This window comes from Leuresthes tenuis, unplaced genomic scaffold (genome assembly GCF_036924035.1).
Source record: "Leuresthes tenuis unplaced genomic scaffold, fLeuTen1.0.hap1 SCAF_130, whole genome shotgun sequence".
NCBI lineage: Eukaryota > Metazoa > Chordata > Actinopteri > Atheriniformes > Atherinopsidae > Leuresthes > Leuresthes tenuis.
The window spans coordinates 1-72,089 of record NW_027325484.1 but is presented as its reverse complement, the minus strand read 5'-3'; the positions used below and the strand labels follow the sequence as shown (position 1 = coordinate 72,089).

At 42.5% G+C, this 72,089-nt stretch overlaps 5 non-coding genes and 1 pseudogene across 5 annotated transcripts; 4 read left to right on the top strand and 2 right to left on the bottom strand.

The window, feature by feature from the left end:
* Positions 1 to 39,552: 39,552 nt before the first annotated feature.
* Positions 39,553 to 39,742, top strand: LOC140287395 (U2 spliceosomal RNA). Its single transcript, XR_011911575.1, has one exon. It is a non-coding gene; the product is annotated as a U2 spliceosomal RNA (small nuclear RNA).
* Positions 39,743 to 40,153: 411 nt separating this feature from the next.
* Positions 40,154 to 40,267, top strand: LOC140287404 (U5 spliceosomal RNA). The gene has a single exon (XR_011911579.1). It is a non-coding gene; the product is annotated as a U5 spliceosomal RNA (small nuclear RNA).
* A 275-nt stretch (positions 40,268 to 40,542) lies between these two features.
* Positions 40,543 to 40,730, top strand: LOC140287397 (U2 spliceosomal RNA). Its single transcript, XR_011911577.1, has one exon. It is a non-coding gene; the product is annotated as a U2 spliceosomal RNA (small nuclear RNA).
* Positions 40,731 to 45,383: 4,653 nt separating this feature from the next.
* LOC140287402 (U2 spliceosomal RNA) lies at positions 45,384 to 45,533 on the bottom strand (annotated as a pseudogene).
* Positions 45,534 to 56,692: 11,159 nt separating this feature from the next.
* On the top strand, positions 56,693 to 56,883 carry LOC140287396 (U2 spliceosomal RNA). The gene has a single exon (XR_011911576.1). It is a non-coding gene; the product is annotated as a U2 spliceosomal RNA (small nuclear RNA).
* A 12,897-nt stretch (positions 56,884 to 69,780) lies between these two features.
* On the bottom strand, positions 69,781 to 69,968 carry LOC140287398 (U2 spliceosomal RNA). The gene has a single exon (XR_011911578.1). It is a non-coding gene; the product is annotated as a U2 spliceosomal RNA (small nuclear RNA).
* Positions 69,969 to 72,089: the final 2,121 nt, after the last annotated feature.

Sequence of the window (72,089 nt, the reverse complement as noted above, 5' to 3'; positions counted from 1 at the left end):
GCTTATTCTCGGATTCCTAAAGGTTTAGTGTTGTTCTTTGGTATACTGCAAAGTAATACTTTCTATTTTGTTGAAACCCATTCAGACATGGATAAATATGAAGGACAAAGCAGTTTTAACTTGGTTTGAGTGAAGGAATTCATTTTATATCAAAATCCAAAATTGTGTAGAACTCGTGAAAAGAAGCTTATTCTCGGATTCCTGAAAAGGTTTAGAGTTGTTCTTTCCTATCCCGCAAAGTACAACGTTCTTTTTTGTTTAAAGCTATTTAGACATGAATAAATATGAAGGACAAAGCAGTTTTAACTTGGTTTGAGTGAAGGAATTCATTTTATATCAAAATCCGAAATTGTGTAGAACTCGTGAAAAGAAGATTATTCTCGGATTCCTAAAGGTTTAGTGTTGTTCTTTCCTATCCTGCAAAGTACAACGTTCTTTTTTGTTTAAAGCTATTATGACATGGATAAATATGAAGGACAAAGCAGTTTTAACTTAATCGGTTTCAACAAAATAGAAAGTATTACTTTGCAGTATACCAAAGAACAACACTAAACCTTTAGGAAATCCTTCACTCAAACCAAGTGAAAACTGCTTTGTCATATTTTTCAGCAAGTATGGTCGGACATTCACACCTACTCACAGCCGAACACCTCCGCTCCCGCATTTGATGGTGTATAGTCGGACATTCTCACCATTTCTCATCAGGTTTTTGCAAATTATGATCTGACATTCACACCTGCTTTTGATGATGTATGGTTGGGCATTCGCACCTTTTTTTACCCATTTTTCAGGAATTATGGGTGGACATTCACACCTTCTTGCAGCTGAACACCTCCTCTCCCGCATATGATCATGTGCGGTTTGATATTCGAAAATTTTCTTTCATGTTTTTTAGCAATTATTGATGGACATTGAGACCTTCTTGCAGCTGAACACCTCTGCTCCCGCTTTTGATGGTGTATAGTCGGGCTTCCGAGCCTTTTCTTCCCCGGTTTTTACAAATTATGGTTGGACATTCAGACCTTCTTGCAGCCGAAAACCTCCGCTCCCTCTTTTGATCATACATTGTCGGGCATTCACACCTTTTCTTAACCGCTTTTTACAAAACATGGTCGGACTTTCACACCTTCTTGTAGCCGAACACATCCCTTCCCGCTATTGATTGTGTACAGACGGCCATTTTAACCTTTTCTTACCCGCTTTTTACCAACTACGGTCGGACATTCACACCTTCTTATGGCGGAACACCTCCGCTCCCTCTTTTGATGGTGTATGTTCGGGCATTCGCACCTTTTCTTACCCGCTTTTAACAAACTATGCTCGGACATTCAAACCTTGTAGCCGAACACATCCAGTCCTGCTTTTGATGATGTTTGGTTGGCCATTCGAACCTTTTCTTACCCGCTTTTTACCAACTACGGTCGGACATTCACACCTTCTTATGGCGGAACACCTCCGCTCCCTCTTTTGATGGTGTATGTTTGGGCATTCGAACCTTTTCTTACCCGCTTTTTACAAACTATGGTCGGACATTCAAACCTTCTTGTAGCCGAACACATCCAGTTCTGCTTTTGAGGATGTATGGTCGGACTTTCACACCTTTTAGTAGCCAAACAACTCCGCTCCCGCTATTGATTGTGTACAGTCGGGTATTTTAACCTTTTCTTACCCGCTTTTTACCAATTATGGTCGGACATTCACACCTTCTTACAGCGGAACACCTCCGCTCCCTGTTTTGATCATTTATGGTCTGGCAATACTACCTTTTCTTACCCGTTTTTGAGTAATTATGGCTGGACATTCACAGCTTCTTGCATCCGAACACCTCTTCTCTGCTTTTGATGATGAATAGTCCGGCATTCTTACCTTTTCTAACACATTTTTCAGTAATTATTGTCGGTCATTCACACCTTTCTCATCAGCTTTTTGCAAATTGTGATCTGACATTCACACCTACTTGCAGCCGAACACCTCGGCTTCCGTTTTTGATGGTGTATATTTTGGCATTCGAACCTTTTCTTACCCACTTTTTACAAACTATGCTCGGACATTCACACCTTCTTGCAGCCGAACACATCCACTTCTGCTTTTTATGATGTATAGTTGGGCATTCACACCTTTTCTTACCCATTTTTCAGTAATTATTGGTTGGAAATTCAGACCTTGCAGCCGAACACCTCCGCTCCCTCTTTTGATCATACATTGTCGGGCATTCGCACCTTGTCTTACCCGCGTTTTACAAACCATGGTCGGACTTTCACACCTTCTTGTAGCCGAACAACTCCGCTCCCGCTATTGATTGTGTAGAGTCGGGTATTCTAACCTTTTCTTACCCGCTTTTTACCAATTATGGTCGGACTTTCACACCGTCTTACAGCGGAACACCTCCGCTCCCTCTTTTGATGGTGTATGTTCGGGCATTCGAACTTTTTCTTACCCACTTTTTACAAACTATGGTCGGACATTCAAACCTTCTTGTAGCAGAACACATCCACTTCTTCTTTTGATGATGTATGGTTGGGCATTCGCACCTTTTCTTACCCATTTTTCAGGAATTATGGGTGGACATTCACACCTACTTGCAGTCGAACAGCTCTGCTCCCACTTTTGATTATGTTTGGTTGGATATTCGAACCTTTTCTTAACTGCTTTTTACAAACTTTGGTCGGACGTTCACACCTTCTTGCAGCCGAACACCTCCGTTTCCGCTTTTGATGGTATATATTCGGGCATTCGAACCTTTTCTTACCCGCTTTTTACCAACTATGGTCGGACATTCGCACCATCTTACAGCGGAACACCTCCGCTCCCTCTTTTGATGGTGTATTTTCGGGCATTCGCACCTTTTCTTACCCGCTTTTTACAAACTATGGTTGGACATTCAAACCTTCTTGTAGCTGAAAACCTCCGCTCCCTCTTTTGATCATACATTGTCGGGCATTCGCACCTTTTCTTACCCGCTTTTTACAAACTATGCTCGGACATTCAAACCTTCTTGTAGCCAAACACATCCACTCCTGCTTTTGTTGATGTATGGTTGGGCATTCGAACCTACTTGTTGCCCGCTTTTCAATAATTATGGGTGGACATTCACACCTACTTGCAGCCGAACACCTCGGCTTCCGCTTTTGATGGTGTGTATTTTTGCATTCGAACCTTTTCTTACCCGCTTTTTACAAACCATGGTCGGACTTTCACACCTTCTTTTAGCCGAACAACTCCGCTCCCGCTATTGATTGTGTAGAGTCGGGTATTTTAACCTTTTCTTACCCGCTTTTTACCAACTATGGTCGGACATTCACACCTTCTTATAGCGGAAAACCTCCGCTCCCTCTTTTGATGGTGTATGTTCTGGCATTCGAACCTTTTATTACCCACTTTTTACAAACTATGCTCGGACATTCACACCTTCTTGCAGCGAAACACCTCCGCTCCCTCTTTTGATTGTGTATGTTCGGGCATTCAAACCTTTTCTTACCCGCCTTTTACAAACTATGGTCGGACATTCAAACCTTCTTGTGGCCAAACACATCCACTTCTGCTTGTGATGATGTATAGTTGGGCATTCACACCTTTTCTTATCCATTTCTCAGTAATTATTGGTGGACATTCAGACCTTCTTGCAGCTGAACACCTCTGCTCCCGCTTTTGATGGTGTATAGTCGGGCTTTCGAGGCTTTTCTTCAACGGTGTTTACAAATTATGGTTGGAAATTCAGACCTTGCAGCCGAACACCTCCGCTCCCTCTTTTGATCATACATTGTCGGGCATTCGCACCTTGTCTTACCCGCGTTTTACAAACCATGGTCGGACTTTCACACCTTCTTGTAGCCAAACAACTCCGCTCCCGCTATTGATTGTGTACAGTCGGGTATTTTAACCTTTTCTTACCCGCTTTTTACCAATTATGGTCGGACATTCACACCGTCTTACAGCGGAACACCTCCGCTTCCAATTTTGATGGTGTATGTTCGAGCATTCGAACTTTTTCTTACCAACTTTTTACAAGCTATGGTCGGACATTCAAACCTTCTTGTAGCAGAACACATCCACTTCTTCTTTTGATGATGTATGGTTGGGCATTCGCACCTTTTCTTACCCATTTTTCAGGAATTATGGGTGGAAATTCACACCTACTTGCAGTCGAACAGCTCTGCTCCCACTTTTGATTATGTTTGGTTGGATATTCGAACCTTTTCTTAACTGCTTTTTAAAAAACTTTGGTCGGACGTTCACACCTTCTTGCAGCCGAACACCTCCGCTTCCGCTTATGATGGTATATATTCGGGCATTCGAACCTTTTCTTACTCGCTTTTTACCAACTATGGTCGGACATTCGCACCATCTTACAGCGGAACACCTCCGCTCCCTCTTTTGATGGTGTATTTTCGGGCATTCGCACCTTTTCTTACCCGCTTTTTACAAACTATGGTTGGACATTCAAACCTTCTTGTAGCCGAACACATCCAGTTCTGCTTTTGAGGATGTATGGTCGGACTTTCACACCTTTTAGTAGCCAAACAACTCCGCTCCCGCTATTGATTGTGTACAGTCGGGTATTTTAACCTTTTCTTACCCGCTTTTTACCAATTATGGTCGGACATTCACACCTTTTTACAGCAGAACACCTCCGCTCCCTGTTTTGATCATTTATGGTCTGGCAATACTACCTTTTCTTACCCGTTTTTGAGTAATTATGGCTGGACATTCACAGCTTCTTGCATCCGAACACCTCTTCTCTGCTTTTGATGATGAATAGTCCGGCATTCTTACCTTTTCTAACACATTTTTCAGTAATTATTGTCGGTCATTCACACCTTTCTCATCAGCTTTTTGCAAATTATGATCTGACATTCACACCTACTTGCAGCCGAACACCTCGGCTTCCGTTTTTGATGGTGTATATTTTGGCATTCGAACCTTTTCTTACCCACTTTTTACAAACTATGCTCGGACATTCACACCTTCTTGCAGCCGAACACATCCACTTCTGCTTTTTATGATGTATAGTTGGGCATTCACACCTTTTCTTACCCATTTTTCAGTAATTATTGGTTGGAAATTCAGACCTTGCAGCCGAACACCTCCGCTCCCTCTTTTGATCATACATTGTTGGGCATTCGCACCTTGTCTTACCCGCGTTTTACAAACCATGGTCGGACTTTCACACCTTCTTGTAGCCGAACAACTCCGCTCCCGCTATTGATTGTGTAGAGTCGGGTATTCTAACCTTTTCTTACCCGCTTTTTACCAATTATGGTCGGACTTTCACACCGTCTTACAGCGGAACACCTCCGCTCCCTCTTTTGATGGTGTATGTTCGGGCATTCGAACTTTTTCTTACCCACTTTTTACAAACTATGGTCGGACATTCAAACCTTCTTGTAGCAGAACACATCCACTTCTTCTTTTGATGATGTATGGTTGGGCATTCGCACCTTTTCTTACCCATTTTTCAGGAATTATGGGTGGACATTCACACCTACTTGCAGTCGAACAGCTCTGCTCCCACTTTTGATTATGTTTGGTTGGATATTCGAACCTTTTCTTAACTGCTTTTTACAAACTTTGGTCGGACGTTCACACCTTCTTGCAGCCGAACACCTCCGTTTCCGCTTTTGATGGTATATATTCGGGCATTCGAACCTTTTCTTACCCGCTTTTTACCAACTATGGTCGGACATTCGCACCATCTTACAGCGGAACACCTCCGCTCCCTCTTTTGATGGTGTATTTTCGGGCATTCGCACCTTTTCTTACCCGCTTTTTACAAACTATGGTTGGACATTCAAACCTTCTTGTAGCCGAAAACCTCCACTCCCTCTTTTGATCATACATTGTCGGGCATTCGCACCTTTTCTTACCCGCTTTTTGCAAACTATGCTCGGACATTCAAACCTTCTTGTAGCCAAACACATCCACTCCTGCTTTTGTTGATGTATGGTTGGGCATTCGAACCTACTTGTTGCCCGCTTTTCATTAATTATGGGTGGACATTCAGACCTACTTGCAGCCGAACACCTCGGCTTCCGCTTTTGATGGTGTATATTTTTGCATTCGAACCTTTTCTTACCCGCTTTTTACAAACCATGGTCGGACTTTCACACCTTCTTTTAGCCGAACAACTCCGCTCCCGCTATTGATTGTGTAGAGTCGGGTATTTTAACCTTTTCTTACCCGCTTTTTACCAACTATGGTTGGACATTCACACCTTCTTACAGCGGAACACCTCCGCTCCCTCTTTTGATGGTGTATGTTCGGGCATTCGAACCTTTTCTTACCCGCTTTTTACAAACTATGCTCGGACATTCACACCTTCTTGCAGCGAAACACCTCCGCTCCCTCTTTTGATTGTGTATGTTCGGGCATTCAAACCTTTTCTTACCCGCCTTTTACAAACTATGGTCGGACATTCAAACCTTCTTGTGGCCGAACACATCCACTTCTGCTTTTGATGATGTATAGTTGGGCATTCACACCTCTTCTTACCCATTTTTCAGTAATTATTGGTGGACATTCAGACCTTCTTGCAGCTGAACACCTCTGCTCCCGCTTTTGATGGTGTATAGTCGGGCTTTCGAGGCTTTTCTTCAACGGTGTTTACAAATTATGGTTGGAAATTCAGACCTTGCAGCCGAACACCTCCGCTCCCTCTTTTGATCATACATTGTCGGACATTCGCACCTTGTCTTACCCGCGTTTTACAAACCATGGTCGGACATTCACAGCTTCCTCTCCACCATACTTGTATGGTGGGATATTCACACCCACTTGCATTCGAAGACCTCCGCCCCCACTTTTGTTGATATTTAGTCGGTCATTCACACCTTACCCGTTTTCTTGCAGCCAAACACCTCTGATCTCGCTTTTGATGATGTAAGATTGGGCATTCAGACCTTGCTTTTCCTGCTTTTCACCAACTATAGACGGACATTCACACCTTCTTGCAGCCGAACACTTCCGCTCCACCTTTTAGGTTTCTATCACACCTTTTTTTTCACCGCATTTTATAGATTATGGTTGGAAATTCTCAACCACTCATCCGAAGACCTCTCCTCCCGCTTTTGTTAATATATTTGAACTTTAGTCAGACATTCACACCTACTTGCAGCCGAACACCACCTCTCTAGCTTTTGATGATGTATGGTCCGGCATTCTTACCGTTTCTAACACATTTTTCAGCAATTATGGTAGGACATTCACACCTTCTTGCAGCTGAACACCTCCTCTCCCACTTATGATCATGTGCAGATTGATTTTCGAAAATTTTCTTTCATGTTTTCTAGCAATTAATGATGGACATTTAGACCTTCTTGCAGCTGAACACCTCCGCTCCCGCTTTTGATCATACATTGTCAGGCATTCGAACCTTGTCTTACAAACTTTAGTCAAACATTCACACCTTTTTGCAGCCGAACACAGTTTTTTTCAGCCGAACTTGGGCATTCGAACCTTTTCATACCCACTTTTTACCAACTATGGTCGGACATTCAAACCTTCTTGTAGCCGAACACATCCAGTCCTGCTTTTGATGATGTATGTTCAGGCATTCGAACCTTTTCTTACCAACAAGAAGTTGAAATCCATCTACACATTGATAAATATGAAGGACAAAGCAGTTCCCACTTGCCCATAAGAAAATAAGCTTATTCTCGGATTCCTGATCCTTCAGTGTTGCTCTTTCTTCTACTGCAAAATACAATGTTGTTCTTTGTTGAAGTCGATCTAGACATTGATAAATATGAAGGAAAAAGCAGTTTTAACTTGGTTTAAGTGAATGAATTCATTTTATACATAAAATCCGAAATCGTGCAGAACTCATGAAAATAAGCTTATTCTCGGATTCCTAAAACTTTTGATTGGCTCTTTCTTTTACTGCAAAGTACAACGTTGTTTTTTTGTTTAAATCTATCGAGACATTGATAAATATGAAGGTAAAAGCCGTTTTAACATAGTTTGAGTGAAGGAATTGATTTTATAGATAAAATCCCAAATCATGCAGAACTCCTCAAAAGGGGCGTATGGCTTAATCACAAGTGTGGTTCTTTCTCATTCAGGGTAGTATGAGGAAGTTTATGCTTGAAATATATGTAGAAATGGGTACATATGAAGGACAAAGCAGTGTTAACTTAGTTTGAGTGAAGGAATTCATTTTATACATAAAATCCCAAATCATGCAGAACGTATGAAAAGAAGCTTATTCTCGGATTCCTGATCCTTCAGTTTTGCTCTTTCTTCTACTGCAAAATACAATGTTGTTCTTTGTTGAAGTCGATCTAGACATTGATAAATATGAAGGAAAAAGCAGTTTTAACTTGGTTTAAGTGAATGAATTCATTTTATACATAAAATCCGAAATCGTGCAGAACTCATGAAAATAAGCTTATTCTCGGATTCCTAAAACTTTTGATTGGCTCTTTCTTTTATTGCAAAGTACAACGTGGTTTTTTTGTTTAAATCTATCGAGACATTGATAAATATGAAGGTAAAAGCCGTTTTAACATAGTTTGAGTGAAGGAATTAATTTTATAGATAAAATCCCAAATCATGCAGAACTCCTCAAAAGGGAGGTATGGCTTAATCACAAGTGTGGCTCTTTCTCATTCAGGGTAATATGAGGAAGTTTATGCTTGAAATATATGTAGAAATGGGTACACATGAAGGACAAAGCAGTGTTAACTTAGTTTGCGTGAAGAAATTCATTTTATACATAAAATCCGAAATCGTGCAGAACTCATGAAAATAAGCTTATTCTCGGATTCCTAAAACTTTTGATTTGCACTTTCTTTTACTGCAAAGTACAACGTTGTTTTTTGTTGAAATCTATCTAGACATTGATAAATACCAGCCAAAACTCTGCTGCCACTTTTGATAATTTATGGTTGGGCATTCTTACCTTTTCTTACCCGCTTTTTACAAATTATGATCTTACATTCCCACCTACTTGCAGTCGAACACCTTCTCATCCACTTATGATCATGTGCGGTTGGGCTTTCGCACCTTTTCTTACCCATTTTTCAGTAATTATGGGTGGATATTCAGACCTTCTTGCAGCTGAAAACCTCCGCACCTCTTTTGATCATACATTGTCGGGCATTCACACCTTGTCTTACCCGCTTTTTACAAACTTTAGTCGGACATTCAAACCTTCTTGCAGCTGAACCACCTCCGCTCCCTGTTTTGATCATATATGGTCTGGCAATAGTACCTTTTCTTACCCGTTTGTGAGTAATTATGGCTGGACATTCACACCTTCTTGCAGCCGAACACAACCTCTCCCGCTTTTGATGATATATGGTCCGGCATTCTTACATTTTCTAACACATTTTTCAGTATTTGAACCTTCTCTTACCCGCTTTTTACAAACCATGGTTGGACTTTCATACCTTCTTGTAGCTGAACAACTCCACTCCTGCTTTTGATGATTTATGGTTGGACATTCGCATCTTTTCCTACCCATTTTTCAGTAATTATGGGTGGATATTCACATCTTCTTGCAGCTGAACACCTCCTCTCCCGCTAATGATCATGTAAGGTTTGATATTCGAAAATTTTCTTTCATGTTTTAAAGCAATTATTAATGGACATTCACACCTACTTGCAGCCGAACACCACCTCTCCCGCTTTTGATGATGTATGGACCGGCATTCTTACCTTTTCTAACACATTTTTCAGCAATTATGGTTGGAGAATCACACCTACTCACAGTCGAACAACTCCGCTACCGCATTTGATGGTGTATAGTCGGGATTTCTCACCCTTTCTCATCAGCTTGTTGCAAATTATTCTCTGACAGTCACACCTACTTGCAGTCGAACAGCTCTGCTCCCGCTTTTGATTATGTTTGGTTAGATATTCGAACCTTTTCTTAACTGCTTTTTTACAAACTTTGGTCGGACGTTCACACCTTCTTGCAGCCGAACACATACGCTTCCGGTTTTGATAGTGTATATTCGGGCATACGAACCTTTTCTTACCCGCTTTTTACAAACCATGGTCGGACTTTCACACCTTCTCTTAGCTGAACAACTCCGCTCCCTCTTTTGATTGTGTACAGTCGGGTATTTTAACCTTTTCTTACCCGCTTTTTACCAACTATGATCGGACATTCACACCGTCTTACAGCGGAACACCTCCGCTCCCTCTTTTGATGGTGTATGTTCGGGCATTCGAACCTTTTCTTACCCGCTTTTACAAACCAGGGTCGGACTTTCACACCTTTTAGTAGCCGAACAACTCCGCTCCCGCCATTGATTGTGTACAGTCGGGTATTTTAACCTTTTCTTACCCGCTTTTTACCAACTATGGTCAGACATTCACACCGTCTTACAGCGGAACACCTCCTCTCCCGCTTATGATCATGTACGGTTTGATATTCGAAAATTTACTTTCTTGTTTTAAAGCAATTATTGATGGACATTCAAACCTTCTTTTTGATTGTGTATAGTCGGGCTTTCGAGCCTTTTCTTCCCGGTTTTTACAAACCATGGTGTGACTTTCACACCTTCTTGTAGCCAAACAACTCCGCTCCCGCTATTGATTGTGTACAGTCGGGTATTTTAACCTTTTCTTACCCGCTTTTTACCAACTATGGTCGGACATTCACACCGTCTTACAGCGGAACACCTCTGCTCCCGCTTTTGATGGTGTATAGTCGGGCTTTCGAACCTTTTCTTACCCGCTTTTTACAAACTATGGTGGGACATTCAAACCTTCTTGTATCCGAAAACCTCCGCTCTCTCTTTTGATCATACATTGTCGGACATTCGCACCTTTTCGTACCCGCTTTTTACAAACCATGGTTGGACTTTCACACCTTTTAGTAGCCGAACAACTCCGCTCCCGCTATTGATTGTGTACAGTCGGGTATTTTAACCTTTTCTTACCCGCTTTTTACCAACTATGGTTGGACATTCACACCTTCTTACAGCAGAACACCTCCGCTCCCTGTTTTGATTATGTATGGTTTGACATTCGCACCTTCTCTCACCCGCCTTTTACTATGGTCGGCCATTCACAGCTTCCTCTCCACCATACTTGTATGGTGGGATATTCACACCCACTTGCATCCGAAGACCTCTGCCCCAAATTTTGTTGATATTTAGTCGGACATTCGCACCTTACCTGCTTTTGGCAAACTATGGCCTTCTTGCAGCCAAACACCTCTGATCTTGCTTTTGATGATGTAAGGTTGGGCATTCAGACCTTGCTTCACCTGCTTTTCACCAAATATAGTCGGACATTCACACCTTCTTGCAGCCGAACACTTCCGCTCCACCTTTTAGTGTTCTATCACACCTTTTTTTCACCGCATTTTATACATTATGGTTGGAAATTTTCAACCACTCTCATCCGAAGACCTCTCCTCCCGCTTTTGTTAATATATTTGAACTTTAGTCGGACATTCAAACCTTCTTGCAGCTGAACCACCTCCGCTCCCTGTTTTGATCATATATGGTCTGGCAATACTACCTTTTCTTACCCGTTTGTGAGTAATTATGGCTGGACATTCACACCTACTTGCAGCCGAACACAACCTCTCTCGCTTTTGATGATGTATGGACCGGCATTCCTACCTTTTCTAACACATTTTTCAGCAATTATGGTCGGAGATTCACACCTACTCACAGCCGAACAACTCCGCTCCCGCATTTGATGGTGTATAGTCGGGCATTCTCACCCTTTCTCATCAGCTTTTTGCAAATTATGATCTGACATTCACACCTACTTGCAGTCGAACAGCTCTGCTCCCGCTTTTGATTATGTATGGTTGGATATTCGAACCTTTTCTTAACTGCTTTTTACAAACTTTGGTTGCACGTTCACACCTTCTTGTAGCCGAACACATGCACTCCTGCTTTTGATGATGTATGGTTCGGCATTCGCACCTTTTTTTTACCCATTTTTCAGGTATTATGGGTGGACATTCACACCTTCTTGCAGTTGAACACCTCCTCTCCCACTTATGATCATGTGCGGTTTGATTTTCGAAAATTTTCTTTCATGTTTTCTAGCAATTATTGATGGACATTTAGACCTTCTTGCAGCTGAACACCACCTCTCCCGATTTTGATGATGTATGGACCGGCATTTTTACCTTTTCTAACACATTTTTCAGCAATTATGGTTGGAGATTCACACCTACTCACAGCCGAACAACTCCGCTACCGCATTTGATGGTGTATAGTCGGGCATTCTCACCCTTTCTCATCAGCTTTTTGCAAATTATGATCTGACATTCACACCTACTTCCAGTCGAACAGCTCTGCTCCCGCTTTTGATTATGTTTGGTTAGATATTCGAACCTTTTCTTAACTGCTTTTTACAAACTTTGGTCGGACGTTCACAATATCTTGCAGCCGAACACCTCCGCTTCCGCTTTTGATGGTGTATATTCGGGCATACGAACCTTTTCTTACCCGCTTTTTACAAACCAAGGTTGGACTTTCACACCTTCTCTTAGCTGAACAACTCCGCTCCCTCTTTTGATTGTGTACAGTCGGGTAATTTAACCTTTTCTTACCCGCTTTTTACCATCTATGATCGGACATTCACACCGTCTTACAGCGGAACACCTCCGCTCCCTCTTTTGATGATGTATGGTTAGGCATTCGCACCTTTTTTTTTACCCATTTTTGAGGAATTATGGGTGGACATTCACACCTTCTTGCAGCTGAACACCTCCTCTCCCACTTATGATCATGTGCGGTTGGATATTCGAAATTTTTTCTAGCAATTATTGATGGACATTCAGCTGAACACCTCCGCTCCCTCTTTTGATGGTGTATATTTTGGCATTCGAACCTTTTCTTACCCGCTTTTTACAAACCATGGTCGGATGTTCACACCTTTTAGTAGCCAAACAACTCCGCTCCCGCTATTGATTGTGTACAGTCGGGTATTTTAACCTTTTCTTACCCGCTTTTTACCAATTATGGTCGGACATTCACACCTTCTTTCGGCGGAACACCTCCGCTCCCTGTTTTGATAATTTATGGTCTGGCAATACTACCTTTTCTTACCCGTTTTTAGGTAATTATGGCTGGACATTCACAGCTTCTTGCAGCCGAACACCTCTTCTCCCGCTTTTGATGATGAATTGTCCGGCATTCTTACCTTTTCTAACACATTTTTCAGCAATTATTGTCGGTCATTCACACCTTTCTCATCAGCTTTTTGCAAATTATGATCTGACATTCACACCTACTTGCAGCCGAACACCTCGGCTTCCGCTTTTGATGGTGTATATTTTGGCATTCGAACCTTTTCTTACCCGCTTTTTACAAACCATGGTCGGACTTTCACACCTTCTTTTAGCCGAACAACTCCGCTCCTGCTATTGATTGTGTAGAGTCGGGTAATTTAACCTTTTCTTACCCGCTTTTTACCAACTATGGTCGGACATTCACACCTTCTTACAGCGAAACACCTCCGCTCCCTCTTTTGATTGTGTATGTTCGGGCATTCGAACCTTTTCTTACCCGCCTTTTACAAACTATGGTCGGACATTCAAACCTTCTTGTGGCCGAACACATCCACTTCTGCTTTTGATGATGTATAGTTGGGCATTCATACCTTTTCTTACCCATTTTTCAGTAATTATTGGTGGACATTCAGACCTTCTTGCAGCTGAATACCTCCGCTCCCGCTTTTGATGGTGTATAGTCGGGCTTTGGAGGCTTTTCTTCAACGGTGTTTACAAATTATGGTTGGAAATTCAGACCTTGCAGCCTAAAATCTCCGCTCCCTCTTTTGATCATACATTGTCGGGCATTCGCACCTTGTCTTACCCGCGTTTTAAAAACCATGGTCGGACTTTCACACCTTCTTGTAGCCGAACAACTCCGCTCCCGCTATTGATTGTGTACAGTCGGGTTTTTTAACCTTTTCTTACCCACTTTTTACCAACTACGGTCGGACATTCACACCTTCTTATGGCGGAACACCTCCGCTGCCTCTTTTGATGGTGTATGTTCGGGCATTTGAACCTTTTCTTACCCGCTTTTTACAAACTATGGTCGGACATTCAAACCTTCTTGCAGCTGAACACCTCCTCTCCCACTTATGATCATGTGCGGTTGGATATTCGAAATTTTTTTTTCATGTTTTCTCGCAATTATTGATGGACATTCAGACCTTCTTGCAGCTGAACACCTCCGCTCCCTATTTTGATGGTGTATATTTTGGCATTCGAACCTTTTCTTACCCGCTTTTTACAAACCATGGTCGGACTTTCACACCTTTTAGTAGCCAAACAACTCCGCTCCCGCTATTGATTGTGTACAGTCGGGTATTTTAACCTTTTCTTACCCGCTTTTTACCAATTATGGTCGGACATTCACACCTTCTTTCAGCGGAACACCTCCGCTCCCTGTTTTGATAATTTATGGTCTGGCAATACTACCTTTTCTTACCCGTTTTTAGGTAATTATGGCTGGACATTCACAGCTTCTTGCAGCCGAACACCTCTTCTCCCGCTATTGATGATGAATGGTCCGGCATTCTTACCTTTTCTAACACATTTTTCAGCAATTATTGTCGGTCATTCACACCTTTCTCATCAGCTTTTTGCAAATTATGATCTGACATTCACACCTACTTGCAGCCAAACACCTCGGCTTCCGCTTTTGATGGTGTATATTTTGGCATTCGAACCTTTTCTTACCCGCTTTTTACAAACCATGGTCGGACTTTCACACCTTCTTTTAGCCGAATAACTCCGCTCCCGCTATTGATTGTGTAGAGTCGGGTATTTTAACCTTTTCTTACCCGCTTTTTACCAACTATGGTCGGACATTCACACCTTCTTACAGCGGAACACCTCCGCTCCCTCTTTTGATGGTGTATGTTCTGGCATTCGAACCTTTTCTTACCGACTTTTTACAAACTATGCTCGGACATTCACACCTTCTTGCAGCGAAACACCTCCGCTCCCTCTTTTGATTGTGTATGTTCGGGCATTCAAACCTTTTCTTACCCGCCTTTTACAAACTATGGTCGGACATTCAAACCTTCTTGTGGCCGAATACATCCACTTCTGCTTTTTATGATGTATAGTTGGGCATTCACACCTTTTCTTACCCATTTTTCAGTAATTATTGGTGGACATTCAGACCTTCTTGCAGCTGAACACCTCTGCTCCCGCTTTTGATGGTGTATAGTCGGGCTTTCGAGGCTTTTCTTCAACGGTGTTTACAAATTATTGTTGGAAATTTAGACCTTGCAGCCGAACACCTCCGCTCCCTCTTTTGATCATACATTGTCGGGCATTCGCACCTTGTCTTACCCGCGTTTTACAAACCATGGTCGGACTTTCACACCTTCTTGTAGCCGAACAACTCCGCTCCCGCTATTGATTGTGTACAGTCGGGTATTTTAACCTTTTCTTACCCGCTTTTTACCAATTATGGTCGGACATTCACACCGTCTTACAGCGGAACACCTCCGCTCCCTCTTTTGATGGTGTATGTTCGGGCATTCGAACTTTTTCTTACCCACTTTTTACAAACTATGGTCGGACATTCAAACCTTCTTGTAGCAGAACACATCCACTTCTTCTTTTGATGATGTATGGTTGGGCATTCGCACCTTTTCTTACCCATTTTTCAGGAATTATGGGTGGACATTCACACCTACTTGCAGTCGAACAGCTCTGCTCCCACTTTTGATTGTTTGGTTGGATATTCGAACCTTTTCTTAACTGCTTTTTACAAACTTTGGTCGGACATTCACACCTTCTTGCAGCCGAACACCTCCGCTTCCGCTTTTGATGGTATATATTCGGGCATTTGAACCTTTTTTTACCCGCTTTTTACCAACTATGGTCGGACATTCGCACCATCTTACAGCGGAACACCTCTACTCCCGCTTTTGATGATGAATGGTCTGGCATTCTTACCTTTTCTAACACATTTTTCAGCAATTATTGTCGGTCATTCACACCGTCATTGGAGACGTCCTTTGAGTGAAGGAATATATTTCCCCATTCCAAGTCTGAGAATGGGAAACAGTAGTGAAAAAATATGTGCGCCTACTTTATTGGCTGTGTCGCTCACTCCAGAGCAATTCGATTTTTTTAATGTTTGTGGTGCTCGCCCTCACATTTCCTTGGCCAAACCTACACACTGGCATTGACAAGGTGTGGGAGAGTTTGTTGCTACATGTCAGAAAGAAACAGATTGGACCGTTTCACCTGCTGATCCAAATTTGATGTTTTCTGAACGATTGTCGGCATACAAAAAAACATTTTTGAGTACAATGCATTGTCAAAGAACTGTGGAATTAATTCCTACCACAGAATCACATTTTTCAGCAACTTTTGTTGGTCATTCACATCTTTCTCATCAGCTTTTTGCAAATTATGATCTGACATTCACACCTACTTGCAGCCGAACACCTCGGCTTCCGCTTTTGATGGTGTATATTTTGGCATTCGAACCTTTTCTTACCCGCTTTTTACAAACCATGGTCGGACTTTCACACCTTCTTTTAGCCGAACAACTCCGCTCCCGCTATTGATTGTGTAGAGTCGGGTATTTTAACCTTTTCTTACCCGCTTTTTACCAACTATGGTCGGACATTCACACCTTCAACATGCCCTTCAATGTCCACAATTTTGGCGTCACGAACAGGATCCCTCGACTGGTGTCTCTGGACCGGACCGCAGTGCATGGCCAGCCTGGACTGAAGTAGCTGTTCCAGCCTCATACCTCCAAGGCCTTTTCTGAGAGAGAGGACTGGCAGGTCCTTTTCCTGAATACCAGCGCTGGGATCATTTTTTAAATATGATAGTCTGAGACGATAGGACTGCTTTTTAGTTTTTATTTGAATAAAAGAGGGTTTCCCGGTTGTGTCATTAGTGAGACAGAGATTTCATGGGTAAGTGAAACTTTTGAAGCAGTCCGAAGAAGTGTGAAGTACTCCGAAGAAGTGTGAGTACAGATTAAAGGTCCTCATTGGAGACGTCCTTTGAGTGAAGGAATATATTTCCCCATTCCAAGTCTGAGAATGGGAAACAGTAGGTCTCAGACTTTTGACCCTACCGGGGGACCTAAGCATGTTGAAATGAAAAAGAAATATGGTCCAGAGGTTTTCCACCTGAAGGTTCTTTTAGTATGTTAGAAATAAGAAAATTAGAATAAAAGTTTTGCAAATATGAGAAAGAGATGAAGCAAAAAAAAGAAAATTAAGTTTAAATAAGAAGTAAGAAAGGTATAGAATGTTGGAAAAAATAAAGTGTATTAAGAGAAAGAAAGGAAAATGTGAAACAAATGCCATGACGGAATGATGATAATAATTTAGTATGTGGACGAAAACATAATTCAGCTCTGATTAAGACTGAATCTTCTTTTAAACCACCACCATATTCCACTGATAACACTTTTTCTCCTTCTGCACCTCTTTACCCCACCCTGAGCGCTCTCGCTGTGCCGGATCCAGACCTGGACTCCTGCCCTCCACGATGCCTGCAACAACAACAGCCAGCCCTGCCACAAGCCTCTGGCTCTCGGGAAGAAGGGACTTCTTCCATCCTCCCTCGGGAAGAAATTCCATCATTCTCACAACATCAGTTACATAGGTCTGATGATGAGGAAAAGGAAGACGTTTGGTTCTCCAGCGTACCTGCCCAAGAACTTTTAACGCAAGTGACAAAAATCCTTTACCCACAATCTGGACTTCAGAGATCTAAACGTGAGAAAAAACAAAACCAGATTCAAACCATGCCTATGGTTAAAGTTGCAGTTCCCACTGGACCATTACTGGTTTATCGACCCTGGACTGAGACTGACATCATGGAAGCATAACAATGCTTACCAGATCCAGAGATTTCTGGACCCCATTTTGCTGACGAGTTGCGAGATTTCTGCGCACAATTCTGCCCGACCGGGGTTGAATTGCGTCGCATATTGGCAAAAAAGTTCAAACTGACCGACCTCTGCAAAATAGAGGCCAGTATGCTACAACTGGATTTGCGACCTACCAACAGTGAACGAGGACATAATGATAACGCTCAATATGAAGCAGCCATCCAAAGACTGTGTCAAGCCATCACCACTCAATTTCCAACCAAAATCAATATGTCCCACATTTACACCTGCAAACAGAAACCCGGTGAAGGGACTGATGATTTTGTACACCGCATCCTTGAGGAAGTCAGCAAGCACAGCGGTCATCAGAGACCAAGGGATTTGGGTAATGAATCAGGACCATGGGAGAGTATTGCATGCAATGCAATAATTAAAGGCCTCATGCCAGATGTCGCCACTGAAGTAAAGAACATTTACGTGGGATGGTGTGAGGGTCCTCGTTTGGCTGACGTTCGCCGATATGCTCGCCATGCTCATAACCAAGTTGAGACGCGTAAGACAACCAAAAGGGACAAGTGTGAAAAGGAGCTGCATTTGGCAACCATGACCATGTATTACGCAGTTGGTGTAAACAGAGGACGAGGCCGAAGTTGAAGACGTGGACGTGTGGGAGAGGAGGTCGAAATGGGCCACGCCAGAGCTATGATCCGAATATTTGTTTTTACTGTGGCTGTGTCCACAGCTGAAAAGTGATGAAATTGGGCAAAAGGCTGACTGAGGGTGGGAGGCAGGTTCTGGACGTCACGCGGCAGCGGAGCCTCCACTAATGGGTGATAGCACAAACACACTCACACATTTTTCCTGCTCTGTGTAGTGAAGAAACGCTTGCCGACTGTGATTCACGTAGTAAAGTTTTGCATGCTAGTTCCGTCCTAGAGCAAAGATATTTCTCTCAGAATATAGGAACTTATGTTCATCAGTAGTGACGTCAGGGGAGGTTGATTGTCCTCCAAAGTTAAGTGGAAACCACGTTTACTCTATGTCTGCATCAGGCCAGGTTGTGAAGGAGAAAATGACATCGCCCATTGCGTGTGTCACTCCCGATGGGTTCTCCTTCAAACACTCATTTTTGTTATCAGAGTTGTGTCCCATTAACCTGATGGGCTGTGATCTCATGTGTAAATTAGGCATTATTTTAACTTCTACACCAGAGGGTGTTAACGTTATGTTACAGCCTGACAAAGTTTTTACAGCAGTGCAGTTTGATTCATCTGCACTTACATATGCTTATGAGTGGAAACTTCCCAGCTCTCCTTTTTCACAACAACTAGTGGAAGAAGCAAAAGCGTTAGTTTCACCCCTTTCTGATTTCATGCAACCTGCTGATTTGCACTGAACATCACACATTTCTTTGGGGCCTGACAATGACTATGAGAAGAAGTGAAAAAATATGTGCGCCTACTTTATTGGCTGTGTCGCTCACTCCAGAGCAATTCGATTTTTTTAATGTTTGTGGTACTCGCCCTCACATTTCCTTGGCCAAACCTACACACTGGCATTGACAAGGTGTGGGAGAGTTTGTTGCTACATGTCAGAAAGAAACGGATTGGACCGTTTCACCTGCTGATCCAAATTTGATGTTTTCTGAACGATTGTCAGCATACAAAAAAACATTTTTGAGTACAATGCATTGTCAAAGAACTGTGGAATTAATTCCTACCACAGAATCACATTTTGAAGCATGTTTTTAATCTGAAAAAGATTTGTCTTCGATACCCATGTTGGCTGAAGTGCCCAATGATCTTTGGGCGAAGAGCAAATATGATGTGGGGTTGTTTATTGTTGAAACTAGATTAGAAGTAGATAAATATGAAGGACAAAGCAGTTTGAACTTGGTTTGAGAGAAGGAATTAATTTTATTGCAAAATCCGAATTCATGCATAACTCGTCAAATAGATAGTGAAGTGTCGTTCGTGAGCGATTTGTTCGATATGAACAAATTTTTTATATGACTCGGGAGTCTCAGTGAGTGATTCGTTCATTTTCATGCAGTACCCTTCCTCACCACATGGCAGGCGGCAGCTTCATAAGCTCAGTCAGCAGGACAGGAAACAGTATTGATTCGTTCATGACTCAACTCCTCGACTGACGGGTCCTCGCACAGGAAACAGTATTGATTAGTTTACGACTCAACTCCTTGGGTCTTCGTTCATTTGTCACGTTTTAAATTCTACGTTTCATTTGACAGGCTGAAGAGCAGTAGGCACAACAGTTCGTTCACAAACCGCATCGGTAATCTCATAGACTATTCTACCATCAACAACTTGGAACCCACAATCGACTCTCTAGATGCAGAAAAAGCATTTAATGGAGGGAACTGGAAATTTTTATTCGCAGCATAAACCAAATTCGGGTTTGGGTCACACTTCATCAACTGGATAAGGATATTATATAGCTCCCCAAATGCAAGTGTCAGGACAAATGATCAAACTTCTCCAAGCTTCAGTCTGCAGAGAGGTACAAGACAGGGTTGCTCACTTTCTCCCTCACTTTTTGCTATTTTCATCAAACCTTTAGCAGCTGCTATCAGACAAGATAGAAATATTAAAGGCATCCAACCCCAAAATATTGAGCATAAAATAAGTCTTTATGCTGATGATGTATTATTTTTCCTTCAGAACTCAGAGACGTCTCTCACTCACACGATCACACTCATAAATAAATTCTCGGCACTTTCTGACTACTCTATCAAATGGTCTAAGACCACAGTTCTGCCCATTAACTGTAGGGTCCAGAATATACCTGCGATCACTTTACAGTCAGGAAATATTAGATATTTAGGCATAAACATTTCCTCCAGGCTCTCAGAGCTAACAAAGCTAAATTATGTGCAATTATTAAAGAGAGTAGAGGACGATCTCTCTCGTTGGAAGTCCTTACCTATATCACTTATGGGGAGAGTTACAACCATTAAAATGATGATACTACCAAAAGTTAACTATTTGTTCTCAATGATCCCCATAAAACCATTTGCTACTTGGTTTAAGTCACTAGATTCATGCATCTCCAAATTTCTGTGGAAAAACAAACCACCACGTATTAGTTTAAAAACCCTACAGAAGACCAAGGACAGTGGTGGATTAGATTTACCTAATTTTCAGCACTATTCCTTAGCCAATAGGTTACAATATATATCAAAATGGTTTAAACCTTGTTGTTGTCACAGTTCCCAGAGACGTTGTAATCGTTGAGGATTCTATATTCACCCCCTCATTAGAGGCACGTGTTGCAGATTGATGACACTGAATCTTCTTCTCTGTTCATTGCTGGCATCATTCCCAGCATCGTAAGTGTTCGTGGCATTGTTAGCCTCTTCTTCTGGATCTTGATATCGAGCATCCTTTTGTATTTCTGGTTTGTAAGTCCTCTCTCTTCGTTCACCGGAGTCTTCGTCTCTTTGTCCTTGAGTTTGGTGATTTTTTCTTCTTTTGATGCCTTGACACAGTGTGACAGGTGATACCACGTGGGAGATCCTTTAACTTGGACTGCTGTCCCTGTGCTGCGAAATGGCTGTGCTGCTCAAATGGTCTCTCCTTCATCATATACACAGTTATTTATACATCACCTTCCACCATGAAGCGTTGTCCCTTTTTGTTTCTCTCTTTGTTCTTAAAATGCTGTTATGCATGTCTAAACCAATCCATTAAACTAGATCATTTTGGCAGTAAAGCGATCTACAATGTGCTTGGTCGCAAAGCTGCTCATCTGTGGTAAACAGCTCTTCAGAAAGGCATTCTTCAATTGATTTCACTAATTTTATGTAATAATTTTGTGATTTCCTACAAAACTACACTTCTTCTCCCATCCGTCTGAGTATTTAATATTGTCTGGGTCCCGTTAAAACATGTATTTTTCCCATCTAATTCCTTGTTTGCTTTAAAACAAGTATTCCCCATTTTCTATCCCTTCAGTAGCCAACCAGTTTGTATGGAGTACACTGGAGCAACTTGACTGATCAGTAAAACACTGCTTTTGTTGTCACCGCAAGGCTTCCCCCGTCGGTTGTTTCACTGAGACACTACTGAGTAACTACAACTCAACACAGTTTATACACATAACATTCATATACATACTAACAAACAAACAAACAATAATTTATCGCAATTTTCTCATCTCTGTTTGAACGTACACCCAGGTAAATATTCCTGTAGTCTTCTCATACCGACTATGGACCCATTCATTGTTTAACTTCACTGTTTTGCAAATCCTAATTGAATATTACACATTGACATTGAACTTTACTGGATAAGCAGGTCTTCATTGCATTCAGCAGCCTATATGTGAGCATCTATGTGTAAGCTGTTCTTCTTTGCATTTATCAGCAGCAAGCAATTCTTCACTGCACATGCATATGTAAATAGTAAAACAATTCCAATGTGTTAGCGAAACCTTCTATATCACAGTGGTTTCTAAGATCTATTTTAAGTTCTTTGCCATCAGTGAGATGACATAGTTTACAAAGTGTGTCAAATTATCACTGAAGATCTTTTCAGGAATTTCAAATCTAGAAATGAGTTATTTTACGCGTGATTTTGCTACTGAGAGTGCATCTGCTTGTGCACATGGAAATATTTCAGACCATTTGGTAAAAACCTCTGTTGTCACTGAGCAGAATCGTTTCCCTTAACATTAATTTAGTTCAATGAAATCTACACAATAATGAAATAATGAAATACAAACAAATATGTTGAAAAAGATACACTGGCTTAGGGAATTATCTTCGTTTTGGTCTTAGATTGCCCTGTGGAATGTATTTTGCACATATTTGACCTGCTAGACAAAACTTTATTCATTTATTTATTCTAAAAAAATGTTTTTAATAATTAGTAAAACCATATGCTGTAAAAACCTTGTTCATTATTGCTTCCATCCCTCCTGTTGAGACATGACATGGTCCGTGGCTCAATACTGCAGCATATTTAAACAAATTCTTTGGCAGTATGGTTTTCCTTCCGGTCATTCATACGAGTCTATTGTAGATGGCAATTGAATAACATCTAATAATGCTAAAATATTTGTAGTTTATACATTTAGCTGTGGATGTCAACATACCTGTTTTTCCAATGCTGTGTTAACACATGTACAGTTGAGAAGGCATACTGACTGTCAGTGTAAACGTTAACAACCTTTTTGTTATTTAATTTACAAGCTTCAGTTAAAGCTACCAATTTGACTGCTTGAACAGAGTAATTTTTTGGTAGTGGTTGTTTTAAGAAAACTTCAGTTTCTGTTACTACTGCAAATCCTGTAGCATTTGTGCCATCAGGGTTTTTTGCTTGACCTGTTGAATAAATATAGTTATTTCTGCATTTTCATAACGTATATCAGTTAAGTCTGGCCTGGGTAAAACACTGATGGTTATTTCTGACATGCAATCATGAGGCTTTCCATCTGTGGGGTAGGTAGCAGTGTGGATGGATTAAGTGTAGCACATCTCTCGACAACAAGGTGTGGCTGTGAAAGAAGAACTGTTATGTAGGAGAGATGTCTGGTAAAGATATTTTGTTAAGTAACCATATCACAGCCACTGCATGAGGTACCTTAAGTGTTAATGGGTGAAATAACACCATTATTGTTGATGCCTGCACTGCCAATGGCTTCTGGCCATTGATTCAAAAGTACGATCTCGTCCCTGTTTCCCCCTTTCAGTGGACACTTGCCCCTAATTACCGCAATTCAGCAGGGGGTCTTTCATTAGGAGTACTGGACTCCCCCGTGCACGGTTTCAGCTCCGACCCTGGAAAGCGGAAAAAACGTTGAGATCTGGTTTGAGGACCCAATTGTTGAGAAAAGTCTCTCAATGAGACTCAGAGTTGCTGGAGTCAGTTAATGCAAATGTTTAATCTTGCAGCAAGTTCAAGAATGTGTGTGTGAATGGGTGTATGTGTGCGAACGTGTGTGAGTTTGTGTATGTGAGAGTTTAATGAACCTGTTATCCACAGGCAGGTCTTAACTAGTATGGCACAGGTCCAGCCTGTCTCATCTTTTTTGGAAGGTCCAGCGCTCGGCCGTAACCCTTCTGTCTGTTTGGACTCTCACATACATTCGGTTAATCATAGAAAAACGAGAACAAAACTTTTTAGCCCCTTAAATTCATAAAACAGACATGGTGCAGTTATTTCCATTCTAGAAAATAAGAGTAATCACCACCATTCCTATAAATTCTGGATATTCTAACAATCTGAATCTTTTTTAAATGTTCGATGAAGCCCTTTGCTGTTCTGTTTAGAGACTCAGCTGATCATAAACCAAGTTTTGCTCTTGAACCAAGCTTCTAAACTCTTCACCTTTTTCATTTCTCAGTTAGTATTCACTTTAAAACTGATTAAAAGAAAAATTAAATGAATGCCTATCAACAAATGTGGGATCTAAACTCTAGTGCTTTCTCTAAAATAATTTCCTTTCTCAATTCAGAAATGTGTGTGTGTAAGTCACAACACCCGTGACACCAAAACGGCTTTCTTTTCTCTCTTTTCTCTACACTCTGCACTGTGAGCACACACACCAAATCAGAAAGGCTTTTTTCTCTCTTTTCTACATTATGGACTGTGGGGACACAAAACCGCTCTCTCTCTTTTTTTTTTTGATTGTGTGCCAGGGCGTTGTCTCACGTATTAGATTATGCTTAAGATACGAATGGGTTTATCAGTCACATCAGAATCCATACATACTGATCCTCCCGTAATAAAATGGTCGGATCTTATCAAACACACTTTGTTTCTTGTGACAAGTCAGCGAAACAGCGTATACACGTCAAGACACTGAATCAAGTTTGCCACAAGAACTCATAAGTTTGGCAGTATTGCTCTGCCGTCAGCAATCATACACCCATTTTATTTTCATGAGACATGTGCAGGCACCTGTTCATCTACTGTTCTATCACTATGAATTAGTTTATCTATTATCAATAAGGATACTTCTACAACTACTATCAAAGTATGTCTTCTTATGTTGTCAGTTGCTATATATGAATAAGTGGGTTGCTACTGAAAAGCATTAAGCATGTCACACAGCCCAAACATATAACATTTCAGGACACACCACACAGTTAACAACCACAGTGAAGCGTGTCAAAGCCCAAACATGTAACATTCAACAGGACACTTACACAACACATTCAAATCAAACAGTCAGACAACATACAAGAACATATACCCCAGCCGGGTAGGAAGGTCCAGCGCTCGGCCGTAACCCTTCTGTCTGTTTGGACTCTCACATACATTCGGTTAATCATAGAAAAACGAGAACAAAACTTTTTAGCCCCTTAAATTCATAAAACAGACATGATAGTCTGAGACGATAGGACTGCTTTTTAGTTTTTATTTGAATAAAAGAGGGTTTCCCGGTTGTGTCATTAGTGAGACAGAGATTTCATGGGTAAGTGAAACTTTTGAAGCAGTCCGAAGAAGTGTGAAGTACTCCGAAGAAGTGTGAGTACAGATTAAGGTCCTCATTGGAGACGTCCTTTGAGTGAAGGAATATATTTCCCCATTCCAAGTCTGAGAATGGGAAACAGTAGGTCTCAGACTTTTGACCCTACCGGGGGACCTAAGCATGATGAAATGAAAAAGACATATGGTCCAGAGGTTTTCCACCAGAAGGTTCTTTTAGTATGTTAGAAATAAGAAAATTAGAAGAAAAGTTTTGCAAATATGAGAAAGAGATGAAGCAAAAAAAAAGAAAATTAAGTTTAAATAAGAAGTAAGAAAGGTATAGAATTTTGGAAAAAATAAAGTGTATTAAGAGAAAGAAAGGAAAATGTTAAACAAATGCCATGACGGAATGATGATAATAATTTAGTATTAGCTGTGCCGGATCCAGACCTGGACTCCTGCCCTCCACAACGCCTGCAACAACAACAGCCAGCCCTGCCACAAGCCTCTGGCTCTCGGGAAGAAGGGACTTCTTCCATCCTCCCTCGGGAAGAAATTCCATCATTCTCACAACATCAGCTACATAGGTCTGATGATGAGGAAAAGGAAGACGTTTGGTTCTCCAGCGTACCTGCCCAAGAACTTTTAACGCAAGTGACAAAAATCCTTTACCCACAATCTGGACTTCAGAGATCTAAACGTGAGAAAAAACAAAACCAGATTCAAACCATGCCTATGGTTAAAGTTGCAGTTCCCACTGGACCATTACTGGTTTATCGACCCTGGACTGAGACTGACATCATGGAAGCATAACAATGCTTACCAGATCCAGAGATTTCTGGACCCCATTTTGCTGACGAGTTGCGAGATTTCTGCGCACAATTCTGCCCGACTGGGGTTGAATTGCGTCGCATATTGGCAAAAAAGTTCAAACCGTCCGACCTCTGCAAAATAGAGGCCAGTATGCTACAACTGGATTTGCGACCTACCAACAGTGAACGAGGACATAATGATAACGCTCAATATGAAGCAGCCAACCAAAGACTGTGTCAAGCCATCACCACTCAATTTCCAACCAAAATCAGAAACAGAAACAGAAACCTGGTGAAGGGACTGATGATTTTGTACACCGCATCCTTGAGGAAGTCAGCAAGCACAGCGGTCATCAGAGACCAAGGGATTTGGGTAATGAATCAGGACCATGGGAGAGTATTGCATGCAATGCAATAATTAAAGGCCTCATGCCAGATGTCGCCACTGAAGTAAAGAACATTTACGTGGGATGGTGTGAGGGTCCTCGTTTGGCTGACGTTCGCCGATATGCTCGCCATGCTCATAACCAAGTTGAGACGCGTAAGACAACCAAAAGGGACAAGTGTGAAAAGGAGCTGCATTTGGCAGCCATGACCATGTATTACGCAGTTGGTGTAAACAGAGGACGAGGCCGAAGTCGAAGACGTGGACGTGTGGGATCAGAGCTATGATCCGAATATTTGTTTTTACTGTGGCCAGACTGGACACTGGAAGAAGGACTGTCCACAGCTGAAAAGTGATGAAATTGGGCAAAAGGCTGACTGAGGGTGGGAGGCAGGTTCTGGACGTCACGCAGCAGCGGAGCCTCCACTAATGGGTGATAGCACAAACACACTCACACATTTTTCCTGCTCTGTGTAGTGAAGAAACGCTTGCCGACTGTGATTCACGTAGTAAAGTTTTGCATGCTATTTCCGTCCTAGAGCAAAGATATTTCTCTCAGAATATGGGAACTTATGTTCATCAGTAGTGACGTCAGGGGAGTTTTATTGTCCTCCAAAGTTAAGTGGAAACCACGTTTACTCTATGTCTGCCTCAGGCCAGGTTGTGAAGGAGAAAATGACAATGCCCATTGCGTGTTGTCACTCCCGATGAGCTCTCCTTCAAACACTAATTTTTGTTATCAGAGTTGTGTCCCATTAACCTGATGGGCTGTGATCTCATGTGTAAATTAGGCATTATTTTAACTTCTACACCAGAGGGTGTTAAGGTTATGTTACAGCCTGACAAAGTTTTCACAGCAGTGCAGTTTGATTCATCGGCACTTACATATGCTTATGAGTGGAAACTTCCCAGCTCTCCTTTTTCACAACAACTAGTGGAAGAAGCAAAAGTGTTAGTTTCACCCCTTTCTGATTTCATGCAACCTACTGATTTGCACTGCACATCACACATTTCTTTGGGGCCTGACAATGACTATGAGAAGAAGTGAAAAAATATGTGCGCCTACTTTATTGGCTGTGTCGCTCACTCCAGAGCACTTCGATTTTTTTAATGTTTGTGGTACTCGCCCTCACATTTCCTTGGCCAAACGTACACACTGGCAGTGACAAGGTGTGGGAGAGTTTGTTGCTACATGTCAGAAATAAATGGAGTGGACTGTTTCACCTGCTGATCCAAATTTGATGTTTTCTGAACGATTGTCAGCATACAAAAAAACATTTTTGAGTACAATGCATTGTCAAAGAACTGTGGACTTAATTCCTACCACAGAATCACATTTTGAAGCATGTTTTTTATCTGAAACAGATTTGTCTTCGATACCCATGTTGGCTGAAGTGCCCAATGATCTTTGGGCTAAGAGCAAATATGATGTGGGGTTGATAAAAGGCTGTGAACCAGTAATTGTCACCCCTAAATCAGACTTTTGTCCATGTAAAAAACAGTACCCTTTTAAGCCTGAAGCAATTAAAGGGATTAAACCTGTTTTTCAATCTTTTCAGAAAACAGGCGTTATTGTTCCTTTTGAAAATTCACCTGTGCTTACTCCATTGTTTCCTGTTAAAAAGATTAAAGATGCTGGCCAGCCAGATGAATGGCGTTTTGTACAGGACCTCCAAGCGGTGAATGCTGCAGTTCAGCCACATGCTCCTACTGTGCCCAACCCACACACTATTTTGTCTCAAATTACATCAGATGCACAGTTTTTCTCAGTGGTTGACTTGTCGCCAGTGCACCCTGATAGCCCATTTTGGTTTGCTTTTTAGTTTGAAGGGAGATCTTGGACTTTTACCCGGTTATGCCAGGGGTACTGTGAAAGTCCCACTATTTACAATGCTGCCCTCAAAGCTAGTCTGGATTAACTTCAATCAACCACATATTTTGCAGTATATGGATGACATCCTTTTATGTGGTCCATCTAAACAACAGTGTGAAAAAGACAGTGAATCTGTTGAAACATCTTCCTTCTTATGGCCATAAAGCCAGCCTTTCTAAATTACAGTTTGTACAGGACGAAGTCACCTTTTTGGGTCATGTGATTTCTAAGGATGGGCGCTCACTTTCTCCTAAACGTGTTGCTGCAGTTCAGATCATTCCTAAACCGGTTACTAAAAAACAGCTTATGTCATTCTTAGGTATAACATCTTACTGCAGGAACTTTATTCCTAACTACTCTTTTCTCGAAGCTCTCTTAGGTGCTCTTATCCATGGTAAAGGCAGCTGCAGTTCTGACATGCAGCTCCAGTCAGCTGATCGTGTTCCATGGACTCCTGAGGCTGAATCAGCCTTTAGTGAGCTTAAGCTGGCTCTTCAAACAGCACCAACACTTGGCATTCCAGATCCTCATAAACCTTTCATACAGGCAGTTGATGAGAAGCATGGTTGTATGACATCTGTTCTTATGCAGGAACATGGGGCAGGCAAAGGCCAGTGGCTCATTTCTCAGCAAAACTGGACTCTGTGGCTGCAGGCCTGCCTGGTTGTCTTCGTGCTGTTGCAGCTGCAGAGAAAGCTGTCCTGGCCTCCCAAGATATTGTGGGCTACGCTAATTTGACTGTTTTGGTTCCTCATACTGTTGCCATTATTCTTCTCGAGCAGAAAACTTCACATCTTTCAACTGCTTGTTGGCTCAGATACACCTCTGTGCTCCGTGATATGCCAAATGTCACTGTTAAACGTTGTACTGTTCTGAATCCTGCTACTTTGCTTCCGACTCCTGAGGATGGGGAGCCTCATGACTGTGAAGCTGTTTTGGAACAAGTTTGTACACCCCGACCTGATCTTTTAGAGACTCCTCTTCCAAACTCTGACATGATTCTTTTTGTAGATGGATCAGCTTTGCGTGATCCAGCCACAGGTACTAACTGTGTTTGGTTTGCAGTATGTTCTTCACATGACACTTTGTTGTCTGGTTCTCTTCCTAAACATTTCTCCGCTCAAACTACTGAACTTATTGCACTTACTGAAGCTTGTAAGTTGGCAGCTGGTAAGTCTGTCACTATTTACACAGATTCCAGATATGCTTTTGGTGTTGTTCATGACTTTGGTGCGCTGTGGAAACACAGGCATTTCCTTAAATCAGATGGTAAAACTATTCTGAACTCCAAGCAGGTTTCTGATCTTCTTGATGCGATCCATTTGCCTACAGCAATCTCGGTCTGTAAGTGTGCGGCTCACACTAACTCAGACGATCCTGTTGCTTGTGGTAATGCCAGAGCTGATGCTGCAGCTAAGCAAGCAGCTAATTTTTTTCCTGTTTTTGCTTCCCTCTCTTTGCAGGCAGAAGACTCCCTCACAGATCTCCATGCTTTGCAAACTTTTGCCTCTGCAGATGAAATTTGGTCCTCTGGACGCATTTGGTCCTCTGTGGGTGCAAATCATACGGATGGTGTTTGGATGGGACCTGAGGGTAAACCCTGTCTACCTAAACATTTTTTTCCTCATTTTTCAAAATTGACACATGGGTTGAACCATGTGTCAAAAGGAGGGATGCTGAATGCACTCACTGCTCAGTGGTTCACAAAAGGGTTCAGTTCATATGCGCAAAAATACTGTCAGTCATGTATGGTTTGTGCCACACATAATGTAGGAAAGGCATTACACACATCGCAAGTTGCACACCCTCCACCAGAGAAACCTTTTGAACATTTGATGATGGATTTTGTTGAACTCACACCAGCTGAAGGAAAGAAATATGCACTAGTAATAGTGGACGTGTTTAGTAAATGGGTTGAAGTTTTCCCTGCAAAACATGCAAACAGTAATGCAGTGACTAAAGCACTGCTAAACAGAAATCATTCCTAGATGGGGCATTCCAGAGAAGATCAGCAGTGATAATGGCCCACATTTTGTAAACACTGCATTGACTGAGGTTGGTAAATTCCTGGGAATAAGCTTGCGCACACATTGTGCTTATCATCCACAGAGTGGAGGTGCTGTGGAAAGAGAAAATGGTACATTAAAGTCCAAGTTAGCCAAATGTTGTGAAGAAACAGGTCTGCCATGGACAAAAGCATTACCTATTGTGCTTACCTACATGAGAATGAGAATCAGAGCTCAAGTGAATCTCAGCCCATTTGAAATTTTATTTGGCAGACCTCCTAACCTGGGATTGGGACCTGTAACCAGACCCCTCCCTTCCACAACTGTTTGTGATGATGCTATGTTGTCTTACTGTCGAAACCTTTCCACTGTTCTATCTCAAGTTTCACAGGCAGTAAAAGCAGCCCTTCCAGCCACAGAAAACACACCACTCCAACCAGATGACAGGTGGTGAAGGAACTTCGCAGGAAACATTGGAAGTCCAAACGTTGGCAAGGCCCGTTCCAGGTGCTACTGGTCACTCACACAGCTGTTAAAGTTGCAGAGAGAGCAACCTGGATTCATGCCAGTCACTGTAAGAAGGTACCAGAACCAGTAGATGACTTCCACCCTGACATACATCAGCCTAACCAACACGCCCGGAAGGACAAAGATAAGAGTCAGCAGTAAAAGCTGTACTCCACCGGTGTGTTAAGTGCTAGTAACCTCTGACACCGAAGATTGAAACATCCTTACTGAGACCAGCGATGAAGATGATCATACACATGCTGTGAACCATGGAAGAAACTGTTTGTTGTTTGTATTTTCTTATTTGTAACCAGCATGTGCACATTGTATCTTGATTTCACAGGAAGCAATAATACAGGGCTGCTGTATTTCCCCACGACCCGAGAGACCACCAGACGCCCGAAGCCACACAGCGCCCCCCAGCACACACCCAACCGCCCAGAGCGACGGGACAGCAACCCACCACCACCACTATGTGATCAAGCTAATCAGAAGGGACCAGAGAGAATTAAATTCAGCCAATTGATGTTTTGAGGAAGCAGACATTGTTTCCATGCTAATATAATCTAAAAGAAAATTTCTAAACTGGTTAATACACAGATTGTTCTTCGCTTTCCAGTTCATGAGAATAGTTTTCTTTGCTATACATAACACTGTGAGGATCATGTGTGCTAAGCTAAATTCCACGTTGATGTTGTCTAAGTCACCCAGTATGCACAGTGTGGGGCATGCAGGAATGCTACACTTTAGTCATGTTGATAGGTCCGCACAGACTTCAAGCCAGAACTTCTGGACAGGCGCACAAAACCACAAAGCGTGTGCATAATCATCAGGTGTGTTATCTGTGCAATGTGAGCAGATGTTTGAGTGTGTTAAACCCATCCTGAACATCCTTTGTCCTGTATAGTGTGTTCTATGAAGAATTTTGTATTGTATGAGCTGTAAATTAGGATTTCGAGTCATTCTGAAGGTGTTCAAACATATATGTGGCCAGAAGCTATGACTAGAACTGATGGATAAATCTGCCTCCCATTTTGAGGACGGTAGAGACATTGTGTCATCTATCTTAGACAATAATTTATATATTTTTGATAGTAGTTTTGGGGTGCAGATGCTTAGAAATTCTACTACCCTAATCGGGAGTTGTAAGTCTGGTTGGTGGAGGATATATTTCTTTTTTATTATAGACTTAAGTTGTTGATATTCTAGGAATTTATTGCTGCCTATCTCATGTTGTGATATGAGCTCATCAAATGAAATAAAATGTCCATTTTGGATTATATGTTCCAGATGTTTGATTCCTTTGATCTTCCACAGAGTAAAGTTTAGCATTTTTTTGTTTTGCAGGATGTCAGGATTGTTCCAGATGGGTGTAAGCTTACACGGGACAAGTGAAGACTTTGTTATTTTAAGAAATTCCCACCAGGCTGTCAGAGAGGTGCTGATGTTAATGCTTTTGAAACATTTGTGATTTTTTACGTTTTGACTAATAAGTGGCAGGTCAGAGATTTCCAGATTATCACACAATGCTTGTTCTATATTTATCCAAGTTCATCTATTGGGCTAGGTTTAAACCATTTTGATATATACCGTAACCTATTGGCTAAGGAATAGTGCTGAAAATTAGGTAAATCTAATCCACCACTGTCCTTGGTCTTCTGTAGGGTTTTTAAACTAATACGTGGTGGTTTGTTTTTCCACGGAAATTTGGAGATGCATGAATCTAGTGACTTAAACCAAGTAGCAGGTTGGTTTTATGGGGATCATTGAGAACAAATAGTTAACTTTTGGTAGTATCATCATTTTAATGGTTGTAACTCTCCCCATAAGTGATATAGGTAAGGACTTCCAACGAGAGAGATTGTCCTCTACTGTCTTTAATAAGTGCACATAAATTAGCTTTGTTAGCTCTGAGAGCCTGGAGGAAATGTTTATGCCTAAATATCTAATATTTCCTGACTGTAAAGTGATCGCAGGTATATTCTGGACCCTACAGTTAATGGGCAGAACTGTGGTCTTAGACCAATTGATAGAGTAGTCAGAAAGTGCTGAGAATTTATTTATGAGTGTGATCGTGAGTGAGAGACGTCTGTGAGTTCTGAAGGAAAAGTAATACATCATCAGCATAAAGACTTATTTTATGCTCAATATTTTGGGGTTGGATGTCTTTAATATTTCTATCTTGTCTGATAGCAGCTGCTAAAGGTTTGATGAAAATAGCAAAAAGTGAGGGAGAAAGTGAGCAACCCTGTCTTGTACTTCTCTGCAGACTGAAGCTTGGAGAAGTTTGATCATTTGTCCTGACACTTGCATTTGGGGAGTCAGTTATTTTCTTGTGAGGAGATAAGAGACTTTAATAATAATATCTTGCAAGAGAGAACAACACAGTACAGAATACAGAGTTGCTCTGACCACTGAAGCAAAAACACACAGTTATATTGCCCGCTCATCACGTCATCTGTTTTTGGGTATAATTGATTGTTCTTCTAACTTTCCTCCCCAACCATCAGTTGAGGTTACCCAGACACACTCGTAAATACCAGCCTAACCCTGTCCCCCCTAAAGTGCAGCTATCTCATTATAACAAGCCCACCATTGTAAAGAGGAATTTAAGAAAACAGGGCAGGGTGGTACCTTGCAGCTCGGTCATTTGCAGGTTATACACAGTAACACTCAATACAATGCATATAAGAATTATTTTCCATTACATTCCTCCCTTTTGATTATAATAATACCATTATATTAATCAACCCAAAAGAAACAAGGAAAATAATAACTTTATCTGTAAAACATCAGCCTGCATTTGCACACAACGTGAGTTTAAAATGCAGGCATCATAGTAATAAAGGGTCCAATGATAAACAATCAAAACATGAACAATTAAACATGATTATCTTCATCCCTCTCTAAGTCAGCGTCACTAGAGGAAAAATTTTGAAAGCAAGAAAGTTATTTGAGTCATTTGGTCTTTTTCACACTGTTGTTTAGATGGACTACATAAAATGATGTCATCCACATACTGCAAAAGAGCAGAGCCTGTGGTTGATTGAAGTTAATCCAGACTAGCTTTGAGGGCAGCATTGTAAATAGTGGGACTTTCACAGTACCCCTGGCATAACCGGGTAAAAGTCCAAGATCTCCCTTCAAACTAAAAAGCAAACCAAAATGGGCTATCAGGGTGCACTGGCGACAAGTCAACCACTGAGAAAAACTGTGCATCTGATGTAATTTGAGACAAAATAGTGTGTGGGTTGGGCACAGTAGGAGCATGTGGCTGAACTGCAGCATTCACCGCTTGGAGGTCCTGTACAAAACGCCATTCATCTGGCTGGCCAGCATCTTTAATCTTTTTAACAGGAAACAATGGAGTAAGCACAGGTGAATTTTCAAAAGGAACAATAACGCCTGTTTTCTGAAAAGATTGAAAAACAGGTTTAATCCCTTTAATTGCTTCAGGCTTAAAAGGGTATTGTTTTTTACATGGACAAAAGTCTGATTTAGGGGTGACAATTACTGGTTCACAGCCTTTTATCAACCCCACATCATATTTGCTCTTAGCCCAAAGATCATTGGGCACTTCAGCCAACATGGGTATCGAAGACAAATCTGTTTCAGATAAAAAACATGCTTCGAAATGTGATTCTGTGGTAGGAATTAAGTCCACAGTTCTTTGACAATGCATTGTACTCAAAAATGTTTTTTGTATGCTGACAATCGTTCAGAAAACATCAAATTTGGATCAGCAGGTGAAACAGTCCACTCCATTTCTTTCTGACATGTAGCAACAAACTCTCCCACACCTTGTCACTGCCAGTGTGTACGTTTGGCCAAGGAAATGTGAGGGCGAGTACCACAAACATTAAAAAAATCGAAATGCTCTGGAGTGAGCGACACAGCCAATAAAGTAGGCGCACATATTTTTTCACTTCTTCTCATAGTCATTGTCAGGCCCCAAAGAAATGTGTGATGTGCAGTGCAAATCAGTAGGTTGCATGAAATCAGAAAGGGGTGAAACTAACGCTTTTGCTTCTTCCACTAGTTGTTGTGAAAAAGGAGAGCTGGGAAGTTTCCACTCATAAGCATATGTAAGTGCCGATGAATCAAACTGCACTGCTGTGAAAACTTTGTCAGGCTGTAACATAACCTTAACACCCTCTGGTGTAGAAGTTAAAATAATGCCTAATTTACACATGAGATCACAGCCCATCGGGTTAATGGGACACAACTCTGATAACAAAAATGAGTGTTTGAAGGAGAGCTCATCGGGAGTGAAAACACGCAATGGGCATTGTCATTTTCTCCTTCACAACCTGGCCTGATGCAGACATACAGTAAACGTGGTTTCCACTTAACTTTGGAGGACAATCAAACTCCCCTGACGTCACTACTGATGAACATAAGTTCCTATATTCTGAGAGAAATATCTTTGCTCTAGGACGGAAATAGCATGCAAAACTTTACTACGTGAATCACAGTCGGCAAGCGTTGCTTCACTACACAGAGCAGGAAAAATGTGTGAGTGTGTTTGTGCTATCACCCATTAGTGGAGGCTCCGCTGCTGCGTGACGTCCAGAACCTGCCTCCCACCCTCAGTCAGCCTTTTGCCCAAATTCATCACTTTTTAGCTGTGGACAGTCCTTCTTCCAGTGTCCAGTCTGGCCACAGTAAAAACAAATATTCGGATCATAGCTCTGGCGTGGCTCCTCTCCCACACGTCCACGTCTTCGACTTCGGCCTCGTCCTCTGTTTACACCAACTGCGTAATACATGGTCATGGTTGCCACATGCAGCTCCTTTTCACACTTGTCCCTTTTGGTTGTCTTACGCGTCTCAACTTGGTTCTGAGCATGGCGAGCATATCGGCGAACGTCAGCCAAACGAGGACCCTCACACCATCCCACGTAAATGTTCTTTACTTCAGTGGCGACATCTATATAATATTGTCTGGGTCCCGTTAAAACATGTATTTTTCCCATCTAATTCCTTGTTTGCTTTAAAACAAGTATTCCCCATTTTCTATCCCTTCAGTAGCCAACCAGTTTGTATGGAGTACACTGGAGCAACTTGACTGATCAGTAAAACACTGCTTTTGTTGTCACCGCAAGGCTTCCCCCGTCGGTTGTTTCACTGAGACACTACTGAGTAACTACAACTCAACACAGTTTATACACATAACATTCATATACATACTAACAAACAAACAAACAATAATTTATCGCAATTTTCTCATCTCTGTTTGAACGTACACCCAGGTAAATATTCCTGTAGTCTTCTCATACCGACTATGGACCCATTCATTGTTTAACTTCACTGTTTTGCAAATCCTAATTGAATATTACACATTGACATTGAACTTTACTGGATAAGCAGGTCTTCATTGCATTCAGCAGCCTATATGTGAGCATCTATGTGTAAGCTGTTCTTCTTTGCATTTATCAGCAGCAAGCAATTCTTCACTGCACATGCATATGTAAATAGTAAAACAATTCCAATGTGTTAGCGAAACCTTCTATATCACAGTGGTTTCTAAGATCTATTTTAAGTTCTTTGCCATCAGTGAGATGACATAGTTTACAAAGTGTGTCAAATTATCACTGAAGATCTTTTCAGGAATTTCAAATCTAGAAATGAGTTATTTTACGCGTGATTTTGCTACTGAGAGTGCATCTGCTTGTGCACATGGAAATATTTCAGACCATTTGGTAAAAACCTCTGTTGTCACTGAGCAGAATCGTTTCCCTTAACATTAATTTAGTTCAATGAAATCTACACAATAATGAAATAATGAAATACAAACAAATATGTTGAAAAAGATACACTGGCTTAGGGAATTATCTTCGTTTTGGTCTTAGATTGCCCTGTGGAATGTATTTTGCACATATTTGACCTGCTAGACAAAACTTTATTCATTTATTTATTCTAAAAAAAAAAATTCAATAATTAGTAAAACCATATGCTGTAAAAACCTTGTTCATTATTGCTTCCATCCCTCCTGTTGAGACATGACATGGTCCGTGGCTCAATACTGCAGCATATTCAAACAAATTCTTTGGCAGTATGGTTTTCCTTCCGGTCATTCATACGAGTCTATTGTAGATGGCAATTGAATAACATCTAATAATGCTAAAATATTTGTAGTTTATACATTTAGCTGTGGATGTCAACATACCTGTTTTTCCAATGCTGTGTTAACACATGTACAGTTGAGAAGGCATACTGACTGTCAGTGTAAACGTTAACAACCTTTTTGTTATTTAATTTACAAGCTTCAGTTAAAGCTACCAATTCGACTGCTTGAACAGAGTAATTTTTTGGTAGTTGGTGTTTTAAGAAAACTTCAGTTTCTGTTACTACTGCAAATCCTGTAGCATTTGTGCCATCAGGGTTTTTTGCTTGACCTGTTGAATAAATATAGTTATTTCTGCATTTTCATAACGTATATCAGTTAAGTCTGGCCTGGGTAAAACACTGATGGTTATTTCTGACATGCAATCATGAGGCTTTCCATCTGTGGGGTAGGTAGCAGTGTGGATGGATTAAGTGTAGCACATCTCTCGACAACAAGGTGTGGCTGTGAAAGAAGAACTGTTATGTAGGAGAGATGTCTGGTAAAGATATTTTGTTAAGTAACCATATCACAGCCACTGCATGAGGTACCTTAAGTGTTAATGGGTGAAATAACACAATTATTGTTGATGCCTGCACTGCCAATGGCTTCTGGCCATTGATTCAAAAGTACGATCTCGTCCCTGTTTCCCCCTTTCAGTGGACACTTGCCCCTAATTACCGCAATTCAGCAGGGGGTCTTTCATTAGGAGTACTGGACTCCCCCGTGCACGGTTTCAGCTCCGACCCTGGAAAGCGGAAAAAACGTTGAGATCTGGTTTGAGGACCCAATTGTTGAGAAAAGTCTCTCAATGAGACTCAGAGTTGCTGGAGTCAGTTAATGCAAATGTTTAATCTTGCAGCAAGTTCAAGAATGTGTGTGTGAATGGGTGTATGTGTGCGAACGTGTGTGAGTTTGTGTATGTGAGAGTTTAATGAACCTGTTATCCACAGGCAGGTCTTAACTAGTATGGCACAGGTCCAGCCTGTCTCATCTTTTTTGGAAGGTCCAGCGCTCGGCCGTAACCCTTCTGTCTGTTTGGACTCTCACATACATTCGGTTAATCATAGAAAAACGAGAACAAAACTTTTTAGCCCCTTAAATTCATAAAACAGACATGGTGCAGTTATTTCCATTCTAGAAAATAAGAGTAATCACCACCATTCCTATAAATTCTGGATATTCTAACAATCTGAATCTTTTTTAAATGTTCGATGAAGCCCTTTGCTGTTCTGTTTAGAGACTCAGCTGATCATAAACCAAGTTTTGCTCTTGAACCAAGCTTCTAAACTCTTCACCTTTTTCATTTCTCAGTTAGTATTCACTTTAAAACTGATTAAAAGAAAAATTAAATGAATGCCTATCAACAAATGTGGGATCTAAACTCTAGTGCTTTCTCTAAAATAATTTCCTTCAATTCAGAAATGTGTGTGTGTAAGTCACAACACCCGTGACACCAAAACGGCTTTCTTTTCTCTCTTTTCTCTACACTCTGCACTGTGAGCACACACACCAAATCAGAAAGGCTTTTTTCTCTCTTTTCTACATTATGGACTGTGGGGACACAAAACCGCTCTCTCTCTTTTTTTTTTTGATTGTGTGCCAGGGCGTTGTCTCACGTATTAGATTATGCTTAAGATACGAATGGGTTTATCAGTCACATCAGAATCCATACATACTGATCCTCCCGTAATAAAATGGTCGGATCTTATCAAACACACTTTGTTTCTTGTGACAAGTCAGCGAAACAGCGTATACACGTCAAGACACTGAATCAAGTTTGCCAAAAGAACTCATAAGTTTGGCAGTATTGCTCTGCCGTCAGCAATCATACACCCATTTTATTTTCATGAGACATGTGCAGGCACCTGTTCATCTACTGTTCTATCACTATGAATTAGTTTATCTATTATCAATAAGGATACTTCTACAACTACTATCAAAGTATGTCCGGACTTCTTATGTTGTCAGTTGCTATATATGAATAAGTGGGTTGCTACTGAAAAGCATTAAGCATGTCACACAGCCCAAACATATAACATTTCAGGACACTTACACAACACATTCAAATCAAACAGTCAGACAACATACAAGAACATATACCCCAGCCGGCATTGCTCCCTGCCTATTTTCCTACAACTCACTATGTGTGCGCACACCTTTATTCACAAACTCTTCAACTTATACTCTTTTACCGAAGCTGCTACAGCTCGATTGGCCAAATACCCTTAGATCCTATTTCGGTGAATTTGACATCTGCCTTGTTGTTGTTGAGCAGCACTAATGAGTTGTTTCTATTTTTGGCAGGCTTTACCTTTGCGGATGAAGCCCTTTCTGTCTGTGCAAAAGAAATCTTGTTACTGTGCAGAGTGACTTCTCTGAGTAGAGTCGCCTTACTTGTTGCGACTGTGCCGATGTTCGAAGCTGGAGTGCAAAGTTGTTGCTTGAATGGTGCTCGCTGGAGCGTGTGGTAGTGTAAAGTTATACCATTTAAAAGGGCTGAAGAGTGCTCAGTGCAGCGGGTGGGCGGAGGTGCAAAGTGACACTATGGCCATAAAAAGAACACCGCTACAAGTGCGCATTGTGCCAGGAAGGGCCCTCGGACGTGAACCAGTGGACAGTTATCGCTTCTCGGCCTTTTGGCTAAGATCAAGTGTAGTATCTGTTCTTATCAGTTTAATGTCTGATATGTCCTCTATGCGAGACTACATATTAAATGGATTTTTATCAATAGGAGTTGAAAAAGGAGCTTGCTCCGTTCACTCCAAGCATCGACCCGGTACTGCAGTGCCGCTGGGAACGGTGCGCTCTCCTCTGCTCTTGTGAAAAAGCAAACAGCGGTGCAGGATGGAAGTTTCAGGGAGCCTAAGATGAAACTTTCTTTTAATCTGCTGATAAAAGAGAGTGAATGCGAAGCAGACTTTAACACGGCTCTGGGAGCGAGCCGAGTGCGGGCTAACCGGGAGAATTGCTTGAAAGAAACGCGACACCGAATGAGCAGTCAGATCAAAGCCTCAATACGGTGTTCCCGTGTTGTTTGTGGCTGCCTTGTCTTTTGCACAGAGTAAAAGACAAGGCAGCCATCGAATAGGGCCCGATTGTTCCTACTTGGTCAGCCGAGGAGCAAGGGGGGGGAGCAAGCGTCTCAACCAAGCAAAGCTCACCATGGGGAAGGTGGCTATGCCAACTAGCCTGATGCCCTGCTCCCGCAGTGATGGATAATCATACACTGGTTTCTCTTCATAATGTACAAGTCTTTCGCCTTTTACTAAAGACTTCCGTGGAGAGCAGCACTAATGAATTGTTTCTATTTTTGGCAGGCTTTACCTTTGCGGGTGAAGCCCTTTCTGTCTGTGCAAAAGAAATCTTGTTACTGTGCAGAGTGACTTCTCTGAGTAGAGTCGCCTTACTTGTTGCGACTGTGCCGATGTTGCTTGAATGGTGCTCGCTGGAGCGTGCGGTAGTGTAAAGTTATACCATTTAAAAGGGTTGAAGAGTGCTCAGTGCAGCGGGTGGGCGGAGGTGCAAAGTGACACTATGGCCATAAAACGAACACCGCTACAAGTGCGCATTGTGCCAGGAAGGGCCCTCGGACGTGAACCAGTGGACAGTTATCGCTTCTCGGCCTTTTGGCTAAGATCAAGTGTAGTATCTGTACTTATCAGTTTAATATGTGATATGTCTATGCAAGGACTACATATTAAATGGATTTTTATCAATAGGAGTTGAAAAAGGAGCTTGCTCCGTTCACTCCAAGCATCGACCCGGTACTGCAGTGCCGCTGGGAACGGTGCGCTCTCCTCTGCTTTTGTGAAAAAGCAAACAGCGGTGCAGGATGGAAGTTTCTTTAATCTGCTGAGAAAAGAGAGTGAATGCGAAGCAGACTTTAACACGGCTCTGGGAGCGAACCGAGTGCGGGCTAACCAGGAGAATTGCTTGAAAGAAACGCGACACCGAATGAGCGGTCAGAACAAAGCCTCAATACGGTGTTCCTGTGGTGTTTTTATAAAATGCGGTGTAAAAAAAGGTGTGAATGCCCCATAGAAAACTAAAAGGTGGAGCGGAAGTGTTCGGCTGCAAGAAGGTGTGAATGTCCGACTATATTTGGTGAAAAGCAGGTGAAGCAAGGTCTGAATGCCCAACCTTACATCATCAAAAGCGAGATCAGAGGTTTTTGGCTGCAAGAAGGCCATAGTTTGCCAAAAGCGGGTAAGGTGCGAATGATCGGCTAAATATCAACAAAAGTGGGGGCAGAGGTCTTCGGATGCAAGTGGGTGTGAATATCCCACCATACAAGTATGGTGGAGAGGAAGCTGTGAATGGCCGACCATAGTTTGCAAAAAGCGGGTGAGAAAAGGTGCGAATGTCCAACCATACATGATCAAAACAGGGAGCGGAGGTGTTTGGCTGCGACAAGGTGTGAATGTCCACCCATAATTAATGAAAAGCGGGCAACAAGTAGGTTCGAATGCCCAACCATACATCATCAAAAGCAGGAGTGGATGTGTTCGGCTACAAGAAGGTTTGAATGTCCAAGCATAGTTTGTAAAAAGCGGGTAAGAAAAGGTTCGAATGCCCGAACATACACCATCAAAAGAGGGAGCGGAGGTGTTCCGCTGTAAGACGGTGTGAATGTCCGACCATAGTTGGTAAAAAGTGGGTATGAAAAGGTTCGAATGCCCAAATTCGGCTGCAAAAAACTGTGTTCGGCTGCAAAAAGGTGTGAATGTTCGACTAAATTTTGTAAAAAGCGGGTAAGACAAGGTGCGAATGCCTGACAATCTATGATCAAAAGCGGGAGGAGAGGTCTTCGGATGAGAGTGGTTTAGAATTTCCAACCATAATCTATAAAATGCGGTGAAAAAAAAGGTGTGATAGAACACTAAAAGGTGGAGCGGAAGTGTTCGGCTGCAAGAAGGTGTGAATGTCCGACTATATTTAGTGAAAAGCAGGTGAAGCAAGGTCTGCATGCCCAACCTTACATCATGAAAAGCGAGATCAGAGGTGTTTGGCTGAGAGAAGGCCACAGTTTGCGATGCAATAATTAAAGGCCTCATGCCAGATGTCGCCACTGAAGTAAAGAACATTTACGTGGGATGGTATGAGGGTCCTCGTCTGGCTGACGTTCGCCGATATGCTCGCCATGCTCAGAACCAAGTTGAGACGCGTAAGACAACCAAAAGGGACAAGTGTGAAAAGGAGCTGCATTTGGCAGCCATGACCATGTATTACGCAGTTGGTGTAAACAGAGCACGAGGCCGAAGTCGAAGACGTGGACGTGTGAGAGAGGAGGTCGAAATGGGCCACGCCAGAGCTATGATCCGAATATTTGTTTTTACTGTGGCCAGACTGGACACTGGAAGAAGGACTGTCCACAGCTGAAAAGTGATGAAATTTGGCCAAAGGCTGACTGAGGGTGGGAGGCAGGTTCTGGACGTCACGCGGCAGCGGAGCCTCCACTAATGGGTGATAGCACAAACACACTCACACATTTTTCCTGCTCTGTGTAGTGAAGAAACGCTTGCCGACTGTGATTCACGTAGTAAAGTTTTGCATGCTAGTTCCGTCCTAGAGCAAAGATATTTCTCTCAGAATATAGGAACATGTTCATCAGTAGTGACGTCAGGGGAGTTTGATTGTCCTCCAAAGTTAAGTGGAAACCACGTTTACTCTATGTCTGCATCAGGCCAGGTTGTGAAGGAGAAAATGATATCGCCCATTGCGTGTGTCACTCCCGATGGGCTCTCCTTCAAACACTCATTTTTGTTATCAGAGTTGTGTCCCATTAACCTAATGGGCTGTGATCTCATGTGTAAATTAGGCATTATTTTAACTTCTACACCAGAGGGTATTAACGTAATGTTACAGTCTGACAAAGTTTTCACAGCAGTGCAGTTTGATTCATCTGCACTTACATATGCTTATGAGTGGAAACTTCCCAGCTCTCCTTTTTCACAACAACTAGTGGAAGAAGCAAAAGCGTTAGTTTCACCCCTTTCTGATTTCATGCAACCTGCTGATTTGCACTGAAGATCACACATTTCTTTGGGGCCTGACAATGACTATGAGAAGAAGTGAAAAAATATGTGCGCCTACTTTATTGGCTGTGTCGCTCACTCCAGAGCAATTCGATTTTTTTAATGTTTGTGGTACTCGCCCTCACATTTCCTTGGCCAAACCTACACACTGGCATTGACAAGGTGTGGGAGAGTTTGTTGCTACATGTCAGAAAGAAACGGATTGGACCGTTTCACCTGCTGATCCAAATTTTATGTTTTCTGAAGGATTGTCAGCATACAAAAAAATATTTTTGAGTACAATGCATTGTCAAAGAACTGTGGAATTAATTCCTACCACAGAATCACATTTTGAAGCATGTTTTTAATCTGAAAAAGATTTGTCTTCGATACCCATGTTGGCTGAAGTGCCCAATGATCTTTGGGCGAAGAGCAAATATGATGTGGGGTTGTTTATTGTTGAAACTAGATTAGAAGTAGATAAATATGAAGGACAAAGCAGTTTGAACTTGGTTTGAGAGAAGGAATTAATTTTATTGCAAAATCCGAATTCATGCATAACTCGTCAAATAGATAGTGATGTGTCGTTCGTGAGCAATTCGTTCGACATGAACAAATTTTTTATATGACTCGGGAGTAACGAGTTGTCTCAGTGAGTGATTCGTTCATTTTCATGCAGTACCCTTCCTCACCACATGGCAGGCGGCAGCTTCATAAGCTCAGTCAGCAGGACAGGAAACAGTATTGATTCGTTCATGACTCAACTCCTCGACTGACAGGTCCTCGCACAGGAAACAGTATTGATTAGTTTACGACTCAACTCCTTGGGTCTTCGTTCATTTGTCACGTTTTAAATTCTACGTTTCATTTGACAGGCTGAAGAGCAGTAGGCACAACAGTTCGTTCAGAAACCGGATCATTAATCTCATAGACTATTCTACCATCAACAACTTGGAAACCACAATCGACTCTCTAGATGCAGAAAAAGCATTTAATGGAGTGAACTGGAAATTTTTTTACAAACTATGCTCGGACATTCAAACCTTCTTGTAACCGAACACATCCAGTCCTGCTTTTGATGATGTATGGTTGGGCATTCGCACCTTTTTTTTTACCCATTTTTGAGGAATTATGGGTGGACATTCACACCTTCTTGAAGCTGAACACCTCCTCTCCCACTTATGATCATGTGCGGTTGGATATTCGAACATTTTTTTTCATGTTTTCTAGCAATTATTGATGGACATTCAGACCTTATTGCAGCTGAACACCTCCGCTCCCGCTTTTGATGGTGTATAGTCGGGCTTCCGAGCCTTTTCTTCCCCGGTTTTTACAAATTATGGTTGGACATTTAGACCTTCTTGCAGCCGAAAACCTCCGTTCCCTCTTTTGATCATACATTGTCCGGCATTCGCACCTTTTCTTACCCGCTTTTTACAAACCATGGTCGGACTTTCACACCTTTTAGTAGCCAAACAACTCCGCTCCCGCTATATATTGTGTACAGTCGGGTATTTTAACCTTTTCTTACCCGCTTTTTACCAATTATGGTCGGACATTCACACCTTCTTACAGCGGAACACCTCCGCTCCCTGTTTTGATCATTTATGGTCTGGCAATACTACCTTTTCTTACCCGTTTTTGAGTAATTATGGCTGGACATTCACAGCTTCTTGTAGCCGAACACATCCACTCCTGCTTTTGATGATGTATGGTATGGCATTCGAACCTACTTGTTGCCCGCTTTTCATTAATTATGGGTGGACATTCACACCTTGTCGCACCCAAACACCTCCGCTCCCTGTTTTGATCATGTATGGTTGGACATTCGCACCTTTTCTCACCCGCTTTTTGCAAACTATGGTCGGCCATTCACAGCTTCCTCTCCACCATACTTGTATGGTGGGATATTCACACCCACTTGCATCCGAAGACCTCCGCCCCCACTTTTATTTATATTTTACTTCACTTTTACTTGATATTTAGTCGGTCATTCGCACCTTACCCGCTTTTGGCAAACTATGGCCTTCTTGCAGCCAAACACCTCTGATCTCGCTTTTGATGATGTAAGGTTGGGCATTCAGACCTTGCTTCACCTGCTTTTCACCAAATATAGTCGGACATTCACACCTTCTTGCAGCCGAACACTTCCGCTCCACCTTTTAGTTTTCTATGGGGCATTCACACCTTTATTTTCACCGCATTTTATAAAAACACCACAGGAACACCATATTGAGGCTTTGTTCTGACCGCTCATTCGGTGTCGCATTTCTTTCAAGCAATTCTCCTGGTTAGCCCGCACTCGGCTCGCTCCCAGAGCCGTGTTAAAGTCTACTTCGCATTCACTCTCTTTTCTCAGCAGACTAAAAGAAAGTTTCATCTTGGGGTCCCTGAAACTTCCATCCTGCACCGCTGTTTGCTTTTTCACAAGAGCAGAGGAGAGCGCACCGTTCCCAGCGGCACTGCAGTACCGGGTCGATGCTTGGAGTGAACGGAGCAAGCTCCTTTTTCAACTCCTATTGATACAAATCCATTTAATATGTGGTCCTTGCATAGACATATCACAACTTGGTTTGAGTGAAGGAATTAATTTTATATCAAAATCCGGAATTGTGTAGAACTCGTGAAACGACGCTTATTCTCGGATTCCTGAAAAGGTTTAGTGTTGTTCTCTCCTATCCTGCAAAGTACAACGTTCTTTTTTGTTCAAAGCTATTTAGACATGGATAAATATGAAGGAAAATGCAGTTTTAACTTGGTTTGAGTGAAGGAATTCATTTTATATCAAAATCCGGAATTGTGCATTATGGCAGCAGAATTGTAGTCTGAATACCTTTATGCCAAACAGATTTGCTTTGCCAAGGGAAGTTTTATAATTGTTTATTGTTTATGTTTACAATATATAAACTAGCAGAATAAATAATTCATCCTCCTGGTCCCTCCCACCCCGGAGGGGGCAGCCAGAGACTGGCTGCAATAGGCATCCCCGCTACCTGGGACCCAACACAGGGCAGGAGGGCCTGATGTCCACCAGGCTCGGGGCCTGCAGTCACCATATTCCGGGAGCTACTGTACCCCCAGAAGGAACCCATCCCGCCCCACCCCACTCAACCCAACCCCACCCCAGAGGACCTCTACAAAAACAAACAAACAACAACAAAAATCAAACAAACAAACAAACAAATCACCCGGTTACACCAGTCGCAGCAGCCCGGGCCTGAGACCCACCATCACCCAGGCCCCCCCAGGCCCCCCCCAACAGGGGAAAAGCACACCCCCATACAGACCCCCTCCTCCTCACCGCACGCCCCAACACCCTAAAAAAAACAACCACCTGCGGACACCTTGGAGTTCCCAGAGCAACAAGGCCGGCACCAGGACCTGCACCAACCAACGCATACTGTGGCATGTCCAGGGCAACCCAGACCCCCCAGGCACAGGCAGGGCCCCGCCCCGGGCACAAGGCAGCGGCAAGCCACCAGGTCCAGGCCCAGCTCCACCACCCACGCCAGAGCGGCCCCGTCACCCGGTACAGAGCCAGCAGCCACCACCCCAAGGCCCCTAAGGGACCCCGCCCCACACCGCAAGACAGCCCCACCCGCAAGCCCCCAAAACTGCCCTCCAAGCCCGACACACAGTCCCCCCCAGCAATGACCAACCCGGTCCCCACGACCCGAGAGACCACCAGACGCCCGAAGCCACACAGCCCCCCCCCAGCACACACCCAACCGCCCAGAGCGACGGGACATCAACCCACCACCAACACTATGTGATCAAGCTAATCAGAGGGGACCAGAGAGAATTAAATTCAGCCAATTGATGTTTTGAGGAAGCAGACATTGTTTCCATGCTAATATAATCTAAAAGAACATTTCTAAACTGGTTAATACACAGATTGTTCTTCGCTTTCCAGTTCATGAGAATAGTTTTCTTTGCTATACATAACACTGTGAGGATCATGTGTGCTAAGCTAAATTCCACGTTGATGTTGTCTAAGTCACCCAGTATGCACAGTGTGGGGCATGCAGGAATGCTACACTTTAGCCATGTTGATAGGTCCGCACAGACTTCAAGCCAGAACTTCTGGACAGGCGCACAAAACCACAAAGCGTGTGCATAATCATCAGGTGTGTTATCTGTGCAATGTGAGCAGATGTTTGAGTGTGTTAGACCCATCCTGAACATCCTTTGTCCTGTATAGTGTGTTCTATGAAGAATTTTGTATTGTATGAGCTGTAAATTAGGATTTCGAGTCATTGTGAAGGTGTTCAAACATATTTGTGGCCAGAAGCTATGACTAGAACTGATGGATAAATCTGCCTCCCATTTTGAGGACGGTAGAGACATTGTGTCATCTATCTTAGACAATAATTTATATATTTTTGATAGTAGTTTAGGGGTGCAGATGCTTAGAAATTCTGCTACCCTAATCGGGAGTTGTAAGTCTGGTTGGTGGAGGATATATTTCTTTGTTATTATAGACTTAAGTTGTTGATATTCTAGGAATTTATTGCTGCCTATCTCATGTTGTGATATGAGCTCATCAAATGAAATAAAATGTCCATTTTGGATTATATGTTCCAGATGTTTGATTCCTTTGATCTTCCACAGAGTAAAGTTTAGCATTTTTTTGTTTTGCAGGATGTCAGGATTGTTCCAGATGGGTGTAAGCTTACACGGGACAAGTGAAGACTTTGTTATTTTAAGAAATTCCCACCAGGCTGTCAGAGAGGTGCTGATGTTAATGCTTTTGAAACATTTGTGATTTTTTACGTTTTGACTAATAAGTGGCAGGTCAGAGATTTCCAGATTATCACACAATGCTTGTTCTATATTTATCCAAGTTCATCTATTGGGCTAGGTTTAAACCATTTTGATATATACTGTAACCTATTGGCTAAGGAATAGTGCTGAAAATTAGGTAAATCTAATCCACCCTGTCCTTGGTCTTCTGTAGGGTTTTTAAACTAATACGTGGTGGTTTGTTTTTCCACAGAAATTTAGAGATGCATGAATCTAGTGACTTAAACCAAGTAGCAGGTGGTTTTATGGGGATCATTGAGAACAGATAGTTAACTTTTGGTAGTATCATCATTTTAATGGTTGTAACTCTCCCCATAAGTGATATAGGTAAGGACTTCCAACGAGAGAGATCGTCCTTTACTGTCTTTAATAATTCCACATTGAGGCGGCCTGTTGCCACTGCGGGTTCTTTCAGAGAGACTCAGAGACAGAGGACGGTTCAACGTATAGTTTATTTAACCCTTTTTCATGAATGTGGAGTCGTTCGCAGGCCTTCCCTCCCGGTTCGTGCTGCCGACTCCACTTCAATCCTCCTTACAGCTCTGAGTTTTTTAAAGAGGAGAGTGATTAGACAAGTGACTGCCGGTGTACTAATCACTCACCTAGTCCTGCTCCCCAGAGCTCTCTCCACAGCTCTCTCCTGCAGCTGATGCACCACGCCCCCTCCACATACCTCCACCGCCTGACCTTGGCCGGGGAGCGGTCCGGCCTAACCCCCCCCCCCCCCCCCCCCACACACACACACACACACACACACACCTCGCCATGCGAGCTGTAAAGGAAGTCGGCCACAGCCATCTGTGCCCCCGGCCTATGGACCACTTTGAATTTAAAAGGCTGTAGTGCCAGATACCAGCGGGTGATCCGTGCATTGACATTTTTCATTCGGTGGAGCCACTGGAGGGGAGCAAGGTCCGAGCAAAGGGTGAATGGGCGCCCCAGCAAGTAATACCGCAGAGCGCCGACCACCCACCGGATGGCCAGGCACTCCCTCTCCACCGTGTTGTATCTGGTCTCCCTCTCGGATAGTTTCTGGCTGATGTAAAGCACTGGGTGGTCAACGCCCCGCACCTGCTGGGACAGAACAGCCCCCAACCCCCTTCCCGATGCATCAGTCTGCAGGACAAATGGGAGAGAGGAGTTAGGTGTGTGGAGAAGAGGCTCCCCACAGAGGGTCTGCTTTACCCTCTCAAGTGACACCTGGCACTGCTTCGTCCACCGGACCGGATCAGAGGCACCTTTTCGGGTAAGGTTGGTCAAAGGGCTGGTCAGCTCCGCGAAGTTGGGAATAAATCGCCGGTAATATCCGGCCAGCCCCAAAAACCGCCTCACCTCTTTCTTGGTCTTAGGTTTTGGGCAGGCTGCAATCGCTGCTGTCTTGTCTACCTGTGGACGCACCAGTCCGCCGCCCAAGTGGTACCCCAGATACCGTACCTCCCTCCATCCAACTGCACACTTCTTTGGTTTGGCCGTGAGCCCCGTGACTCCAGCACTGCCGCCATCTGCTGAACATGCTCCGCCCAGCTGTTGCTATGGATGATGACGTCATCCAGGTAAGCGGCAGCATACGCAGGAACTTACATCATGAAAAGCGAGATCAGAGGTGTTTGGCTGAGAGAAGGCCACAGTTTGCGATGCAATAATTAAAGGCCTCATGCCAGATGTCGCCACTGAAGTAAAGAACATTTACGTGGGATGGTGTGAGGGTCCTCGTTTGGCTGACGTTCGCCGATATGCTCGCCATGCTCATAACCAAGTTGAGACGCGTAAGACAACCAAAAGGGACAAGTGTGAAAAGGAGCTGCATTTGGCAGCCATGACCATGTATTACGCAGTGTGTGTAAACAGAGGACGAGGCCGAAGTCGAAGACGTGGACGTGTGGGAGAGGAGGTCGAAATGGGCCACGCCAGAGCTATGATCCGAATATTTGTTTTTACTGTGGCCAGACTGGACACTGGAAGAAGGACTGTCCACAGCTGAAAAGTGATGAAATTGGGCAAAAGGCTGACTGAGGGTGGGAGGCAGGTTCTGGACGTCACGCGGCAGCGGAGCCTCCACTAATGGGTGATAGCATAAACACACTCACACATTTTTCCTGCTCTGTGTAGTGAAGAAACGCTTGCCGACTGTGATTCACGTAGTAAAGTTTTGCATGCTATTTCCGTCCTAGAGCAAAGATATTTCTCTCAGAATATAGGAAATTATGTTCATCAGTAGTGACGTCAGGGGAGTTTGATTGTCCTCCAAAGTTAAGTGGAAACCACGTTTACTCTATGTCTGCATCAGGCCAGGTTGTGAAGGAGAAAATGACAATGCCCATTGCGTGTTGTCACTCCCGATGAGCTCTCCTTCAAACACTCATTTTTGTTATCAGAGTTGTGTCCCATTAACCTGATGGGCTGTGATCTCATGTGTAAATTAGGCATTATTTTAACTTCTACACCAGAGGGTGTTAAGGTTATGTTACAGTCTGACAAAGTTTTCACAGCAGTGCAGTTTGATTCATCGGCACTTACATATGCTTATGAGTGGAAACTTCCCAGCTCTCCTTTTTCACAACAACTAGTGGAAGAAGCAAAAGCGTTAGTTTCACCCCTTTCTGATTTCATGCAACCTACTGATTTGCACTGCACATCACACATTTCTTTGGGGCCTGACAATGACTATGAGAAGAAGTGAAAAAATATGTGCGCCTACTTTATTGGCTGTGTCGCTCACTCCAGAGCACTTCGATTTTTTTAATGTTTGTGGTACTCGCCCTCACATTTCCTTGGCCAAACGTACACACTGGCAGTGACAAGGTGTGGGAGAGTTTGTTGCTACATGTCAGAGAGAAATGGAGTGGACCGTTTCACCTGCTGATCCAAATTTAATGTTTTCTGAACGATTGTCAGCGTACAAAAAAACATTTTTGAGTACAATGCATTGTCAAAGAACTGTGGACTTAATTCCTACCACAGAATCACATTTTGAAGCATGTTTTTTATCTGAAACAGATTTGTCTTCGATACCCATGTTGGCTGAAGTGCCCAATGATCTTTGGGCTAAGAGCAAATATGATGTGGGGTTGATAAAAGGCTGTGAACCAGTAATTGTCACCCCTAAATCAGACTTTTGTCCATGTAAAAAACAATACCCTTTTAAGCCTGAAGCAATTAAAGGGATTAAACCTGTTTTTCAATCTTTTCAGAAAACAGGCGTTATTGTTCCTTTTGAAAATTCACCTGTGCTTACTCCATTGTTTCCTGTTAAAAAGATTAAAGATGCTGGCCAGCCAGATGAATGGCGTTTTGTACAGGACCTCCAAGCGGTGAATGCTGCAGTTCAGCCACATGCTCCTACTGTGCCCAACCCACACACTATTTTGTCTCAAATTACATCAGATGCACAGTTTTTCTCAGTGGTTGACTTGTCGCCAGTGCACCCTGATAGTCCATTTTGGTTTGCTTTTTAGTTTGAAGGGAGATCTTGGACTTTTACCCGGTTATGCCAGGGGTACTGTGAAAGTCCCACTATTTACAATGCTGCCCTCAAAGCTAGTCTGGATTAACTTCAATCAACCACAGGCTCTGCTCTTTTGCAGTATGTGGATGACATCCTTTTATGTAGTCCATCTAAACAACAGTGTGAAAAAGACCAAATTACTCAAATAACTTTCTTGCTTTCAATATTTTTCCTCTAGTGACGCTGACTTAGAGAGGGATGAAGATAATCATGTTTAATTGTTCATGTTTTGATTGTTTATCATTGGACCCTTTATTACTATGATGCCTGCATTTTAAACTCACGTTGTGTGCAAATGCAGGCTGATGTTTTACAGATAAAGTTATTATTTTCCTTGTTTCTTTTGGGTTGATTAATATAATGGTATTATTATAATCAAAAGGGAGGAATGTAATGGAAAATAATTCTTATATGCTTTGTATTGAGTGTTACTGTGTATAACCTGCAAATGACCGAGCTGCAAGGTACCACCCTGCCCTGTTTTCTTAAATTCCTCTTTACAATGGTGGGCTTGTTATAATGAGATAGGTGCACTTTAGGGGGGACAGGGTTAGGCTGGTATTTACGAGTGTGTCTGGGTAACCTCAACTGATGGTTGGGGAGGAAAGTTAGAAGAACAATCAATTATACCCAAAAACAGATGACGTGATGAGCGGGCAATATAACTGTGTGTTTTTGCTTCAGTGGTCAGAGCAACTCTGTATTCTGTACTGTGTTGTTCTCTCTTGCAAGATATTATTATTAAAGCCTCTTATCTCCTCACAAGAAAATAACTGACTCCCCAAATGCAAGTGTCAGGACAAATGATCAAACTTCTCCAAGCTTCAGTCTGCAGAGAAGTACAAGACAGGGTTGCTCACTTTCTCCCTCACTTTTTGCTATTTTCATCAAACCTTTAGCAGCTGCTATCAGACAAGATAGAAATATTAAAGACATCCAACCCCAAAATATTGAGCATAAAATAAGTCTTTATGCTGATGATGTATTACTTTTCCTTCAGAACTCACAAACGTCTCTCACTCACACGATCACACTCATAAATAAATTCTCAGCACTTTTTGACTACTCTATCAATTGGTCTAAGACCACAGTTCTGCCCATTAACTGTAGGGTCCAGAATATACCTGCGATCACTTTACAGTCAGGAAATATTAGATATTTAGGCATAAACATTTCCTCCAGGCTCTCAGAGCTAACAAAGCTAATTTATGTGCAATTATTAAAGACAGTAGAGGACAATCTCTCTCGTTGGAAGTCCTTACCTATATCACTTATGGGGAGTGTTACAACCATTAAAATGATGATACTACCAAAAGTTAACTGTTTTGTTCTCAATGATCCCCATAAAACCAACCTTCTACTTGGTTTAAGTCACTAGATTCATGCATCTCCAAATTTCTGTGGAAAAACAAACCACCACGTATTAGTTTAAAAACCCTACAGAAGACCAAGGACAGTGGTGGATTAGATTTACCTAATTTTCAGCACTATTCCTTAGCCAATAGGTTACGGTATATATCAAAATGGTTTAAACCTAGCCCAATAGATGAACATGGATAAATATAGAACAAGCATTGTGTGATAATCTGGAAATCTCTGACCTGCCACTTATTAGTCAAAACGTAAAAAATCACAAATGTTTCAAAAGCATTAACATCAGCACCTCTCTGACAGCCTGGTGGGAATTTCTTAAAATAACAAAGTCTTCACTTGTCCCGTGTAAGCTTACACCCATCTGGAACAATCCTGACATCCTGCAAAACCAAAAAATGCTAAACTTTACTCTATGGAAGATCAAAGGAATCAAACATCTGGAACATATAATCCAAAATGGACATTTTATTTCATTTGATGAGCTCATATCACAACATGAGATAGGCAGCAATAAATTCCTAGAATATCAACAACTTAAGTCTATAATAACAAAGAAATATATCCTCCACCAACCAGACTTACAACTCCCGATTAGGGTAGCAGAATTTCTAAGCATCTGCACCCCAAAACTACTATCAAAAATATATAAATTATTGTCTAAGATAGATGACACAATGTCTCTACCGTCCTCAAAATGGGAGGCAGATTTATCCATCAGTTCTAGTCATAGCTTCTGGCCACAAATATGTTTGAACACCTTCAGAATGACTCAAAATCCTAATTTACAGCTCATACAATACAAAATTCTTCATAGAACACACTATACAGGACAAAGGATGTTCAGGATGGGTCTAACACACTCAAACATCTGCTCACATTGCACAGATAACACACCTGATGATTATGCACATGCTTTGTGGTTTTGTGCGCCTGTCCAGAAGTTCTGGCTTGAAGTCTGTGCGGACCTGTCAACATGGCTAAAGTGTAGCATTCCTGCATGCCCCACACTGTGCATACTGGGTGACTTAGACAACATCAACGTGGAATTTAGCTTAGCACACATGATCCTCACAGTGTTATGTATAGCAAAGAAAACTATTCTCATGAACTGGAAAGCAAAGAACAATCTGTGTATTAACCAGTTTAGAAATCGCTCTGGGCGGTTGGGTGTGTGCTGGGGGGGGCTGTGTGGCTTCGGGCGTCTGGTGGTCTCTCGGGTCGTGGGGACCGGGTTGGTCATTGCTGGGGGGGACTGTGTGTCGGGCTTGGAGGGCAGTTTTGGGGGCTTGCGGTTGGGGCTGTCTTGCGGTGTGGGGCGGGGTCCCTTAGGGGCCTTGGGGTGGTGGCTGCTGGCTCTGTACCGGGTGACCGGGCCGCTCTGGCGTGGGTGGTGGAGCTGGGCCTGGACCTGGTGGCTTGCCGCTGCCTTGCGCCCGGGGCGGGGCCCTGCCTGTGCCTGGGGGGTCTGGGTTGCCCTGGACATGCCACAGTATGCGTGGGTTGGTGCAGGTCCTGGTGCCGGCCTTGTTGCTCTGGGAACTCCAAGGTGTCCGCAGGTGGTTGTTTTTTTTAGGGTGTTGGGGCGTGCGGTGAGGAGGAGGGGGTCTGTATGGGGGTGTGCTTTTCCCCAGTTGGGGGGGGGGCTGGGGGGGCCTGGGTGATGGTGGGTCTCAGGCCCGGGCTGCTGCGACTGGTGTAACCGGGTGATTTGTTTGTTTGTTTGTTTGATTTTTGTTGTTGTTTGTTTGTTTTTGTAGAGGTCCTCCGGGGTGGGGTTGGGTTGAGTGGGGTGGGGCGGGATGGGTTCCTTCTGGGGGTACAGTAGCTCCCGGAATATGGTGACTGCAGGCCCCGAGCCTGGTGGACATCAGGCCCTCCGGCCCTGTGTTGGGTCCCAGGTAGCGGGGATGCCTATTGCAGCCAGTCTCTGGCTGCCCTCTCTGAGGTGGGAGGGACAAGGAGGATGAATTAATTATTCTGCTAGTATATATATTGTAAACATAAACAATAAACATTTATAAAACTTCCCTTGGCAAAGCAAATCTGTTTGGCATAAAGGTATTCAGACTACAATTCTAGTGCAGCAAGTTCAAGAATGTGTGTGTGTATGGGTGTATGTGTGCGAACGTGTGTGAGTTTGTGTGTGTGAGAGTTTAAAGAACCTGTTATCCACAGGCAGGTCTTAACTAGTATGGCACGGGTCCAGCCTGTCTCATCTTTTTTGGAAGGTTCAGCGCTCGGCCGTAACCCTTCTGTCTGTTTGGACTCTCACATACATTCGGTTAATCATAGAAAAACGAGAACAAAACTTTTTAGCCCCTTAAATTCATAAAACAGACATGGTGCAGTTATTTCCATTCTAGAAAATAAGAGTAATCACCACCATTCCTATAAATTCTGGATATTCTAACAATCTGAATCTTTTTTAAATGTTCGATGAAGCCCTTTGCTGTTCTGTTTAGAGACTCAGCTGATCATAAACCAAGTTTTGCTCTTGAACCAAGCTTCTAAACTCTTCACCTTTTTCATTTCTCAGTTAGTATTCACTTTAAAACTGATTAAAAGAAAAATTAAATGAATGCCTATCAACAAATGTGGGATCTAAACTCTAGTGCTTCCTCTAAAATAATTTCCTTTCTCAATTCAGAAATGTGTGTGTGTAAGTCACAACACCCGTGACACCAAAACGGCTTTCTTTTCTCTCTTTTCTCTACACTCTGCACTGTGAGCACACACAACAAATCAGAAAGGCTTTTTTCTCCCTTTTCTACATTATGGACTGTGGGGACACAAAACCGCTCTCTCTTTTTTTTTTTGGATTGTGTGCCAGGGCGTTGTCTCACGTATTAGATTATGCTTAAGATACGAATGGGTTTATCAGTCACATCAGAATCCATACATACTGATCCTCCCGTAATAAAATGGTCGGATCTTATCAAACACACTTTGTTTCTTGTGACAAGTCAGCCAAACAGCGTATACACGTCAAGACACTGAATCAAGTTTGCCACAAGAACTCATAAGTTTGGCAGTATTGCTCTGCCGTCAGCAATCATACACCCATTTTATTTTCATGAGACATGTGCAGGCACCTGTTCATCTACTGTTCTATCACTATGAATTAGTTTATCTATTATCAATAAGGATACTTCTACAACTACTATCAAAGTATGTCCGGACTTCTTATGTTGTCAGTTGCTATATATGAATAAGTGGGTTGCTACTGAAAAGCATTAAGCATGTCACACAGCCCAAACATATAACATTTCAGGACACACCACACAGTTAATAACCACAGTGAAGCATGTCAAAGCCCAAACATGTAACATTCAACAGGACACTTACACAACACATTCAAATCAAACAGTCAGACAACATACAAGAACCTATACCCCAGCCGGCATTGCTCCCTGCCTATTTTCCTACAACTCACTATGTGTGCGCACACCTTTATTCACAAACTCTTCAACTTATACTCTTTTACCGAAGCTGCTACAGCTCGATTGGCCAAATACCCTTAGATCCTATTTCGGTGAATTTGACATCTGCCTTGCATGTAACAGATTAGCGGTTTAGCAGTTTAAATTTAGTTTGAGTGAAGGAATTCATTTTATAGCAAAATCCAAAATCGTGAAGAACTCATGGAAGTAAGCTTATTCTCGGATTCTTGAAACTTTAGATTTGCTCTTTCTTTTACTGCAAAGTACAACGTTGAGCAGCACTAATGAGTTGTTTCTATTTTTGGCAGGCTTTACCTTTGCGGATGAAGCCCTTTCTGTCTGTGCAAAAGAAATCTTGTTACTGTGCAGAGTGACTTCTCTGAGTAGAGTCGCCTTACTTGTTGCGACTGTGCCGATGTTCGAAGCTGGAGTGCAAAGTTGTTGCTTGAATGGTGCTCGCTGAAGCGTGCGGTAGTGTAAAGTTATACCATTTAAAAGGGCTGAAGAGTGCTCAGTGCAGCGGGTGGGCGGAGGTGCAAAGTGACACTATGGCCATAAAAAGAACACCGCTACAAGTGCGCATTGTGCCAGGAAGGGCCCTCGAACGTGAACCAGTGGACAGTTATCGCTTCTCGGCCTTTTGGCTAAGATCAAGTGTAGTATCTGTACTTATCAGTTTAATGTCTGATGTGTCCTCTATGCAAGGACTACATATTAAATGGATTTGTATCAATAGGAGTTGAAAAAGGAGCTTGCTCCGTTCACTCCAAGCATCGACCCGGTACTGCAGTGCCGCTGGGAACGGTGCGCTCTCCTCTGCTCTTGTGAAAAAGCAAACAGCGGTGCAGGATGGAAGTTTCTTTTAATCTGCTGAGAAAAGAGAGTGAATGCGAAGCAGACTTTAACACGGCTCTGGGAGCGAGCCGTGTGCGGGCTAACCGGGAGAATTGCTTGAAAGAAATGCGACACCGAATGAGCGGTCAGAACAAAGCCTCAATACGGTGTTCCTGTGGTGTTTTTATAAAAAAAAAGGTGTGAATGCCCCATAGAAAACTAAAAGGTGGAGCGGAAGTGTTCGGCTGCAAGAAGGTGTGAATGTCCGACTATATTTGGTGAAAAGCAGGTGAAGCAAGGTCTGAATGCCCAACCTTACATCATCAAAAGCGAGATCAGAGGTTTTTGGCTGCAAGAAGGCCATAGTTTGCCAAAAGCGGGTAAGGTGCGAATGACCGACTAAATATCAACAAAAGTGGGGGCGGAGGTCTTCGGATGCAAGTGGGTGTGAATATCCCACCATACAAGTATGGTGGAGAGGAAGCTGTGAATGGCCGACCATAGTTTGCAAAAAGCGGGTGAGAAAAGGTGCGAATGTCCAACCATACATGATCAAAACAGGGAGCGGAGGTGTTTGGCTGCGACAAGGTGTGAATGTCCACCCATAATTAATGAAAAGCGGGCAACAAGTAGGTTCGAATGCCCAACCATACATCATCAAAAGCAGGAGTGGATGTGTTCGGCTACAAGAAGGTTTGAATGTCCGAGCATAGTTTGTAATAAGCGGGTAAGAAAAGGTTCGAATGCCCGAACATACACCATCAAAAGAGGGAGCGGAGGTGTTCCGCTGTAAGACGGTGTGAATGTCCGACCATATTTGGTAAAAAGTGGGTATGAAAAGGTTCGAATGCCCAAATTCGGCTGCAAAAAACTGTGTTCGGCTGCAAAAAGGTGTGAATGTTTGACTAAAGTTTGTAAAAAGCGGTTAAGACAAGGTGCGAATGCCTGACAATGTATGATCAAAAGCGGAAGAAGAGGTGTTCAGCTGCAAGAAGGTCTAAATGTCCATCATTAATTGCTAGAAAACATGAAAGAAAATTTTCGAAAATCAATCCGCACATGATCATAAGTGGGAGAGGAGGTGTTCAGCTGCAAGAAGGTGTGAATGTCCTACCATAATTGCTGAAAAATGTGTTAGAAACGGTAAGAATGCTGGACCATACATCATCAAAAGCTAGAGAGGTGGTGTTCGGTTGCAAGTAGGTGTGAGTGTCTGACTAAAGTTGAAATATATTAACAAAAGCGGGAGGAGAGGTCTTCGGATGAGTGGTTGAGAATTTTCAACTATAATCTATAAAATGCGGTGAAAAAAAAGGTGTGATAGAAACCTAAAAGGTGGAGCGGAAGTGTTCGGCTGCAAGAAGGTGTGAATGTCCGTCTATAGTTGGTGAAAAGCAGGAAAAGCAAGGTCTTATTGCCCAATCTTACATCATCAAAAGCGAGATCAGAGGTGTTTGGCTGCAAGAAAACGGGTAAGGTGTGAATGACCGACTAAATATCAACAAAAGTGGGGGCGGAAGTCTTCGGATGCAAGTGGGTGTGAGTATCCCACCATACAAGTATGGTGGAGAGGAAGCTGTGAATGGCCGACCATAGTTTGCAAAAAGCGGGTGAGAAAAGGTGCGAATGTCCAACCATACATGATCAAAACAGGGAGCGGAGGTGTTTGGCTGCGACAAGGTGTGAATGTCCACCCATAATTAATGAAAAGCGGGCAACAAGTAGGTTCGAATGCCCAACCATACATCATCAAAAGCAGGAGTGGATGTGTTCGGCTACAAGAAGGTTTGAATGTCCGAGCATAGTTTGTAAAAAGCGGGTAAGAAAAGGTTCGAATGCCCGAACATACACCATCAAAAGAGGGAGCGGAGGTGTTCCGCTGTAAGACGGTGTGAATGTCCGACCATATTTGGTAAAAAGTGGGTATGAAAAGGTTCGAATGCCCAAATTCGGCTGCAAAAAACTGTGTTCGGCTGCAAAAAGGTGTGAATGTTTGACTAAAGTTTGTAAAAAGCGGGTAAGACAAGGTGCGAATGCCTGACAATGTATGATCAAAAGCGGAAGAAGAGGTGTTCAGCTGCAAGAAGGTCTAAATGTCCATCATTAATTGCTAGAAAACATGAAAGAAAATTTTCGAAAATCAATCCGCACATGATCATAGGTGGGAGAGGAGGTGTTCAGCTGCAAGAAGGTGTGAATGTCCTACCATAATTGCTGAAAAATGTGTTAGAAACGGTAAGAATGCCGGACCATACATCATCAAAAGCTAGAGAGGTGGTGTTCGGTTGCAAGTAGGTGTGAGTGTCTGACTAAAGTTGAAATATATTAACAAAAGCGGGAGGAGAGGTCTTCGGATGAGTGGTTGAGAATTTTCAACTATAATCTATAAAATGCGGTGAAAAAAAAGGTGTGATAGAAACCTAAAAGGTGGAGCGGAAGTGTTCGGCTGCAAGAAGGTGTGAATGTCCGTCTATAGTTGGTGAAAAGCAGGAAAAGCAAGGTCTTATTGCCCAATCTTACATCATCAAAAGCGAGATCAGAGGTGTTTGGCTGCAAGAAAACGGGTAAGGTGTGAATGACCGACTAAATATCAACAAAAGTGGGGGCGGAGGTCTTCGGATGCAAGTGGGTGTGAATATCCCACCATACAAGTATGGTGGAGAGGAAGCTGTGAATGGCCGACCATAGTTTGCAAAAAGCGGGTGAGAAAAGGTGCGAATGTCCAACCATACATGATCAAAACAGGGAGCGGAGGTGTTTGGCTGCGACAAGGTGTGAATGTCCACCCATAATTAATGAAAAGCGGGCAACAAGTAGGTTCGAATGCCCAAACATACATCAACAAAAGCAGGAGTGGATGTGTTTGGCTACAAGAAGGTTTGAATGTCCGAGCATAGTTTGTAAAAAGCGGGTAAGAAAAGGTGCGAATGCCCGAACATACACCATCAAAAGAGGGAGCGGAGGTGTTTCGCTGTAAGATGGTGCGAATGTCCGACCATAGTTGGTAAAAAGCGGGTAAGAAAAGGTTCGAATGCCCGAACATACACCATCAAAAGAGGGAGCGGAGGTGTTCCGCTGTAAGACGGTGTGAATGTCCGACCATATTTGGTAAAAAGTGGGTATGAAAAGGTTCGAATGCCCAAATTCGGCTGCAAAAAACTGTGTTCGGCTGCAAAAAGGTGTGAATGTTTGACTAAAGTTTGTAAAAAGCGGGTAAGACAAGGTGCGAATGCCTGACAATGTATGATCAAAAGCGGAAGAAGAGGTGTTCAGCTGCAAGAAGGTCTAAATGTCCATCATTAATTGCTAGAAAACATGAAAGAAAATTTTCGAAAATCAATCCGCACATGATCATAGGTGGGAGAGGAGGTGTTCAGCTGCAAGAAGGTGTGAATGTCCTACCATAATTGCTGAAAAATGTGTTAGAAACGGTAAGAATGCCGGACCATACATCATCAAAAGCTAGAGAGGTGGTGTTCGGTTGCAAGTAGGTGTGAGTGTCTGACTAAAGTTGAAATATATTAACAAAAGCGGGAGGAGAGGTCTTCGGATGAGTGGTTGAGAATTTTCAACTATAATCTATAAAATGCGGTGAAAAAAAAGGTGTGATAGAAACCTAAAAGGTGGAGCGGAAGTGTTCGGCTGCAAGAAGGTGTGAATGTCCGTCTATAGTTGGTGAAAAGCAGGAAAAGCAAGGTCTTATTGCCCAATCTTACATCATCAAAAGCGAGATCAGAGGTGTTTGGCTGCAAGAAAACGGGTAAGGTGTGAATGACCGACTAAATATCAACAAAAGTGGGGGCGGAGGTCTTCGGATGCAAGTGGGTGTGAATATCCCACCATACAAGTATGGTGGAGAGGAAGCTGTGAATGGCCGACCATAGTTTGCAAAAAGCGGGTGAGAAAAGGTGCGAATGTCCAACCATACATGATCAAAACAGGGAGCGGAGGTGTTTGGCTGCGACAAGGTGTGAATGTCCACCCATAATTAATGAAAAGCGGGCAACAAGTAGGTTCGAATGCCCAAACATACATCAACAAAAGCAGGAGTGGATGTGTTTGGCTACAAGAAGGTTTGAATGTCCGAGCATAGTTTGTAAAAAGCGGGTAAGAAAAGGTGCGAATGCCCGAACATACACCATCAAAAGAGGGAGCGGAGGTGTTTCGCTGTAAGATGGTGCGAATGTCCGACCATAGTTGGTAAAAAGCGGGTAAGAAAAGGTTCGAATGCCCGAATATATACCATCAAAAGCGGAAGCGGAGGTGTTCGGCTGCAAGAAGGTGTGAACGTCCGACCACAGTTTGTAAAAAGCAGTTAAGAAAAGGTTCGAATATCCAACCAAACATAATCAAAAGTGGGAGGAGAGCTGTTCGACTGCAAGTAGGTGTGAATGTCCACCCATAATTCCTGAAAAATGGGTAAGAAAAGGTGCGAATATCCAACCATACATCATCAAAAGAAGAAATGGATGTGTTCTGCTACAAGAAGGTTTGAATGTCCGAACATAGTTTGTAAAAAGTGGGTAAGAAAAAGTTCGAATGCCCGAACATACACCATCAAAAGAGGGAGCGGAGGTGTTCCGCTGTAAGACGGTGTGAATGTCCGAGCATAATTGGTAAAAAGCGGGTAAGAAAAGGTTAAAATACCCGACTCTACACAATCAATAGCGGGAGCGGAGTTGTTCGGCTAAAAGAAGGTGTGAAAGTCCGACCATGGTTTGTAAAAAGCGGGTAAGAAAAGGTTCGAATGCCAAAATATACACCATCAAAAGCGGAATCCGAGGTGTTCGGCTGCAAGTAGGTGTGAATGTCAGATCATAATTTGCAAAAAGCTGATGAGAAAGGTGTGAATGACCGACAATAATTGCTGAAAAATGTGTTAGAAAAGGTAAGAATGCCGGACCATTCATCATCAAAAGCGGGAGAAGAGGTGTTCCGCTGTAAGATGGTGTGAATGTCCGACCATAGTTGGTAAAAAGCGGGTAAGAAAAGGTTCGAATGCCCGAATATATACCATCAAAAGCGGAAGCGGAGGTGTTCAGCTGCAAGAAGGTGTGAACGTCCGACCAAAGTTTGTAAAAAGCAGTTAAGAAAAGGTTCGAATATCCAACCAAACATAATCAAAAGTGGGAGCAGAGCTGTTCGACTGCAAGTAGGTTTGAATGTCCACCCATAATTCCTGAAAAATGGGTAAGAAAAGGTGCGAATGCCCAACCATACATCATCAAAAGAAGAAGTGGTGGTGTTCTGCTACAAGAAGGTTTGAATGTCCGACCATAGTTTGTAAAAAGTGGGTAAGAAAAAGTTTGAATGCCCGAACATACACCATCAAAAGAGGGAGCGGAGGTGTTCCGCTGTAAGACGGTGTGAATGTCCGACCATAATTGGTAAAAAGCGGGTAAGAAAAGGTTAAAATACCCGACTGTACACAATCAATAGCGGGAGCGGAGTTGTTCGGCTACAAGAAGGTGTGAAAGTCCGACCATGGTTTGTAAAACGCGGGTAAGACAAGGTGCGAATGCCCGACAATGTATGATCAAAAGAGGGAGCGGAGGTGTTCGGCTGCAAGGTCTGAATTTCCAACCATAATTTGTAAACACTGTTGAAGAAAAGCCTCGAAAGCCCGACTATACACCATCAAAAGCGGGAGCGGAGGTGTTCAGCTGCAAGAAGGTCTGAATGTCCATCAATAATTACTGAAAAATGGGTAAGAAAAGGTGTGAATGACCAACTATACATCATCAAAAGCAGAAGTGGATGTGTTCGGCCATAAGAAGGTTTGAATGTCCGACCATAGTTTGTAAAAGGCGGGTAAGAAAAGGTTCGAATGCCCGAACATACACAATCAAAAGAGGGAGTGGAGGTGTTTCGCTGCAAGAAGGTGTGAATGTCCGAGCATAGTTTGTAAAAAGTGGGTAAGAAAAAGTTCGAATGCCAGAACATACACCATCAAAAGAGGGAGCGGAGGTGTTCCGCTGTAAGAAGGTGTGAATGTCCGACCATAGTTTGTAAAAAGCGGGTAAGAAAAGGTTAAAATACCCGACTCTACACAATCAATAGCGAGAGCGGAGTTGTTCGGCTAAAAGAAGGTGTGAAAGTCCGACCATGGTTTGTAAAAAGCGGGTAAGAAAAGGTTCGAATGCCAAAATATACACCATCAAAAGCGGAAGCCGAGGTGTTCGGCTGCAAGTACGTGTGAATGTCAGATCATAATTTGCAAAAAGCTGATGAGAAAGGTGTGAATGACCGACAATAATTGCTGAAAAATGTGTTAGAAAAGGTAAGAATGCCGGACCATTCATCATCAAAAGCGGGAGAAGAGGTGTTCGGCTGCAAGAAGCTGTGAATGTCCAGCCATAATTACTGAAAAACGGGTAAGAAAAGGTAGTTTTGCCAGACCATAAATGATCAAAACAGGGAGCGGAGGTGTTCCGCTGAAAGAAGGTGTGAATGTCCGACCATAATTGGTAAAAAGCGGGTAAGAAAAGGTTAAAATACCCGACTGTACACAACCAATAGCGGTACCGGAGTTGTTTGGCTACTAAAAGGTGTGAAAGTCCGACCATGGTTTGTAAAAAGCGGGTAAGAAAAGGTGTGAATGCCGGACAATGTATGATCAAAAGAGGAAACAGAGGTTTTCGGCTGCAAGAAGGTCTAAATGTCCAACCGTAATTTGTAAAAACCGGGGAAGAAAAGGCTCGGAAGCCCGACTATACACCATCAAAAGCGGGTGCAGAGGGGTTCAGCTGCAAGAAGGTCTGAATGTCCATCAATAATTGCTAGAAAACATGAAAAAAATTTTTCGAATATCCAACCGCACATGATCATAAGTGGGAGAGGAGGTGTTCAGCTGCAACAAGGTGTGAATGTCCACCCATAATTCCTCAAAAATGGGTAAAAAAAAAAGGTGCGAATGCCCAACATACATCATCAAAAGCAGGACTGGATGTGTTCGGCTACAAGAAGGTTTGAATGTCCGAACATAGTTTGTAAAAAGCGGGTAAGAAAAGGTTCGAATGCCCAACCATACATCATCAAAAGCAGGACTGGATGTGTTCGGCTACAAGAAGGTTTGAATGTCCGAGCATAGTTTGTAAAAAGCGGGTAAGAAAAGGTTCGAATGCCCAACCATACATCATCAAAAGCCGGTGTGAATGTCAGATCATAATTTGCAAAAACCTGATGAGAAATGGTGAGAATGCCTGACTATACACCATCAAATGCGGGAGCGGAGGTGTTCGGCTGTGAGTAGGTGTGAATGTCCAACCATACCTGCTGAAAAATATGACAAAGCAGTTTTCACTTGGTTCTAGTGAAGGAATTCATTTTATATCAAAATCCGAAATTGTGTAGAACTCGTGGAAATAAGTTTATTCTTTGATTCCTAAAGGTTTAATGTTATTCTTTGGTATACTGCAAAGTAATACTTTCTATTTTGTTGAAACCGATTCAGACATAGATGAATATGAAGGACAAAGCAGTTTTAACTTGGTTTGAGTGAAGGAATTCATTTTATATCAAAATCCGAAATTGTGTAGAACTCGTCAATCGACGCTTATTCTCGGATTCCTGAAAAGGTTTAGAGTTGTTCTTTCCTATCCTGCAAAGTACAACGTTCTTTTTTTGTTTAAAGCTATTTAGACATGGATAAATATGAAGGACAAAGCAGTTCCTTCTGTGGGTACAGTAGCTCCCGGAATATGGTGACTGCAGGCCCTGAGCCTGGTGGACATAAGGCCCTCCTGCCCTGTGTTGGGTCCCAGGTTGCGGGGATGCCTATTGCAGCCAGTCTCTGGCTGCCCTCTCCGGCGTGGGAGGGACCAGGCGGATGAATTAATTATTCTGCTAGTTTATATATTTTAAACATAAACAATAAACATTTATAAAACTTCCCTTGGCAAGGCAAATCTGTTTGGCATAAAAGGTATGCAGACTACAATTCTGCTGCCATAATGCACAACTCTGGATTTTGATATAAAATGAATTCCATCACTCAAACCAAGTTAAAACTGCTTTGTCCTTCATATTTATCCATGTCATAATAGCTTTAAAGAAAAAAAGAACGTTGTACTTTGCAGGATAGGAAATAACAACACTAAACCTTTAGGAATCCGAGAATAATCTTATTTTCACGAGTTCTACACAATTTCGGATTTTGATATAAAATGAATTCCTTCACTCAAACCAAGTTAAAACTGCTTTGTCCTTCATATTTATCCATGTCTAAATAGCTTTAAACAAAAAAAGAACGATGTGCTTTGCAGGATAGGAAAGAACAACTCTAAACCTTTTCAGGAATCCGAGAATATGCGTCGATTGACGAGTTCTACACAATTTCGGATTTTGATATAAAATGAATTCCTTCACTCAAACCAAGTTAAAACTGCTTTGTCCTTCATATTTATCCATGTCTGAATAGCTTTAAACAAAAAAGAACGTAGTACTTTGCAGGATAGGAAAGAACAACACTAATTTTTTTCATGAATCCGATAATAAGCTTCTTTTCACGAGTTCTACACAATTCCGGATTTTGATATAAAATGAATTCCTTCAATCAAACCAAGTTAAAACTGCTTTTGTCCTTAATATTTATCCATGTCTGAATAGGTTTCAACAAAAAAGAAAGTATTACTTTGCAGTATACCAAAGAACAACACTAAACCTTTAGTAATCCGAGAATAAGCTTCTTTTCACCAGTTCTACACAATTTAGGATTTTGATATAAAATGAATTCCTTCACTCAAACCAAGTTAAAACTGCTTTGTCCTTCATATTTATCCATGTCTGAATCGGTTTCAACAAAATAGAAAGTATTACTTTGCATTATACCAAAGAACAACACTAAACCTTTAGGAATCCGAGAATAAACTTATTTCCACGAGTTCTACACAATTTCGGATTTTGATATAAAATGAATTCCTTCACTCAAACCAAGTGAAAACTGCTTTGTCATATTTTTCAGCAAGTATGGTCGGACATTCACATCTACTCACAGCTGAACACCTCCGCTCCCGCATTTGATGGTGTATAGTCGGGCATTCTCACCATTTATCATCAGGTTTTTAAATTATGATCTGACATTCACACCTGCTTTTGATGTTGTATGGTTGGGCATTCGCACCTTTTTTTATCCATTTTTCAGGAATTATGGGTGGACATTCACACCTTCTTGTAGCTGAACACCTCCTCTCCCGCATATGATTGTGTGCGGTTTGATATTCAAAAAATTTTCTTTCATGTTTTCTAGAAATTATTGATGGACATTGAGACCTTCTTGCAGCTGAACACCTCTGCTCCCGCTTTTGATGGTGTATAGTCGGGCTTTCGAGCCTTTTCTTCCCCGGTTTTTACAAATTATGGTTGGACATTTAGACCTTCTTGCAGCCGAAAACCTCCGTTCCCTCTTTTGATCATACATTGTCCGGCATTCGCACCTTTTCTTACCCGCTTTTTACAAACCATGGTCGGACTTTCACACCTTTTAGTAGCCAAACAACTCCGCTCCCGCTATTGATTGTGTACAGTCGGGTATTTTAACGTTTTCTTACCCGCTTTTTACCAATTATGGTCGGACATTCACACCTTCTTACAGCGGAACACCTCCGCTCCCTGTTTTGATCATTTATGGTCTGGCAATACTACCTTTTCTTACCCATTTTTGAGTAATTATGGCTGGACATTCACAGCTTCTTGCAGCCGAACACCTCTTCTCCTGCTTTTGATGATGACTGGTCCGGCATTCTTACCTTTTCTAACACATTTTTCAGCAAGTATTGTCGGTCATTCACACCTTTCTCATCAGCTTTTTGCAAATTATGATCTGACATTCACACCTACTTGCAGCTGAACACCTCGGCTTCCGCTTTTGATGGTGTATATTTTGGCATTCGAACCTTTTCTTACCCGCTTTTTACAAACCATGGTCGGACTTTCACACCTTCTTTTAGCCGAACAACTCCGCTCCCGCTATTGATTGTGTAGAGTCGGGTATTTTAACCTTTTCTTACCCGCTTTTTACCAACTATGGTCGGACATTCACACCTTCTTGCAGCGAAACACCTCCGCTCCCTCTTTTGATTGTGTATGTTCGGTCATTCGAACCTTTTCTTACCCGCCTTTTACAAACTATGGTCGGACATTCAAACCTTCTTGTGGCCGAACACTTCCACTTCTGCTTTTGATGATGTATAGTTGGGCATTCACACCTTTTCTTACCCATTTTTCAGTAATTATTGGTGGACATTCAGACCTTCTTGCAGCTGAACACCTCCGCTCCCGCTTTTGATGGTGTATAGTCGGGCTTTCGAGGCATTTCTTCAACGGTGTTTACAAATTATGGTTGGAAATTCAGACCTTGCAGCCGAACAACTCCGCTCCCTCTTTTGATCATACATTGTCGGGTATTCGCACCTTGTCTTACCCGCGTTTTACAAACCATGGTCGGACTTTCACACCTTCTTGTAGCCGAACAACTCCGCTCCCGCTATTGATTGTGTACAGTCGGGTTTTTTAACCTTTTCTTACCCGCTTTTTACCAACTATGGTCGGACATTCGCAGCATCTTACAGCGGAACACCTCCGCTCCCTCTTTTGATGGTGTATGTTCGGGCATTCGAAGTTTTTCTTACCCACTTTTTACAAACTATGGTCGGACATTCAAACCTTCTTGTAGCAGAACACATCCACTTCTTCTTTTGATGATGTATGGTTGGGCATTCGCACCTTTTGTTACCCATTTTTCAGGAATTATTGGTGGACATTCACACCTACTTGCAGTCGAACAGCTCTGCTCCCACTTTTGATTATGTTTGGTTGGATATTCGAACCTTTTCTTAACTGCTTTTTACAAACTTTGGTCGGATGTTCACACCTTCTTGCAGCCGAACACCTCCGCTTCCTCTTTTGATGGTATATATTCGGGCATTCGCACCTTTTCTTACCCGCTTTTTACAAACTATGGTCGGACATTCAAACCTTGTAGCCGAAAACCTCCACTCCCTCTTTTGATCATACTTTGTCGGGCATTCGCACCTTTTCTTACCCGCTTTTTACAAACTATGCTCGGACATTCAAACCTTCTTGTAGCCAAACACATCCACTCCTGCTTTTGTTGATGTATGGTTGGGCATTCGAACCTACTTGTTGCCCGCTTTTCATTAATTATGGGTGGACATTCACACCTTGTCGCAGCCAAACACCTCCGCTCCCTGTTTTGATCATGTATGGTTGGACATTCGCACCTTTTCTCACCCTATTTTTGCAAACTATGGTCGGTCATTCACAGCTTCCTCTCCACCATACTTGTATGGTGGGATATTCACACCCACTTGCATCCGAAGATCTCCGCCCCCACTTTTGTTGATATTTAGTCGGTCATTCACACCTTACCCGTTTTCTTGCCGCCAAACACCTCTGATCTCACTTTTGATGATGTAAGATTGGGCATTCAGACCTTGCTTTTCCTGCTTTTCACCAACTATAGATGGACATTCACACCTTCTTGCAGCCGAACACTTCCGCTCCACCTTTTAGGTTTCTATCACACCTTTTTTTTCACCGCATTTTATAGATTATGGTCGGAAATTCTCAACCACTCATCCGAAGACCTCTCCTCCCGCTTTTGTTAATATATTTGAACTTTAGTCAGACATTCACACCTACTTGCAGCCGAACACCACCTCTCTAGCTTTTGATGATGTATGGTCCGGCATTCTTACCGTTTCTAACACATTTTTCAGCAATTATGGTAGGACATTCACACCTTCTTGCAGCTGAACACCTCCTCTCCCACTTATGATCATGTGCGGATTGATTTTCGAAAATTTTCTTTCATGTTTTCTAGCAATTAATGATGGACATTTAGACCTTCTTGCAGCTGAACACCTCCGCTCCCGCTTTTGATCATACATTGTCAGGCATTCGCACCTTGTCTTACCCGCTTTTTACAAACTTTAGTCAAACATTCACACCTTTTTGCAGCCGAACACAGTTTTTTGCAGCCGAATTTGGGCATTCAAACCTTTTCATACCCACTTTTTACCAAATATGGTCGGACATTCACACAGTCTTACAGCGGAACACCTCCGCTCCCTCTTTTGATGGTGTTTGTTCGGGCATTCGAACCTTTTCTTACCCGCTTTTTACAAACTATGCTCAGACATACAAACCTTCTTGTAGCCGAACACATCCACTCCTGCTTTTGATGATGTATGGTTGGGCATTCGAACCTACTTGTTGCCCGCTTTTCATTAATTATGGGTGGACATTCACACCTTGTCGCAGCCAAACACCTCCGCTCCCTGTTTTGATCATGTATGGTTGGACATTCGCACCTTTTCTCACCCGCTTTTTGCAAACTATGGTCGGCCATTCACAGCTTCCTCTCCACCATACTTGTATGGTGGGATATTCACACCCACTTGCATCCGAAGACCTCCGCCCTCACTTTTGTTGATATTTAGTCGGTCATTCGCACCTTACCCGCTTTTGGCAAACTATCGCCTTCTTGCAGCCAAAAACCTCTGATCTCGCTTTTGATGATGTAAGGTTGGGCATTCAGACCTTGCTTCACCTGCTTTTCACCAAATATAGTCGGACATTCACACCTTCTTGCAGCCGAACACTTCCGCTCCACCTTTTAGTTTTCTATGGGGCATTCACACCTTTTTTTTTATAAAAACACCACAGGAACACCGTATTGAGGCTTTGTTCTGACCGCTCATTCGGTTCGCGTTTCTTTCAAGCAATTCTCCTGGTTAGCCCGCACTCGGCTCGCTCCCAGAGCCGTGTTAAAGTCTACTTCGCATTCACTCTCTTTTCTCAGCAGACTAAAAGAAACTTCCATCCTGCTCCGCTGTTTGCTTTTTCACAAGAGCAGAGGAGAGCGCACCGTTCCCAGCGGCACTGCAGTACCGGGTCGATGCTTGGAGTGAACGGAGCAAGTTCCTTTTTCAAATCCTATTTATAAAAATCCATTTAATATGTAGTCCTTGCATAGACATATCACATATTAAACTGATAAAAACAGATACTACACTTGATCTTAGCCAAAAGGCCGAGAAGCGATATCTGTCCACTGGTTCACGTCCGAGGGCCCTTCCTGGCACAATGCGCACTTGTAGCGGTGTTCTTTTTATGGCCATAGTGTCACTTTGCACCTCCACCCACCCGCTGCACTGAGCACTCTTCAACCCTTTTAAATGGTATAACTTTACACTACCGCATGCTCCAGCGAGCACCATTCAAGCAACAACTTTGCACTCCAGCTTTGAACATCGGCACAGTCGCAACAAGTAAGACGACTCTACTCAGAGAAGTCACTCTGCACAGTAACAAGATTTCTTTTGCACAGACAGAAAGGGCTTCATCCACAAAGGTAAAGCCTGCCAAAAATAGAAACAACTCATTAGTGCTGCTCAACGTTGTACTTTGCAGTAAAAGAAAGAGCAAATCTAAAGTTTCAGGAATCCGAGAATAAGCTTACTTTCTTCTTTCTTCTTTACGATTTTGGATTTTGCTATAAAATGAATTCCTTCACTCAAACTAAATTAAAACTGCTAAACCGCTAATCTGTTAAATGCAAGGCAGATGTCAAATTCACCGAAATAGGATCTAAGGGTATTTGGCCAATCGAGCTGTAGCAGCTTCGGTAAAAGAGTATAAGTTGAAGAGTTTGTGAATAAAGGTGTGCGCACACATAGTGAGTTGTAGGAAAATAGGCAGGGAGCAATGCCGGCTGGGGTATATGTTCTTGTATGTTGTCTGACTGTTTGATTTGAATATGTTGTGTAAGTGTCCTGTTGAATGTTACATGTTTGGGCTTTGACACGCTTCACTGTGGTTGTTAACTGTGTGGTGTGTCCTGAAATGTTATATGTTTGGGCTGTGTGACATGCCTAATGCTTTTCAGTAGCAACCCACTTATTCATATATAGCAACTGACAACATAAGAAGTCCGGACATCTTTGATAGTAGTTGTAGAAGTATCCTTATTGATAATAGATAAACTAATTCATAGTGATAGAACAGTAGATGAACAGGTGCCTGCACATGTCTCATGAAAATAAAATGGGTGTATGATTGCTGACGGCAGAGCAATACTGCCAAACTTATGAGTTCTTGTGGCAAACTTGATTCAGTGTCTTGACGTGTATACGCTGTTTCGCTGACTTGTCACAAGAAACAAAGTGTGTTTGATAAGATCCGACCATTTTATTACGGGAGGATCAGTATGTATGGATTCTGATGTGACTGATAAACCCATTCGTATCTTAAGCATAATCTAATACGTGAGACAACGCCCTGGCACACAATCAAAAAAAAAAAAAGAGAGAGCGGTTTTGTGTCCCCACAGTCCATAATGTAGAAAAGAGAGAAAAAAGCCTTTCTGATTTGGTGTGTGTGCTCACAGTGCAGAGTGTAGAGAAAAGAGAGAAAAGAAAGCCGTTTTGGTGTCACGGGAGTTGTGACTTAAACACACACATTTCTGAATTGAGAAAGGAAATTATTTTAGAGGAAGCACTAGAGTTTAGATCCCACATTTGTTGATAGGCATTCATTTAATTTTTCTTTTAATCAGTTTTAAAGTGAATACTAACTGAGAAATGAAAAAGGTGAAGAGTTTAGAAGCTTGGTTCAAGAGCAAAACTTGGTTTATGATCAGCTGAGTCTCTAAACAGAACAGCAAAGGGCTTCATCGAACATTTAAAAAAGATTCAGATTGTTAGAATATCCAGAATTTATAGAAATGGTGGTGATTACTCTTATTTTCTAGAATGGAAATAACTGCACCATGTCTGTTTTATGAATTTAAGGGGCTAAAAAGTTTTGTTCTCGTTTTTCTATGATTAACTATGTGAGAGTCCAAACAGACAGAAGGGTTACGGCCGAGCGCTGGACCTTCCAAAAAAGATGAGACAGGCTGGACCCGTGCCATACTAGTTAAGACCTGCCTGTGGATAACAGGTTCTTTAAACTCTCACAAACTCACACACGTTCGCACACATACACCCATACACACACACATTCTTGAACTTGCTGCAAGATTAAACCTTTGCATTAACTGACTCCAGCAACTCTGAGTCTCATTGAGAGACTTTTCTCAACAATTGGGTCCTCAAACCAGATCTCAACGTTTTTTTCGCTGTCCAGGGTCGGAGCTGAAACCGTGCACGGGGGAGTCCAGTAC